Source organism: Antechinus flavipes, chromosome 6 (genome assembly GCF_016432865.1).
Source record: "Antechinus flavipes isolate AdamAnt ecotype Samford, QLD, Australia chromosome 6, AdamAnt_v2, whole genome shotgun sequence".
NCBI classification, from domain to species: domain Eukaryota; kingdom Metazoa; phylum Chordata; class Mammalia; order Dasyuromorphia; family Dasyuridae; genus Antechinus; species Antechinus flavipes.
The window spans coordinates 165724823-165785770 of NC_067403.1; the positions used below are offsets into that span (position 1 = coordinate 165724823).

A 60948-nucleotide genomic window follows, 5' to 3' on the forward strand; every position below is an offset into this window, starting at 1 on the left:
TGTAAACCTAGATCTTTTGCCTTTTGAAATACTGTAATTTAATATCCCTTCTCATTTGCCAGGTCTTATGTGATTTTGACTGTAACTTTGGGATATGGTTCCTAGTTGTTTTCCAGAATAACTGGACCAGCTCACAGCAACATCAGCAGTTCACCAATGTGCCTATTTTTTCCTACAGTCCCCTCCACTTTTTTATTACTTTCATTTTTGGTCATTGTTGTTAACTTGATAAGAAGTATAATTTCAAAGATGTTTTTCATCTGCATTTATCTAGTTATCAGTCAGTGAAAATTAGTAAAACCCAGATCCTAGAGACTGAGTATTGTCCCCCTCCACAGTTACCTGATGTGCCAAATTTAGACTTAAGTTTCCTGGGTTCTTGCCTTCTCATTTCTCATTCCTTGTCAGGTAATTCAGAGAATATCCTATAGTTGGGATGAACCTACTGCCTAGTTTTATGAGTGACATCGAAGTTGCCTCTTAATGGTGTATCAGCTACTTATCTAAAATTCAATATGACAATAACAACTAGTATCTACATACCACTTTAAGGATTGCCAACCACAGCCCTGGGAGATAAATAATACTATTATTATATCTCATTTACAGAATGGAGAACTAAGACAGACAGACTTATGATGTGCAGGGTCATACAGTGATTCAGGGATAAGTACCCAGGGTCACATTTGGTGTGAAAATTCATCAAACTCAACTGGAAAACCAGCAAAATTAGGGAAAAGGGAAGTTAAGAAGGAGGTTACTGCTAAGGAGGTAATAAGTTGTCTCTTAATGGCATATCAGCTCCTTACTTACAGTTAAATGTAACATGTATCTACATACCACTTTCAGGATTGCCAAACTACAACCCTGGGAAATAGATGCTATTATTATATCTCATTTACAAAATGGGGAACAAAAACAAGCAGATTTAAGATGTCCAGGGTCACACAGTATCTCCAAGTTAAATGCTCACGGTCACAAGTGATTTTGTGAAATGATTTTGATCCTAGATCTTCCTCAATGAAAGTCCAGTGTCTCTATCCCTTGGGCCACCTCTCTAGGCACTCAATTGGCTCTCTTTGGAAATCATTCCCTTCCCCTTTTCCTCAATACTATTTTTTACATGGCAGCTAATAGTTTGAATTTCCCATATGAGAACTACCTGTTCATATTCCTTTGACCATTCTGTATATTTAAACAGATATGTAATATATATTACCCATATATATATATATAATATCATATTATTCATATATATATATATAATATATATTATTCATCCACATCTATATTCCATCTTGGATATTAGTCCTTTATCAGAGAAACTTGCTGCAAAGATTATTTTTCCCAGTCAACTGTTTCCCTTCAATATTTTATCTCAATTTTTACCAAAGTGTTGCCTCAGGCAAACTGACCTGGGAAAGACTTTAACATAAAAAGACCATTCTCATCCAGGGTATCTTGGGCCTCTGCCGGCCATCTTGACTTTTGTTTTGCCACTGAACTTTGAGGGGGAAGAGGAGGAGTGAGGCTGATAACCTCATACAACTCTGTCTCACTTTCAATCTTGTGGTGTGATTGGTCCTTTCTGAGAAAAAAGGATGAACAACCACCCTTCTTCAATTTCAACTTCTTACTCTTTCTTTTAATCCTTTTATTCCTCTTTTGCCTTCTGAAGCTACTGTTTGTTTTACTTATACTTAATCCTTCCCTGAATCTACCCTTTAAAAATTTTCTTTTTATTGTGAACTTAAGAAAGTGAACATTTACATAGAATATGCAAAACAGGATAGTCTTGTACATGAAATTGCAAATCTCTTTCAGATAGAGTTTGCTTTGCTTTTATTTTGAGTTGGTTATCTTTATACTTTTTTTTAAAAATTTAACTTTATTTTATTTTCTGTTCCAAATTTCTCTCTTCCTCTCCCTTCCTCTACCCATACACTGAGAAGGCAAAAAAAGCAAAACTTATTATAACTCTGTACAGTCATGCAAAACACAGACAGCCCCCCCCCCCAAAGAAAGAGAAAGAAAGAAGAAAAGAAAGAAAGAAAAAGAAGAAAGCTTGCATTCTGAGTCCATCAGCTCCCTGTCTGTGGGATGTTTTTAAAATTTTTGAGTTACAGATTCTCTTCCTTATCCCCAACCCCAGCCCCCATTAAGAAATCACATGTGAAGTTATGCAAAATATTTCCGTAAAAGTCATGTTTTGAAAGAAAACATAGGTCTCCCACCTTAATTTTTAAAAATCCTCAAGAAAAATAAAGTTTAAAAAGAGAGAGAAAGAAAGACACAGAGAGAGAGAGAGAAAGAGAGAGTGCTTCAATGCATATTCAGACACAATTTCTTTTCTAAATATGGACAGGATTTTTCATCATAATTTTTATCAATTAATTGATTCAAAAGAGAAGAAAAGAAAAGAGGAGGGGATTTATGTAAAACAAGTTTATCAAGTGGTAAACCAGTTTGTTTTAGCAATATGGAACAACCAGTTCCTTCATATTCCTTGACAATGACTGTTTCCAGTGCTCTTGTTCACTCTGAAGCAGAAAGACGTCAGAAAGAAATTATGGAATCCCTGTTCACTTTTTTTCAGAGGGGAGTAAAAAATTGGGTAGTTATTTTTAAAAATTGAGTTTAAAAAGTCACAGAAGTAATTAAAAATTCGTGACACTCTTGTCTTATAGAGACTGGTCAATTTTCACCCCTCCCCTCCCAAAAGGAAATCTTCAACTCAGTATAGTGATTAATGTTGCATTTTTACCCACAAGGATTTTGAAATTATTTCTTTGCAAAAACATAGACCCTAGAACAAGAAGTGAAACTACTGGCAGATGGGCTTTATCTTGACATCATACCGCATGCTTGTTTACTCCTGGAATCATTAATAACCTCAGGAAATGAGATATATGGGGCGACCTAAAACATGACAACCCCGGCATCTGCCCATCAGTTTTCTGGCCTAATGTTCCTCAATCTCTGCCTGCTGCCAGGCACATTTACCCAGAGGAAAGGCTCCATTCAGCCATGAATCTGCCCCTTGACTGTCTTATTCCCGTGCAGCCCAGCCATCCTGCCGTCATTTTCTATCATCCCTAACAGATTCATTTTCTGCTGGCAAGATCGTGTGAGGGAATCTGGGATATTGCAGCAAACCCCACAGCCTTCCTAGAAATGGGACCCTCGCTGCACAGGGAGCAGGGAATAACCTGAGGAAAGGAATTTGAATTTGAGACTCTGGATACAAAGCAGAGGTCTCCTAGGACAGACACTCATGTGTAGGATCCATTTGGCACCCAGCCCCAAGAAAGTGAACAGTATCCACTTGATAAAGTTTCCCAATATCGGAAATATGTTCTTTCTCATCAATTGGCTGCTCAATCTTAAACATGCATCTTTCAGTCAACTCTCCAAACTCATCCAATCCAGAGCTGATGCTGCTCACGCCCTGATGCTGCTCCTTTGAGAACCATGGACACCTTTAGGTGACTGGTTGGGACTGGTACGGGGCTAAAGGAGGTCCCTTTGCTAGCACAGCTGGCCGCCAAGGGAAGCTCCATACACTTCTTGCACATAATTGATCCACATAGGTAGCAATGGTGATGGTGGTTAAGGATGCCGAGCTTATTGCCATAGTCAGGCGAAAGGGAACATTCTGATTGGTGACCCATGGCACAACCAACTTTTCTTATTTATTTATTTATCTATTCATTCATTCATTCACCCATTCACTTATTTATTCATTTATTTATTTATCTATTTATTTTTATTTTTATTACAGCTTTTGGTTTACAAAACCTACACATGGGTACTTTTTCAACATTGAGTCTTACTTGCAAAACCTTCTGTTCCACCTCCTTCCTCCCACCCCGTCTCCTAGATAGCAAATAGTCCAATACATGTTAAATATGTTAAAGTACATGTTAAATCCAATATATGTATGCATAGTTATACAGTTATCTTGCTGCACAAGAAAAATCAGCTCTAGAAAGAAAAAAAAACCTGAGCAGGAAAACAAAAATGCAAGCAAACAACAAAAAGAGTGAAGATGCTATGTTGTGGTCCACACTCATTTCCCATCGTCCTATATCCGGGTGTAGATGGCTCTCTTCATCACTGAACAATTGGAACTGACAGCCAACTTTTCTATTGCTCTTACTTTAGCAGACTTGTTCTCTCAGAGGCTGTAAGCTTTTACAAGCTGATTATTAATTTATTAACTTCAGCAACATGGTGGTCAATTTTTTTGAAGTAAAAAGATAACTTTTCCCAGCACCAAGTTCCTGTGGTTCCCACATGTATGGGAACTCCTCCATACTGAAAGATTCATATCCCCGTTTCTCAGACTCTGACCGATCATCTTTTCTTTTCAACAACTTATTCTTTGAGTTCTTAGCCATCTGGACCAGGCTTTTTAATCTGCCCTCTGACTTCCCTGTTTTTACTGGAGCGTTTTTCATAATGTGATAAAAAAGATTGTATACCCTTTAAGCAAAGAAAATCCTCTTTCACTTTTCCACAAGCCACAAGCCACAAGGAGACTTATTATTCTGGTCATGGTTCTGTTACAAAAGAGAAACTGGTTTTGAAGGAGAAATTATGTGAATCTAGAGAGGAAGTGATACTGAAATAATGTATGGGCAGAATTGGTCAATTATTAATTAAGAATTATTAGAAAAAATTATTTTCATATGTAAATGGGGAAAAATAAAATACTAAAGAAAAAATAAAAAAAATTAGAAAAGTTTTGGCAAATAAGAAATGGGGTGGGAGGGAGGTCCTGGTTTTTCTTCTAAGCTGGTTAACTGGACTTTAACTAGCCAAACTTCAAGAATATGTTATCAAAATAAGTTTTTTTCAGCATTTGGAAAAAAATTAAAGTATTTTATTTTCATATCCCTAGATCAATAATGAATATAAGTCAATGCCCTTTGTGCCATGAAGCTGGTAGGATGCTCCATGTGATGGGAAGGGGAGTAGAGAGACCGTATGTCTTAGGAGAAAGAGTGCTGGACTTGGAGTCTTGAGGAACTTTTTTTTTTATCAAGTTCAGGTGCCTTCTCTGACACTCACTACTTTCCTGATCATTGGCAAGATCTTCTCTGTGCCTTGGTTTTTTCATCTGCAAAATTAGGCATTGGATAGTTAGATTAGAGAGATGACCTATAAGGACCCATCTAATTATACATTCTATGTGTAGCTGAAGAGTTTGCAAGTTAGCACCCTCTGCTGAGATTTTTTTTAGATGGTAGATACATGTGTATCTAAGGGGAGTTCAGTTCAGGTATATCAGACTCTAATGTCAATAAATACTTATAAGGTCCTACTATGTGCCAGGTACTGAACCAAATATTAAGGATACAAAGAAAGATAAAAGATAAGGTCTCAAGGAACTAATCTAATGGAGGAGACAAATTTCCCCTTCTAACAGTATTTTTTTTCCTAATTACATATGTAGTTTTCAACATTCATTTTTGTAAGATTTTGAGTTCAAAATTTTTCTCTCTTCCTCCTTTCCCTCCTCCTTCCCCAAGACAGCAAGAAATCTTATATAGCCTATGTATGTTTCAATATTAGTCATGTTGTGAAAGAAGAATCAGTACAAAAGAGAAAAACCATGAGAAAGAAAAATCAAAAGGCAAATTTTTAAAAAGGGGAAAATAGAATGCTTTGATTTGCATTCAGACTCCATAGTTTTTTGGCCAGAAATACTGGCCATAAAAATTGTTTCCATTAGTTTTGTTTGTGCAAAACTTTTAAAATTTAATATAATCAAAATTATTCATTTTGCATTTCATACTGTTCTCTATTTCTTGTTTGGCCATAAATTTCCCCCCTTCTCCACAATTCTGACAGGGAGATTCCTTGCTCTTCTAATTGTTTATAGTGAATTGTCTTAGGAAGATTTTGAAGATCTGGCAGGATAAGATACAAGACAAAAAAGATTATTTTGTGCAGAACTTATATAGGGCAAGCACTGATAAAGTGGTCAGAAAAAGTGATACACAGATACTCTCAAGCGCTCTCTCTCTCTCTCTCTCTCTCTCTCTCTCTCTCTCTCTCTCTCCTTTTTGCTTAGGCAATAGGGGTTAAAGTGACTTTCCCAGGGTCACACAGCTAGGAAGACTTAAGTGTCTGAGACCAGATTTGAACTCAGATCCTCCTGACTTCAGGGCTGGTGCTCTATCCACTGCCCCACCTCGCTGCCCCTCAAAGTCTCTTTTAAGAACTTTAGAATTGATTGTATGACATGGGAGATACCAGCACAGGATCACCCAGCATGGTGTGCCCCTCATCAGAGAAGATGCTCTGTGAACAAAACAGAATTGAATTAGCTCAGAAGAAACGTGAGATGCACAAAGTGTCCGACCTGTGGCAGAGCGTTCTTGTATTGGTCTAATCAGCCACAGTGGGACATAGTATAACTCTACTCTAACACAGTGATGTCATTTTGGTTCTCTTCAAGAATGAGAACAACAACCAACCCAGTCATTTACTGAACCCATTTCGACCTTATGTTGGTATAGGGTGTTAGATGTTGGTTAATGATTAATTGCTGCCAAACTATTTTCCATTTTTCCCAGCAATTTTTGTCAAATAGTGAGTTCTTATTTCAAAAGCTGGAGTCTTTGGGTTTATCATCAATCACTAAATTATTATAGTCATTGATTATTGTATTTTGTGTATGTAACCTGTTCTATGGATCTACCACTTTATTTCTTAGCTAGGACCAAATAGTTTTGATGACTGCCACTTTATAATGTAGTTTTAGGTTTGATATGGTTAGTCCATTTTCCTTTGCAATTTCTTTTGATATACTTGACATTTTGTTCTTCCAGATGAAAATTTTGTTATTTTTTTTTCTAGTTCCTAAAGTAATGTTTTGGCAGTTTTATTGGTATGGTATGGTATGTGGATTGTTATGGTTTTGGAATGATATGGCAGTTTGATGGTATGAGTAAGTAGATTAATTTTAGTATAATTATAATTTGTATTATATTAGCTCAGCCTATCCATGAGCATTTGATTTTTTATTTTTCCAGTCTTTTAGATCTAACTTTATTTGTGTGAAAAGTGTTTTATAATTGTGTTCATATAGTTCTTGGCTTTGTCTTGGGAGGTAGACTCCCAAATATTTTATAGTGTTTATAGTTTATTTTAAATGGGATTCCTCTTTTTATCTGTTGCTTTGTTGGGCTTTGTTGTTAACATACAGAAATGCCAATGGTTTATGTAGGGTTATTTTATATCTTGAAACTTTTCTAAAGTTGCTAATTGTTTCTAGTAATTTTTTTTTAGCTGTTTTTCTAGGATTATCTAGATATACCATCATATCATCTGCAAAGAGTGATAGTTTTGTTTCTTCATTATCTAGTCCAATTTCTTCGATTTCTTTTTCTTCTCTTATTACTAAAGCTGACATTTCTAGTACAATATTGAATAATAGGGGTGATAATGGGCAAACTTGTTTTATTCCTGATCTTATTTGCAATGCTTTCAGCTTATTCCCATTACAGATAACTCTTGAAGATGATTTTAGATAGATGTTACTTATCATTTTGAGTAAAACTCCATTTATTTCTATGCTTTCTAAGGTTTTTTTAGGAGTGAGTGTTTTATTTGGTCTAATGCTTTCTCTGCATCTATTAAGATAATCATATGATTTCTGTTAATTTTGTTTTTGATACAGTCCATTATGCTAACAGTTTTCCTAATATTGAAACAGTCCTGCATTGTTCTCTTTCTTCTTTTACAATATGACTAATATGGAAATATGTCTTAAATGATTGCAGATATATATGTATATATATCCTGTTGCAGATTTAAAAAAAAAAAAACAGAGCCAGCTAGATTGCAGTAGATAGAGCACCAGCCCTGAAGTCAGGAAGACCTGAGTTCAAATCTGGTCTTAGACACTTAACACTTTCTAGCTGTGTGATCCTGGACAAGTCACTTAATCCCAATTGCCTCAGCAAAAAGAGAGAGAGAGAGAGAGAAAGAGAGAAAGAGAAAAAGAGAGAAAAAGAGAGAGAGAGAAAGAGAGAGAGAGAGAGAGAGAGAAAGAGAGAAATAGTACTTCCTAGGTTCATTATGATTGGCTACTACATTTAAAAAATGTCACTTGATTAAATGGTTATTTTACTTATTTTTAAAACTTTATTTTGATTTATAGAATAAAACATTTTCATGATATAAGGAAAATGATGATGATTAAATATGAAACTGCAAATCTACTATGAACAACCTGCTATTCCTTTCAAATAAATAACAAAGTTATCATGTAAACTTCTTTTTTTTTCCTCCCCTTCCAGAGATGGTTACCATTAGAATAAAATAGGTTTATATGTGTAATTATTCTATACATGCTTCTATTTATCAATTTTTTCTCTGGATGCAGATGGCACCTTTATTCATATATCTTTTAGAGTCCCATCCCATTCTTCAAAAAAAATATTGCTGTTGCTGTATATAATGTTCTTCTGATTCTGTTCATTTCACTCTTCATTATTTCATGTTTTTCTAAAATCACTGAGCCCATCGTTTCTTATAGCATGGTAGTATTCCATCACAATCATAGAGCATCAATTGTTCAGCCACTGTTGAGCCTTTAAAAAGAAAAGTAACAAGAAAACCTTGTCCTGGGAGGAGAGGGAAGACAATCCCTGACTCGGGGCATTGTTACTATTCTGTCATGTCTGCTTCTTGATGACTTGTAGCATTTCAGGTCCTTTTGAGCTGGCTCATCTTCCAATGTCACGTCCTATAAATGCATTCACTCTCAGTTGGGAGAGTGGACACACTTGGGGACATGAGTGGAAAAGAGTACACAGACAGAACAGTGTCCATAGATGGAGGGCATGTGTGTGGCCAGGGCACACAGTCCTGTGTGTTTAGGACACATATATGGTGCACATGTGCTCTGATGCTGAGGGGCTCCTGATGTCTCTTGTGTGATGTCATTGCTCAACAGATGTTCCATAGTGTGTTTCCTCATCAGATCAGGGACATGTGGTTTTTCTATAACTGCAATATGTTTCTCCTTTTGGGAACACAGAATACCATATGAAAGACACTTAAAAAGGAAATAGAAAAATGAGAGGGAGAAGTGTCTGGGGGACATTTATTTTTGCTCTGTCCATCTGGCATTAACATTATAAAGAGCCCCAAGTTCATAGTTGTGGGACCTTGGGGATCTCACTGCTTCTTTATCTGTAAAAATGAAATAATTACATAGGTTTGAGGTGGGAGTTCAATCTAATCACCCCCATAATAGTAGGTCTGCTTGTAGAGCTCAAGGGAGGGGGAAGCCATTTTTACAGATATTTCCCCTGGCATCAAGCCTCAATTTTCTCTTTGGAATTTCTTTGCATTGCTCTTGCATCTTCCATTTTGGGACCAAGGAAAACAACCTCTCCCCAGGCACTGGAAGACAGTTGCCAAGTGTTATCTTCATTTTCTCCAAGCTAAAGACCTTCACTTCTTTCAACTGCTTCTCAGATGATTTGGACTGGACATCCTTGACTATCATGATTAAACTTCTCTTGATGGTCTCCAATGACCTTCCTAAAGGTCCAGAACTGAATGCAATACTCAAGGCATGTTCTGGCTAGGGAAGAATACACAGAGCCCATTACCTCCTTATTCCTGGATGTTACGCCTTTTAGAGAGAACTATTTATCTGAAAAGAGACCTAGGATTTTTGGTAGACTGCAAGCTCAATGTACCAGTGGAGTGATGTGATAACTTCATCGGTAATTACTGTATAATTATGTTTCTCTTATCCTCTATTTCTGAGATTTATTTTTTTGAATCTGTGTTAGACATTACATATATTTTTATTGAATTTCATTTTATTAAATTCCATTCAATGTCACTGTGGCAAAGAACTAGAAACAAAACAGGAACTCATCAATTGGGAGATGGTGGAAAAAATTACTGTATATTAATTTAATGAACTATTATTGTTCCATAAAAAATGTTGAAAAGGATGGATTCAGAAAAACCTGGGAAAACTTATATGAAATGATGCATAATGAAGTGAATAGAACTAAGAGGTTCATTCCAGTGTGTAACCTGTCATGATCTTTTAGAAGTCTCACTTTGTCATCTGATGTGTTAAGTGCCTCTCCCAGTTATATATCATCTGTAAATCTGATAGGCTTGCCATATCACTGAAAAAAAAATTAAATAGCAAAGGATCGATTACTTATCCCCATGGCACTCCCAAGAGTTCTCTAGCTAAACTCCATAATTATAGCCCACCAACACTGACTCCATTTTTTTCATTTTTCCATTTTGCACTTTATGCTTTATATTTTGCACATTGATTAGTAGTAGTGATTTGGGGCAATCTTTCATGTCTCTTAAAACTTTGCATTTTGTTTTTTTAAGAACTGTTTTTATCTGGCTTTTTATCAGCAGAATGACAATATTACAAGATTAGATTCATATTAATCATTGACCAACATTGGATTATCTTGTCTGTGCTCTTGGAGAAATGGAATTCACTGTAGAAGTCCTTAAGTCTGTATACATTGCTATAGGTGAAAGTAAAGTTTATAGATTTCCATTGCTCTGAGATCTTTAATGAAGAGAATGAAAAAAAACAAAACAGTAGATCTTCCAGTAATAGGGACATACAAAACTGCATTCATTACATGGTCACTCAGTTGATTTTCAGTTATGTCCAACTCTTTATGACCTTATTTGGGATTTTCTTGGCAAAAATACTGGAGTGTTTTGCCATTTCCTTCTCCAGATTCATTTTATAGCTACTACTGTATTATCTATGATTAAATGGTGAAAGGGAATAAGCATTTATGTAGTGCCAACTATATGCCAGAGACTGTACTAAGCACTTCATTTATTTATTTAGTTAGTTTTGGCATTTATTTGACAATTTGCTGAGGCAATTGAGGTTAAATGACTTTCTCAGGATCACAAAGCTAGGAAGTGTTAAGTGTGTGAGGTCAGATTTGAACTCAGGTCCTCCTGACTTCTATCCACTGCACCATCTAGCTGCCCCTATTTGACAACTTTATTGAAGAAAAATCAATTACTAGCAAAGCACTTAGTTGATTATTGATCCATAGATCATTTATTCAGCACATTGAACAGCATATTAGAGGATAGATTAACTGATAGCTCTAAGCCTCCTAGCAAAAATTAAATAAAAATTATAAGAAGTTAAAGATCCTATTTTGGAATACGAGAGATGTTTGACTTCTAATTTCCATTCTGTAGAGAATAAGAATAGGTCATTCCTTTATTGATATGCTTTAAATATAACAAAATTTCTGTTTTATTAATGTTATAAATTCACTACCGATTCTCCAACCACATCAGTTGTAAATATGAAGTATATCATGAAACCCCAAATCTCTAACAATGGAAGGTTTAAACAAGATAGATGCTATTACAGTAATCTTGTTTCCTTTGATATGACAATTGCATGTCCATCTGCCTCCCTCTCAAATGGTATCTTCATCATCTATTAGAGCAGTGAGGAATGGTTTAAGTCTCAAAATCAAGTTAGAGTGAAGACATTAGCCACCTAATACATATATTCCATTTTTAAAAAAAATTCTGAATCTTGGGCAATTATTCTCTTGTAAATATTTTATAATTTCTAAAAGCAGTTATTGTACAAAGCTGGAAGTGTGTGAATGGAGGGAAGTAAGCAAAAAACTAAAATTGAAAAAGATGAAATCTGATAGGGGATCAGCCGGAGATGAAAATCAAAAAAAGGAACAGTAATTTAAAGTTTATTACAGCTATAATACAGGTTATTCTGACTTTTTGAGTACTTTGGAACCTATTCTCGAGACGTTCTGTTATAGTTGTCTCTACCTTATAGATCCGTGCAAAGTGGATCTCATAGCAGTGAATGGATGGATAAAATAACTTTAGAAATAATTAAAGCAGGAGACCACTGTGTTCTCAGATTTTGGAGACAAGTACTGCTGATACTGTTAATGTTAATATTTGTTGTAAATGAAACCTTAGGTGATAATCTGTCAAAAAGAACACACCATCTTGATATAGGCTGCTATCAGGTCCCACAATTGTGGCTTGTTAATGAAACATACCATCCTCAACCGGACCCACAGAACACTGGCCAAATACTCAGTTCCTTACTAATTCTTTTATATGGGTAACAGGTTTTCTACCTGAGTCCACTCTCCAGGTAGGCGGAAGGGTTGGGCCAACAACTCTGGCTATCCTGGGAGGTGGGAGGGCTCCGTATGTATTCCCTACCATTTATGGTATGAACTAGGATGGCATAAAATTCTAAGCACAAAAAACTGGTCAGTGAAGCTCTGGATTTATTGGGTCTTTTAAAAATGTTTTTATTGATGTCTTTTGTTTTTTATTTCATTATAATTTTCTCCAGTACCTCTAAGCTTCTCCCTCAGAAAGATCTATACTGTATAACAAATAATATATATTTAAAATATTTAAATTAATTAAATTTAAAGATAATTTTTAGCATTCATTTCCACAAGACTTTGAGTTACAAATTTTTCTTCCCTTCCCTCTCTTCCACTCCTCTCTTCTTAAAATGGTAAGCAAAACAAATAATATTTTAAAATTTTCATAATTTAGCAACTTTCACTTTTAATTATTTTGTTTATGTGATTGTTCTTCCTTTTACCACCTCAGCTAGATGGTGTAGTGGATAAAGCACCAGGCCTAAAGTCAAGAAGACCTGAGTTCAAATGTAGCTTCAGACATTTATTAGCTGTGTGATCCTGGACAAGTCAGTTAACCTCTGCCTATAAGAATATAATATATAATATAATAATATAATATGAATAAGAATATAATTCTTAGCATACTATATACTAGCTATTATTATTGTAGTTACTGTGTACAGTTATCCCTTCCTCATTAAGATTTTCCCCATGCAAGTTTGATATATTGAGGGTCAGCATAAGAAATTAAATAGGAATGGTTTTTTAGGGCTTTTTGCAAAAGTCACAGACCATAAAGACCACTAGATGATACCCCAAAAAATTAAAAAACTCAGAAATGCATAGAATATATGTATAGTATTGTATAATAAGATACTTAACCCAAGCTTTACAATAAGGTAATGTAAATACCCCATAAAGGAAAAAGAAAAAAAAAATCCAGACTTCTTCTTCTTCTGTAGGAAGGGAGAGTCAAAAAATTTTACATGGATTTTCCAAATCTTGGCAGTCCCTAATATGATGTGGAAGGTATTTTCTTGACTGTTTCAGTGAAGTGTGATTCTTTAAATAGTCATTTGTGAAAAGAGGAGGCCTTAAACGAGCTTCAGGATTGAATTAAAAAGTGACCAGGAAGGTTTGTTCTACAACAGGACCAACGACATCAGGAGGGCCACGGCTTTGAGTGAACTGGGTTGAAGTGAGGGGGAGCTGGGCAAGTCCTGAGCCCCGCTCTAGTTACTGGACGCCATTGGCAGCCAAGACTCAAGCGACGGCCCCGGGGGTCTTTCCGTTTGGCTGAGACGGCGCCCTTCAATAATTAAAAGCATGGTGAGAATCGAGACAAAAGATGGCCTAGTTTGGCTTCATAAAAGAATCATTCTGAGGGGGGAAGGCTGTTTTTAAAAGAAAGTTCTCTCCGATTTCAGCTTATACCTGTAAAGTGAGAAGGCAGGGGAGCTGCTGGTTGTGAGGAGGCTTTCCACGAGCATGAATGATTAACAAAGCTCTGCTGCCTCGAGCCAGAAAGCACAATAATGGGGAGGAAGGTAGAAGAAAGGGTTTCTGGAAGCGGCTGGATGGGAGCATTGCCTACAAGCACTGGAGGGGGTCAGGAAGACTAAGTTCAAATCTATTATCAGACAATTATTAGATGTGTGACTCTGGACAAGTCACTCAATCCTGTTTACCTCAGTTTCCTCATCTGTAAAATGAGAATAATCGTACCTCCCTCCCAGGGTTATTGTGAGGGAAAAAATGAAATGATATTTGTAAAGCACTTTGCAAACTTGAAAATGCTACATAATGTTATCATCATCATCACCAGTAGTAACAGAAATAGAGAGTACATGTCAGAGTGGAGGACAAAAAGGAAAATAGTCCTGGCTTTCAAGGAGCCTGAGATCTAATGTGGGGACATGGGTGTGCACAAGGTTCAAAATAAATCCAAGGGGAGTTTTCAGGGGATATGTTTAGAGCTGGGGAAGCTGAGCTTTAAAAGAGAGTAGGAATTCTATGAAGTTGGGGATTGGGATAAGGAAGAGAGAGAGAGAGAGAGAGAGAGGGAGGAAGGGAGGGAGGGAAGAAAGGTGGGAAAAAAGGAGGGAGGGAGGAAGAGAGAGAGAGAGAGAGAGAGTGAGAGAGGGAGGGAAGAGTGGGAAGGAAGGAGGGAGGGAAGGAAGAGAGGGAGGGAGGGAGAGAGAGAGAGAGAGAGAGAGAGAGAGAGAGAGAGAGAGAGAGAGAGGAGAGAGAGAGAGAGAGAAGAGAAAGAGAGAGAGAGAGAGAGAGAAAGAGAGAGAGAGAGAGAGAGAAAGAGAGAGAGAGAGAGAGAGAGAGAGAGAGAGAGCCCATTTCAGACAGGAGGATCAGAGAGAACACCACAGAAGAGGAATGGAATTAATAAACAATGAAGTTGGAGCCAGGTTGCAAAGAGCTTTAGATGACAAAGTATTTATATGAAAACACCATGAAAGGGCAGCTGAGCCCAAATTAATTGCACAGACCAATCTTGTTCTCTGAAAACAGCTGATGAAACACACTGAAGCACTCTGGATTTCTCTGCACAGCCCCAGGCTGCTTCCCTAACAAATGAGAGCTTTCCCAAAGCTAGGAGTGAGAGCTAACACATTGGATAATCCAAATGGGATCCACAATCCACAATGGGATCCAAAAAGAACCTGATAGGCCAGAATAGTGGATGAATCTAATGATTTGAGATTTAACAGAGATACAAAGAAAGAACACTGGGAAATGAATATAAACTGCTTGCATTTTTGTTTTTCTTCCCGGATTATTTTTAATCTTCTGAATCCAAGTCTCCCTGTGCAACAAGAAAACTGTCCGGTTCTGCAAACATATATTGTATCTAGGATATACTGTAATCTATTTAACATGTAAAGGACTGCTTGCCATCTAGGGGAGGGAGGGGAAAAATCGGAACAGAAGTGAGTGCAAGGGATAATGCTGTAAAAAATTATCCTGGCATGGGTTCTGTCAATAAAAAGTTTAAAAAAAAAAGAGAGATTTAACAGAGATAAATATAAGATCTTATAATTGTTTTTAAAAATACGCTTCCCCAGTGAAAGATGAAGGAGTTAAATGAAGCAGCATTTTGTCTGCAAAAGTTGTTTTTAAATGGACTGCAGAACTGCATGAGTGGACACAGTGACATGGGAGCCAAAAAAGCGTAAGGCAATCTTGGTCTGTGTTAAGCTCGCTTCTCGGAATGAGGGGAGTGACATGATACCCCTGCGCCATCAGCCAGTCAGAGGACATGGGGAGTGTCACGTTCAAATCAGGCAGCAAGGCGGGGATGGGGCCTGGGCCCAGGGATAGAGACCCTCAGCCCACTTTCAGGAACATGAAGCACGTGCCCCCAGGTGAAACGTGCTCAAAAGCTTGCATGGGACCGGCCCGAGTCAAAATGAAGAGGCTGACCCACAGTCCCCGTAGACAAACTTGAGCTGAGATGGGGGCAAGGGAGGCGATCGGAAGACCCCAAGACTAAAGCCTCTCTGAGGAGATCAGACTGGCACAGGAGCTGCAAGTCTTGGGGATGCAATAAGAGCTGCAGTGGGGATTTGGGGACAGGTTTGGTTCATAATCCTAAATGTTTCTGATGTCACCGGTCTTGGGACAGACCCACGAGCATCAATGACTGATATCACCGTCCATCTGACAGTGAACAGGTATCCACCGTCCACGATATCTGAGGTGAGAGAGGGGCTCTTGGGTCTGTCCAAAAAAGACTGATTCCTGCCTGGAGGGAGCTAGAGATTGGGGACACCGGTTTAGGCACTCTTCTGTCCTTAGAGAGGAAATACTGGGCTAGAATTACTAGAATTCTCTCTCCCTCACAGCCCTGGTCAGGAGGACCTGAGTCCAAATCTGGCCTCAGACACTTAACACTTTCTGGGCAAGTCACTTAACCCCAATTGACCCAGCAAAAACAAACAAATAAAAACAAAAGAATTCTCTCTTCCCCACCCACAATGTTGTTAAAGGAAATAATTTTTAGACCCAGTTGGTTCCTGATTGCTTCCCTCAACAGGGCAGTAGTGCCCCAAATTACAGATCCAAAGGCTTGGCTCTTTTCCTACATCACCAGTTACAGAAAGACATATGGTGAAGAGAAAATAAACCAATTTATCCATATTGCTAGCAAAGAGAAATCAGAAATGTCATACAGATGAATATAAGCTAGACAATGAATGAAATCTTCTACAGGGAGTAGATCTCAGAGACAGAGAGACAGACAAAGACAGAGACGTCAACAGAAGTTGAGACAGTTCCCAATCTCACTCAGAGAAAATTTCTTGAAGCATGGGAAGCTGGGAATATGATTGAATGTCTAGCTATTCTACATGTTGGCTTCTTTATGGAACCTTGTCTCCCTAAAAAAATCTGGAAATAGCTATCTCCCCTCTTAAAGGTAGAAGGCAGAAAGAAGGTCAAGGATCTTTCCTCTTCTAAGTTTTCCCCAACTCTGCCCCTCACATTCTCCATCCTCACTCTCATCCCCAGGGCAAGCTTGGAGAATCAAGTAATTAATCTCCTTCCAAGAGGACAGTCTCTTGCAGATAGCTTAAGCTCTGGATTACATTAATAAGAGAGAGTATTTATATAATACTTTAAAGTTTTGATCCTCATTACAACCCTGGAAAGTGCATACTATTCTTATCCCCATTTTTCAGCTTAAAAACTGTTGAAATGATGACGCAGCAAATGTCTAAGAAGAGTACATGTTGTGATTTTCTAAGTCCAAGTCCATCTCACCACCCAATATTTTGTAATGGGAATTCTTTTTCCAGTACAGATTGCACTTGGTGACCACTGGGCTCTCCAAATGATTTCGTGAGACTGTGATTTTCTCCCCTTGGTAAGCAGGAACTACAGGTGGTGTTTGGTGATAACAGATGGGCCTGTGGTTTAACTAAACTTTCTTTGTTGAAAGAGGGGAAAAGGTGCTTAGTGGATGTGTGCCAGTTAATGCCAGTGGTTCAAAGAAACAAAGAACAAAAACAAAAACAAAAACTTTCAAAGACATCAATACAAGGCTTTTTCCCCCCCTTAATGAGACTTTGTTTTCTTCTTCTTAAAGAGACTTTTTGCTTTTTCCAGAAGGCACAGCTAGGAAGTAGAAGTCCCAGAGAGGGAATTTTTAGCCAAATGGACTTTCCCAGTTGTTAGTGTTTTACCTTTTATTGGAGATAAGAGACCTGAAGGGTCTTTTTTTCAGAGATATTGTAGAGAAGAGATTCCTGTTCAAGTGTGGATCATTTTAGATGGTCCCTGAAGTCTTTAATTTGGAAATGATACTGGGAAAGGCATAGACACCAACTGCATCGAATATGTTTTGATAGAATTCACCTAGTGCTGCACTGACCTAAATATGATACTTTTGTAGGTAGAATATGATTGTGATGGTATAATTTAATAAGAAGGTAATCAATTCAAGAGACAATTATTAGTACTTACTTTGGACCAGGTACAATGATAGACATTGGGGATGCAAAAATAGGGCAAAGTATTGGAATGAAGGATTTCAAGCCATCATGAGAGACTAGAAGATGGAGGTAGGAGATTTACAGATGGGCAGATAGGAAGATGTCTGAGGCAAGAAAAAAGGTCATTTGCTTAGAGCCCAGGAAAAGTATCTTGCTCTGCATCTACTACTATTAGTATTATAATTTAATTTGGAATCATATAATACATATTAGTATTATAATTCAATATTATAGGGTTAAATAATGGGCTTTTGCAAGGCTGCTTGGCAACTCACTTATAAGTATTATTTATCTATGAGAAAATGTCGAATTCATAATTAGGAACTGTCTAGAGGTGCTAGCTTATGCTATTCAAAATTCAACAATCAGTTCATAATTCAAAAATAATTCAAAATTAGTTTCTTCTACAAAAGTGAAAGATACTTGAGGGCAGGGCCACACTGCTTTTCATCAGAATGCAGAAACGAAATACTGCAGAGCACTGAACACACACCTGCTTACTGAATCTGTGTAGGCCAGTGGTTTTGCAAAGATTAGCTTACAGCTAATTAGAGATAATGTTAGCTATTAGAGATAAAAGGAGGAGAAATAGATGTACAGGCACTTTTTAGAGCTATTTATGCAGATGAATAACAAATACTTTTCTGAAAATATTCTGTCAGTGAACTGTTGTCAAAATATAATGACACAGAGCTTTCTATAGCAGCTTTTATTTTCTCTAAAAAGAGTATATTTTCCAAAATACATTCCTTTTGGATGAGATACTCATCACAATTCTAAAAAGGTGCTAAAGTTTATACAATTCCAATAATTTTAAAGTCATGCAGATGACTACAGGATCATCTAAAGATTCAAAATTACACCCAGCTTTAAAAGAGTTGAGAACCTGCTAATACCTGAGATGGAGTGAATTTTGCTATCAAAACTGTTTAACCTAGGACTTCCTGGGTGATTGCCTGGAAGAGTCATCTGTCAATCATTTTCACTTTGATGATTATTCAAAATAGTTTTCTGGTAACAAAACGAGAGAAAGTTTTGCAGTTCCTAGTTTGAAATGTTCCTAAACTTCATTTGTTAATTGCCTAAAGTACGGTCTCCATTTTCCTTTGACCCCTTTGGCTTCTTTTCTTTCAATAAGTTTCCAAGTATAATCCCTATGAAAAGCACGATTCCTATTGTTCGATTGGAGATGAACTTGTCCCAACAGTCCTCAGGTTTGTGGATGTCCAGAGTGTAAATCTGTAAAGGCAGAACACAAGTATACTTTGAATGCGAGGTAGGAGCTGGTCTGTACATGACCATTTGTCACAGATGAGAATAGAACATCTTATGCTGAAATTATGAAATTGAAATGAGCTAATAAGACTAGACTAATGAGACTAACAGTCAGTCCAGTATCCTGCACCTAGTGAAGCACCTGATTCTATTATCAACTCTGCATCTTTTCCCTTTGGTTGGCTGGTTCCTCTCTCCACTTCCCTCTAGGGAAAAGGCCTTTATGACTTTCCTCCTGGACTTCATCTATAACGACCCTGAGCTGGGTCCCTTTCCTCTTGTAGTCTCACCTCTTACAGTTTCCTTATACAGTGCACTATAAAACCATGAATTTATATTTTATACTATACTTAAAAAAAAAAAACTACATAAGTGCTACACAATGTTTTTCAAAGCTATTCTGCTTTCTATGCTGCCTTCTAAATTTTCTTTTATTTTAAAAAATTCTTTTTTCAAGTCTGATTTAAAATGCCAAGGAATAAGGCCTTCTAATGATAATGTTAGGCAGAATGTGCATGATTGCTAGAGAAGGAATGTTTAATATTCAGTGACTCTCCAGAAGCTTCTTCCTGAAAGACAAGAGCTATTCCTTCTCCATATTCCAAGATATAGGGATGGTGGCAGTGGTTGGGGCAGTGTCAGGAGGCTTTTAGAGAGGAAACAATGATAGTATGTAGGGGTGAAATAAATGGCAGCTATGGTGGAAAGTATTACACATAGGAAGGCATGTTCTTAAATGGGAGGCCTTGTTCTTGGAGATGATAAGCTCCAGTGGGTCAGAAAAAAATGGAAATTCTCAATTAAAGGAAGATTCATTTGTATGGAAAGGAAATAAATCTAAAAGGAAATTCCATCAAATGGCCTGTTCTTTGATTATAACGCAAAAGATCTGACCTAATTCAATCCTAAATTCAAATCTTAACACTTCCTCAGCTACTGACTCTTTCTTTGCATGTACTGACTTTCCCTTCTTCCCTGGAGAGGAAAAAGACAATTGTCATTTCTTTTTTCCCAATACTGATGTGGTGCAATCCTTAGGAAAGATGTGGCAATTAACTTAAGGACACTTGGCCTTAGGAAGATGTAATTGGAAATGATGCATTTCTTCCCTTAGGCTATCCTGCCCCAATTTACTCTATATGAGCCCACATATATTGCTGGTTGTCAGATAACAGTCTGTTGGTCAATAATAACAGTTTTGGAGACTAATGAGCAGCAGTATTGAGATGCTTAAAGTTGATGCAAGGGAAGACCAAAATTGGATGTCTACTACTTGACTTAGTGACATTTTAGACCTAAAAACACACCTCTAGAAGGTTCCCCCCATGAATTCTGCCCAGAAAATTATGGGTACTGCATCTGCACATGAAGTCAGAACCAGACCACTCCTCAATTCTATCTCTAAGTCTTAAAATTAACATATCAGTGACATGAAGCACCTGGTCTCTCTGTCTTTTCCCTATAAATTTATCTTTCTGTTCCTGGCTCTTTGGTAAGTTCTTTTGGAATTTAGCTTGCTTTAATTGGCATTACAATTATAATAAATTTTGCCCCTTAACATGGAAATGTATCCGAACCTTTAAATTCTCTTGAGATATCTCGTGATGCTGGTCTGAAAACTCAACCTTTTTTGGGATCCTCCTTGAGCCCCAATAATACCAGAGAATAATTCGGAATTTTATCTTAAAGTACCTTCCCCCTTTTCACTAAGGATAAAAATTAAAGTGAAATATTAGTCTGCTCAGCCCATTCACTTAAAAGTAGATTAAGTTGTCTTTAGAGGGTGTTTCCATAAACTCAATTTCCCCAGATTGACAAATGACCTTTTGTAAATTGACTAAACTAGAAATATAGATTTGGTCCAATCTTCAGTCTTTTTAACTGAAGAAAACAACAAGGATTATATAGCACTACGGTCAATTTTGTGATGACTCATTCATTTAGTTCACTCATTTTATAGAGGCCACTTAACTAGCAAGACAGGAAAGGTTACCCTGGAACAAATGCTGGACTTGTCACTAGTTGGCCAGTATTGCAGCATATGTGCAGTAATTTCATGGCATAGGAGTACGAGGTTATCTGGGTATACATGGCTTTGGCCCCTTAATATCTCAAATGAATTCGGTTCTTGGGTTGCTTAAGTTATTACCACTGATCATTTTCAGCAATCCTATTTACATTTTGGGAGCAGTTTCCTCATAACACGTAAGGATGTACTGAAGGAACTAGGAGTGTAATGTGGAGAAAATAAAACTTGAAATATATGAAGGATTTATCTTCTGGCAGGGATTGAGACATTTAGCCTGACTCCAGAAGGCACTATAGAGTATAATGGGGGGGGGGGGGTAATAGGGATACAGACTTCAGTTAACTATAAGAAGGAATTGGGTCACTATCTAAAAATAAGGTGGACTGCTTCAAGAGGTGGTAAGTTTCCCACCACAGTGGTATTAAAATTGAAGATTTATTAGGGATGCAGGAATAAGGGCTTATGCTTGAAATAGGGGTTAGATTAAGCCTCTGGGCTCCCTTCAAACACCAAGAATATAGGATTATAACAACTCTGCAAGAACTAGTCTTTCTGTTGTGCCATTTTGGGAAAATCAATACCTACAGAGACACTAATACGGCCTCCTCCCAGGTCAAGTGGGGAAGGTAGAGTTCAGAGCAATCCTGTTCAGAGCAAAATGAGCTGTGCTTATTAGGAATTTGTTGAATCTTAATGCATCATTACAACAAAGTGATGTTTTCAACTGGTATCATGACAAACCTGGTGGGTCAAGTGAGCGCCGATGGCCGCCACGGCAGCATAATAGGGGATGGTCTGGTCACAATTTAGGCCAGCCAGAGTCAGCCCACTCAGCATGACAACACTGAAGCCACTTAGCCACTGCTTGGTGTCTTCCTTGAACCGAAGTGCAGTGGATTTGAGACCAATCAGGGCATCATCTTTTTTGTCCTGGGAAAGAGAAATTTTGTTTGCAAATTATGAAAGAGAAAATTAACTCGGCAAAAGAGCCCTTGAGAGTTTACATGTATGAATTTCCATAGCTAAATTTTCCAGATTTCAGAAGTCTGGTCATAGTTGAAGAAGAGAATTTTAAAGGTTAGCTGAGATCCTTAAAAGTCAACTGTTATTTTATCATAATCCCATCAAAATGTCTCATTCCTGTCTTAAAGGCAATCCAACTTGCCTCAGGTACATGGGGTTTAGAGGGTCATCAAACAATTCAAATGCCCTAAATGTGGATGGAGAGGTACCATGCTCTCCATGCCAGTACAAGGTGAAAGCCACTCCGGAGGTACAACTCCTGTATATTCCAGTGGGACTACTGGAATGACCTGTGTTACAGATGGTTGTATCTTGGATACAGGGAGAATGAAAGCCACTTGGGTACCCTGAGTATTTCCTGTGAGGACTGTGCTCCCCCAGGCCTGCTCAGCTTTCTTCTATACCAAGGCAAGCATCAGCCTCCATGTGAGAGGAGACTTTTATAGCAATGGATTCAAGGTTCATGGAGAAAACAAAGTTTGCCCTAGACAGCCTTTATTGTTCTTAAAGTACCCACTTTTCCCTTCCTTATTCTTAAAGTACCCACTTTTCTCTTCCTTATCGTTAAAGTACCCATTTTTCCCTCCTTATCCTTATAAACCCACTTTTCTCCTCCTTACCAGGAAAATATCCATTTTTCCCCTCCTTATCTTTAAAGTACTCATTTTCCCCTTCCTTATTCTTAAACTACTCACTTTTCCCTTTCCTTTTCTTATCATTAAAGTGCCCACTTTTCATGTGTTCTTGAGGGTTTAAAGGTGCTGACTACCCAGAACATACATCCCTAAGCTCATGCTTCATTCATGACACAATTTATCTTTGACTTCCTCTGTGAAATTGTTCTTAATTAAGCATGACTTGATTTTGGTTTGTCCACAGTTGTGTTGAGCCCATTTTGAGCCAGGCCTGAATCAGGCAAGTCCAAAGATCCTTGTGTCACATAACTTTTAACAAAAGGAGTTTATTTAGCAGTAGCACGGAGAGCATTTTGGATGACTCCACATGTGCATTTGTCACAATTATTGTTATTATTTAGTCATTTTAGGGGTGATGGACTCTTTGCAATCTCTCTCTTGGCAAAAATGTTGGAGTGGTGAAATCAGGAGGACTTGAGTGAAATCAGGAGGACCTGAATTCAAATCAGATCTAAAACACTTAACACTTACTAGCTGTGTGACCCTGGGCAAGTCTCTTAACCCCAATTGCCTCAACAAACAAAAAATATTGGAGTGGTTTGCCATTTCATTCTCCAACCCATTTTATAGATGAGGAAACTGAGGCAAACAGGATGAAGTGACTTGCACAGGATCACACAGCTAGTAAGTATCTAAGGCTAGATTTGAATTCAGAATGATGAACCTTCCTAACTCCAGGTTCAGTTCTCTATCCACTACATTGCTCTAAGTGTATCTAGTCAAAAGAGTGTGTCAGTCCTGAGATTTGTCCCCTACTTAGGTGTCTGGTTTTTCATGTTTTAGACCATCAGGAGGTATGTCCATGGTTCATTCCTTAGTCTTAAACCTTAGTCTTAGAAATCAGAACAGTTCCAATGATTTTGTGATTAAGAGAGCCATCTAGTAGACTCAGAGAAAAGACTATGGGAACTGCATGTGGATCACAACATAGCACTTTTTTTGTTGTTATTTGCTTGAATTTTATTTTCTTTCTCATCTTTTTTCCCTTTTTGATCTGATTTTTCTTGTGCAGCAAGATAATTGTATAATTATATATGCCTGTACTGGATTTACAAATATATTTACCATGTTTAATATATACTGAATTACTTGCCATCTAGGTGATAAGGTGAGGAAAGGTGGGGGAATTGAAACACAAGGTTTTGCAAATTTATTCTTGCATATGTTTTGAAAATAAAAAGCTTCAATAAAAATTAAAAAAACAAAAAAAAACCCAAAACCTTAATCTTAGTCAAAGCTTAGTCTTCTAGACTGATCTCAAGTACAATTTCTCTGCTTCAGAAAAAAACTAGCCTATATGGAATAGATATTAGTTCTACCACATTTGCATGTATGTAAATATTTCAACATGTCAAAGTATCTTCACAGGCACATTTAAGTAATTTCTTCATGCTGCCCTGTTGGCAGAAGGTGAATTTCATATAATGCTCATACCAGAAAACAATCCTAATATGTCTGCCTTACACTATACTTCGAAGTCGATGCAATTTTTATGTTTTGAGAACGTGATTTGATTCACAGTATTCTAAGTTCACAGAATAATAATAATAATAAACTATTTTATACTTGACTCTATTGCATGTAGTATCCTAAATGTGAGATACTTGTCCACTGACTAAGTTGGGTGGGTATGCTGATAGAGGAACTACACGATCTCAATCTTTACCTTTTTATTATAAATAAAACCAGAAGAAAAAAAGAAGTTGTATCATTTGGAAAAGTGGTTGTACCTATGTTCTCCTTTGAGAGGCAAAGAAAGGAAGAGGTGGAGCCAGTATTATCAAGTGCCAAGGGTAAAAAGAAACATCATTTCATGGGACTTTTTGTGGTTGTCTGTCAATTATTTCAGTTGTGTCCAACTCTTTGTGATCCCATTTGGGGTTTTCCTGGCAGTGATATTAAATTTGCTATTTCCTTTGCCAGCTCATTTTTCATATGAGATACTCAAGCAAATGAGGTAAAATGATTTGCCTGGGATTATACAGCTAGTTAAATGTCAGAAGCCAGATTTGAACCCAGACCTTCCTGACTCCTGCACCATCTAGTCATATGTACTTGCAAAAAAGACCACTTTGAAAATAATTGTAGCTTATGCACCAACATCTGTCACATGGGATGGAGAGCTAGAGAAATTCTCTGAAGAACTCATGAAGACCCTTCAAATTATACCAATATACTTTCTTAAACTGGTGACTTCGACAAAATGGTGGAAATAAAGGCAAATGGTGATTCAGATAATGGAAAACAGGAACAAGCAAGGTACTCTGGAAAGAACAATGGCTTCTGAGCTAGAAGAAATCTTGCCTCTGATACTGGCTGAGTGATACTGGATAAGTCACTTAAGCACTGTGAGACACAAGTTTTCTCATCTATAATTGAGAAGCTTGAACTAACTAGCCTCTGAAGTTTCCCTTCAATTCTAGCTCTACAATCCTCTCTTAGGAAAAAGAAAGAGGAGGAGCCCCAAAACTGTTGACTACACAGAGGCCTCCTGTCTCAAAGAACTGGATATTAGACATGGCAGGCCCTGAATAGCATCACAAAAAGTAAAACTAATTATCAGTCAACAGGAAACAACGTGTTGATAGTGTGGGAGTCATTTTTGAATTAGCTTGGACTACTGACTCACTAGAGTAAAGATCCAAATGACTATAAATCTAAAAGAATAAAAGAAAAAAAAAAGATAGGCAATTAAAACTATTTCATCTCATTCCTATTTAAAGTTATTGATGATAAAAAATAAATGTGGATGGAAAATGGACATAGACATTGACTATAGTAATTTCATAGATAAGCTTAACTGCTACAAATAAATGTTACAGTTCCTCAAAAGGGCCTCCTTAGTCATCAAACACTTGATATACTTTTTTTCTTTGCCTAATTTATTTTTATTAAAGCTTTTGATTTTCTTTCTTTTTAAAAAAATTTTTAATAGCTTTTTATTTACAAGTTATATGCATGGGTAATTTTACAACATTGACAATTGCCAAAACTTTTGTTCCAATTTTTCCCCTCCTTTCCCTCCATCCCCAGGTTGACCAATACATGTTAAATATGTTAAAGTATAAATTAAATACAAAATAAGTATACATGTCCAAACTGTTATTTTTGCTGTACAAAAAGAATCGGACTCTGAAATATTGTACAGTTAGCCTGTGAAGGAAATCAAAAATGCAGGTAGGCAAAAATATAGGGATTGGGAATTCTATGTTATGATCATCTCCCAGAGTTTAAAGCTTTTTATTTTCAAAACATATCCAAAGATAATTTTTCAACAGTAACCCTTGCAAAACATTGAGCCAGTTGTTATACTTGGCAGAAATAATACTGGGTTAGAACAGAGACTCATTTGTAAAGCATAACTGAGAAGGACACTGCAATGCCGCCTCACAAACAGAGAAATAGGGCAGGGTATATTCAGTTTAATGAAAGTTGGACCCAACTCAGCAAAGTCATCCGTAGGGTTTTTAAAGATGAAAATGGATAAGAACAAGAAAGTACCATTTTTTATTATCACGTTAGCAGAAGCGCTTGAGGGAGAATGGTTTTCAAAAGAGAACAATAATGTAAAAGCAGCTGGATTAGACTTGGGTGCACAGAAAGGACATGTGTGGTAGTGACACACGTGTGAGAACAGTGTTCTCACACTTGAATATATGAGTCACAGGGAAAGCTGGCTGGGTGAATACCAAAGCATGGAGGGAAAAAATAACAGTTTATTAATCTGAAAAAAAAAGGACTGAGAATATCAACAATTACTGGTTTATCCGCTGACTTTCCCACATGTACACAAAGTCTTATGAGAATAATTTTGTTGTGGTTTTTCCTTCCTTCTTAAAGAGCACCATGACATCCGGATGGCGATGCCGTGACATGCAAGCAAATCGGACTGGAGGGAGGGAGGGCTGGGCCAGGTCAGCAGGCTCATGAGAATGATCCACAGCTACCCTGAAGGCCTCCGCAGTTCTCAGACACATTTTAGCTGTTTTAGGATATGGCCGCCCTCCTCAAGGTACACAGACATACACATCAAGGCATGGGATGGGAGGGGAGAGAATAAAGTTATGGCCAGAAAGCTAAGAATGAAAAATAAAAATATCTCCTATGGTTTGAGCATGAATACACCTTTGACTTCAACTCAATTCAGCATATGTGAATTAAGGGCCTACTGTAGGATGTAACCAGAAGGACGGGGGCTACAGAGAGATCACTTCTGCCTTTTAAGGAGCCTCCTTTCTCCTAGACCTTGTACACAAAGAAGACAAGCATTTGAAGAGGGAGAGAAAACCAAGAGTTGGGGGAACCTGAGAACACTTCTCAGCGGAGGGGGTAAGAGGGTCAGCCTGCACAAATGCACAGAAGGCAGAGATGGGCGCTAAGCTTGGGGAATAACTCTGAAAACTCACTTTGGCTGGAACACAGAGTCAGTGTGAAATGAAGTACAAAGATGGACTAAAAGTAGACTGTTGACAGCCTGGAGAATCGCAACCTTTTCCATATAGTTAATAAGGAGACACTGAAGTTTTTTCAGCTAGAGTGATGACTGTCACTCAAGGAACAAGTTAAAATGTATGTGTCATAACTGGGCAATGACACTAAAAAAGAAGCTGCTAACTGGAAGCCCACAAAATGAAATGCAGGGAAGGAGGCACAGAGAAAAGCCAAAGAACAGATTTTAAGATAGTACATTACCTGATGGGCATAGATAGTGTCATATATTAATGTCCACATAACTCCAGAGAGATAAAGAGGTAGGCAAACAGACACATCACAAGAGCCTTTGATGGCAGACCATCCAAGCAATGCTCCCCAGTTAAAAGTCAGTCCTAGGATTGATAAAAAATAAGGGAGGAAGAAGAAAAAAAATCACTCAATTTATTTCAGAATTCTAGATATAAACAAAGGCCAAATTAATTACAGGTACACTGTATTATGCTTTGAATGTTTAAATCAACTTTGGAGACCACGGTATTTTATCAAATTTTTGCCAAAAAGGCAACAATCACAGAAGAATATACTTCTATCATTGTTGTAAACTTAAAAGAAAAAACAGAATAAAGGACCTATGTAATTGAAACTTCCAAAACATTAACATGATTTTATTCCATCTGGCCTTACCACTATGGCTTTTTGTTATGTTTTGCTCTGTTTGGGGAAAACTTAAAGAGAATGAGAGGTTCACAGAACTAAGGGAAATGACAGAAGAAGGGGACAAAGTAGAAAGTCCAAGAGAAGGTATTTTGGCTACAGACTTAAGAAAATGACCAAGGAGAAGCCCGGATTTAAAAAAAAAAATGACAATAATCTGTTATCACATAACATAGTATCTAATTCAAAAGACAAACATAAACAAGGTGGGCTATCTCTCTCATCTGATTAATGAACAATGTTAAAAAGTCCTATTCCTACCAAGAAAGGCATCTCAGACTCAGGATCCTCGTCACCCATCATGGGCATATACCACTTGTCACATCCTTATCAGAGAACCTGGGCAAAGGGCAAGGCTCTAGTGGCAAGGTAACAAGGAGAGTGCAGCTCTCACGTAAGTAGATTTTGTCATCTGTCCTTGTCAGTCTCTGTGTGGTAAATAAATTAAGACTCAATCCCAAAGTGGAGCCAGGGAGCCCAATGTCCATGGGAGAGTTTGCAGAGCAGCTGCCAGATGAAGGAGCTCATCAGACAATTGAATTCTGTCTTGTACACTTCAGGAGGCTAAAAAGAGAAAATCATAAAAGAACTAATGTCCAAAGGAGGGCATGGAGGTACCAAATGTTCAAGAGTGAGATCAAGCCAGGTAGACATATTCACATATCAAGCTCTGTCTTAAAAATACGTAATTTCACAAATAATTAGTCACAAGGGTTAGAAGAAGAGAACATTAAAAAGAAAACAAAGGACTATGGTCCTTCAATTAAATATAATGGACAAGGAGAGCCTGCAGTGGCCTTCCAGCTATGCTTTGGTTTCTACTAATACTATATTTATTCTACAAAACACAAGGCAATCTCAGTCTTAAAGGAAAAAGTAGAAGGACTCGAGGAAGGTCATTCTACTGTCCAAGACATGAACGAAAGCAAAATGTTGCTAAAAAGAATATAGGAAGTATTTCAAAAGGGAAAGAAAAAGATTGTAAATAATCAGAGGAGAATTTTCGCCTGTGTCAGGAGAGTGGAGGATGAAAAAAGTATATCCCAAAGAAGTAGGAGGACCATGGAATATTTGGAGTTTCATAACAGGCACAAATCTTATAGAAGGAAGCAGATTCTTGTTCTTCAAGGAATGATGATGCAAATTCTCAGGTGCCATCAGTCAAAGCATCATCCAATAATGGTCAAAGAAAAAAGACTTTCTATTGAAGGAGATATTGACAAAACTAGTAATCAGTTGGATATAAACAGTGAGGTTGGCCAGTCTTCCCAAAGGAAAGTATCTGGGATGTGATAAGACAGTTAACTAACCAATAAGTATTTCTAAAGTACTTGTTCTGCCTTTTAGGCAGTGAGGTCACCAGTACAATGAATGAATATTATATGAACACAAATTGATAATTGTTACACTCTTCTTGTGATTCATTTTAAGACAAGGTAAGCCTCCAGAGGAATCAGACACTAAAGATTGTGAAACTTATGCAAAAAAATTGAAAACTTCATGGACATCAATGTCCATCATCACTAATATAAATTGAGAGCAGGAGATTTAAAAGAGAAATAAATATTTGGGGAAAGAGAAGCTGATTAAGAAGACTGGCCTCTAGGAATGAGATATGGAATCCTAAAAGTTGATTTTAAGTAAAGGAGTGTCAGATTCTTGGCCAGAAATGGAGCATATCTAAAAAGGGTTGGCACAGGATGATTTCAGAAAGGCCTGGAGAGACTTACACAAACTGATGCTGAGTGAAACGAGCAGGGCCAGGAGATCATTATATACTTCAACAACAATACTATATAATGATCAATTCTGATGGATCTGGCCATCCTCAGCAATGAGATGAACCAAACCAGTTCCAATAGAGCAGGAATGAATTGAACCAACTATGCCCAGCGAAAGAACTCTGGAGATGACTAAGAACCATTACATTGAATTCCCAATCCCTTTATTTTTTGCCTGCCTGCATTTTGGATTTCCTTCACAGGCTAATTGTACAATATTTCAGAGTCCGATTCTTTTTGTACAGCAAAATAACGGTTTGGTCATGTATACTTATTGTGTATCTAATTTATACTTTAATATATTTAACATTTACTGCCATCTCATCTTGCCATCTAGGGGCGGGGGTGGGGGGAAGGAGGGGAAAAATTGGAACAAAAGATTTGGCAATTATCAATGCTGTAAAATTACCCATACATATAACTTGTAAATAAAAAGCTATTAAAAAATAATAAAAAAACAAAAAGGGCTGGCAAACACAAGAGCTTTGCAGGCATGAAGATTTGCACAGACTGTCAAAGACAGTTGCCATGTTGGTCTGTTTTGCTTACTTCTCTTTGTTATTAAGGCAGGATAGACAGCACCTTTTGAGAAATCACTGTAGTGTTAAAAATAAAAGGCATCAATATTAAATGAAAAACTATTTTCTTGAAGTCCTGCAGATCTAATCAAGAAATAGTTAAATGGAAAAAGAACTTTGTTATCAATGGGTAATAGATCTAAATGTAAAAAATTACACCATAAATTATGAGATAAAATTTATTAAATTCATGTCATTTTATCCATACATCCCACTGTTGGATGGGTACTCCAAAGAAATTAAAGACAGAAAGTTCTCAAACATACCAAAGTATTTTTAATAAAAAATTTTTTGTGGTAGCAAAAACTGGAAAGAAAATAGCGACCCATTGCTTGAGGAATGACTGAACAACTGTAGTACGTGAATGTATTAGAATATTATTTATATACTAAGAAACAACATAAATGTTAAGATTTAAATGAAATGATGCTGACCTAGATAAGTAGAACCAAGAAAACAATGTGCAGAATTATGACTATAATATAAAAGGCACCTGGATTCTGATTAATGATTAATCTATGATTACAAGTTAATTGTGATAATTACTTCCATTTATACTTAATTTATGGCCCTCATACTGCTCCTTTACATCAGCATTATCAGTATTATTAATCCTTACTTTAGAGTAAACTAAGGTTTAGAGATAAAATGACTTGTCCATAGTCACATGACCAATAAATGGCAGAGCCACAGTGTGAACTCCTAAGTCCAGGGTCAAGGAATTTTCCACAATAACTTTCATTAGAAAATGACCAAGCCACCCCAGAGCAATAGCTTATTCTGGAAGAGAAGGGGGAAACACAAATGGAAAGATATTGAAAATGTCCTATGCATTGTATTCATATAGAATTCCCCAAAGAAAGTCCTCTATTTACAAGGCAAAAAGTCACAAACATGCTTCCTGCCCTAAACTGCTTGTGTCTTAAATCCTACCAATGTAGCTTTGCAAGCCTATTTTCTTGCACAGGAATGGGCCATTGGGATTCCTGTGAGGAATCCCGTTGGGGTTATCCTTGGGTCCCTGGACTAAATTATAAAAGTGGCAAGATCCATCTGGGAATATATGATAACAGTTGCCCTAATTTCCCTATTCTCCAAAATGGTTACCTTAAGGAAGAAATAAAAAATCTATTGAAGAAGGTGAGTTCAAATCTGTAATTCTCCCTCTCCACTATATATTCCAATATTCCATTTGAATTCCATTTAAAAATTTGGATGCACCAAGAATCAGGCATTTTTGACTTTGTTAAATCCTATGAACCTCTTTTCAGAATAACATTTTTTTCTTTTTTTGTTTTTTTGTTTTGTTTTGTTTTGTTTTGTTTTGTTTTTTTTTGCTGAGGCAATTGTGGTGAAGTAACTTGCCTAGGGTCACATAGCTAGGAAGTGTTAAATGTCTGAAACCACATTTGAACTCAGGTCCTCCTAACTTCAGAGCTGGTGCTCAGAATAATGTTTTTAAGTAATAAATTAAAATATATTTTGCATTACAAAATAAACCAATTACACTGAAATACATTTATCAAACTGTAAACATTAAAAAACCAACAAGTTCATATACTCCTAAGTCAAAAATCCCTAACCATTGGTGCACCCAAATTTGAGAAAATAAGATTAAGAATCCTGGGGTGTTTTTAATTACTTAACAAATCTTATAAATCACTCTTTCAAAACAAACAAACAAAAATCCTTATGTTTAAAAAATACTTTGGCTTTAGTTTAGGGCAATTTTCTTATCTTTGGATTCATTGTAAATTCTAGCATGGAATATTGAGACAAACAAACAACAGAATCAGAGGATCTGGATTCAAATCCTGCCTATGTCACTTATCACTTGAGTGGGCTTCTCTAGGGCTCAGTTTCTTCATATATATAATGAAGGGTAGGACTAGATGGCCTTTAGGTCTCTTCCAGCTCTAATTAAATCTATGACTTTAGGATCCTATGTAAGATGTGCTTAAGAAATGACAAAAATAGTGGACACAGCAAAAGCTTGAAAGAGTTATATGAACAGATACAGAAATAAGCAAAATTAGAAAAACAATTTACAAGAGGACCACCATAATGTGAAGGAAAGCAACTCTGAAAGTCTATAGAACTCAGACCTACACAATAACTAGTGAAGAATTCAGAAGATAAGTGATGAAACATGTGAACCAACTCGTATTCAGGAGGAAGAAGACTAAAGGGGCAGAATGATTTACGTTTTCAGATGTGGCCAAAGTACTGATAGGTTTTACTCAACTACAACTGCTCTTTATGAGGGAAGGCTTCTACTTGTAGGTTTGGGAGTGAATTAGTAGTTTGTGTAGAAAGAAGGAAGGAAGAAAAGGGGAGAGAGAGACAGAGGGATAGAAAGAGACAGAGACAGAGAGAGGAAAGAGGAGGAAAAGAAGAAAAGAGAAGAAAAAAGGAAAAGAAAGGAAGAAAGAAGGAGGAAAGGGGGAAAAAAGAAGGAAAGAAAAGGGAAGAAGAAAGAAAAGGGAAGGAAGGAAAGAGCACCAATAAAACATTTTTAAAAGACAATGGGTAATAACAGTAACTTTAAGCTCACCCAATGCTAACTGTGGCCAATAAGTAATTCTTTTCATCAGAGGATAAATGACCACCAGAGACAATGATGCTGCTCCCAGTGCTATACTGAAATGAAAAGAAAATTAAAGAAAGTCAAATAAGTATCATCTGATACAACTTCTTAAAAACTGATAAATATTATAATGAATTTATAGGTAGTAAGAGTAGCAATCATGAGATAACACACAAAAATTTCCTTTTAAAATCTGATTTTCAAGCATCTGAAGTGTTCTTCCTGTTCCCAAATTTTCTTGGAGCACTGGAAGTGACAGAAAATGCCACTAAAGAGTCTGAAAACCAAAAAGTCCTTTTTTTTTTCATTTATTCACCCTGGCTGAATATAAACCAACTCAAATTTATAGTAACTGAGAGATCATTAAAGAGGAATCAAAAGGAAGACATCTCTATATAGGCAGCTAGTGGAATAGTTCTTAGAGCACGGGGTCTAGATTGGGAAAGAACTGAGTTCAAATCCTGCATCAGACACTTATATTCTGAGTGACCTTGCATGCATCACTCAACTTGTGCCTTCCTCAGTTTCCTAAATTACAAAATGAGGATAATAAAACCATTTTTCTCCTACTGGTTGTTTTAAGATCATAATATATAATATTTATAAAATACTTAGCACAGAGTGTGGCATGTAGTAGGCACTATGTAAAATATTAGCTATTATTGTTATTATAATATCATAGCAAGGATTCTTAGCTGGGGACCACAGATCATCCAGGAAATCACAGACAGATTTCAAGGAATCTGTGAACCTAGATGGGGAAAAATGATATCTCTATGTTCATTTGATTTCCTCTGTCATCCTATGTGTTTTTTTTTTTTGCCTTTAAAAACATGATTCTGAGGAGTTCACACATGGCTTTATTTGCCTACAAAGAAGTCCCTGAATTAAAAAAAAAATCCCCAGTTTATGGGGGATGTTAATGATCCAGAAAGCACTTAACAAAATATTATTTTCATTTTGTTGATGAACATCCTGCAGGTCATGTAGACAAAAAGGCTGTTTTCTCAAATGTACCACAAAAATGATTCCTTTGGATTTATCCTTTTTTTTTGTCATTGTTGAAAGCAAGTAGCTCTCTCATTCATGTAAGGAAATTGGGTCAAGACCTAAGTTCTGTCTCTGCAGTCAATCCTTAACAAAGAGACAAATCAAGTCACTAAAATTCTTTGCTTCAGCCTCACCCTATTAGAAAAAAAGAGAGACAATCAAATGATTGTCTCCTTCTGTTTACTTTTCAAGGATAGTTACTATAAATAAAATATGTAAAAGGTACTTTCTTATTAAAAATGGTTCAGAAAGACTGATACAGAGAAAAAGGAAACAGAACCAGAATAGTCATGCAAATGAAAGTCACATTCTAAGACATCAGAAATCATTGTAGAAATCAGAAAAAATTGTAATCCCATCCTTTAGTACTATCCTTTCATATGGGACAATTTATGGCTAAGTTAAGTCTCTAAGACAAAAAGTTAATGACATAATTACTTTTTCTTGAAGTTATGAGATTGTTGTTCATTTTGAATAGGGAAATCTGTAAAATATTGGAAAGATATAATGATTGTGGGAAAAATGTAATTCACATTTATGAACAATGAATGAGCATTGAATCATTAGCCACAAGGAAAGATGTAGTCATTTGCAAAGAGAACCCAGGAAGACAACAGGAGAGAGAGATCAAAAGACAGATGTCAGGACTCTATCAAGCTAAACTTGAAATATGGAGGCAATGGATACTACAGTAGTTGTTGAGGATAATTCCAGCTGGAGCAGTGAAACATCTTATAAGCAGAGAATTACCCAGCAGGCTGATTATTTTGCTTGAGATGTCATGCTCACTAAAGCATAGCATGGAACAACGTGGCTTAGCAATTAAAGCATCTGTTTAATAGAAAAGCTATGTTCATAAAAGAAGTTTTATGGATAGTCATTACACCACAAGGAGGACACCAAAATTTACATTGCAGTATTTTGAGTTACCCCAAGCACATGAATTTTCTTCAAAACAAAGGATAAAAGTGACATAAAAGATAAAATAGATACTTTCAATTACATAAAATTAAAAAAAAAAACTTTTGTAAGAACAAAATCAATACAACCTAAATAAGAAGAAAATCTGTTGAATGGGAAAAATTTTTACAGAATATTTCTGACAAAACTCTAAGATTTATAGGGAATGGATACACATACATCATGGAGCTATTCCTTGAGATCAATTGTGTTTCTATCAGTTCTTTAAACATTATCTTTGAAGTTTCATTTGTACATCATTAAAACTGTACATAAATTTAGGTGGTATTATTTTTATTATATTGGCATGGTCCAATAATGAAGAATAACTAGCTCTTCAATTATAAGTTTTCATTTGTTTCTGCAAAGGTTGCATGGTAGTTATATTACTGTAAGTCCTGAGTATGTTTGGTAGGTTAACTTCTGGGGACTTTATGTGTCCTATAGTTATTTAATTAATTAATGGTTTTTTTCTCTCTCTATCTCTCTGTCTCTGTCTCTCTCTCTTTCCCTCCTTCCTTTTTTCCTTCTTTTCTTCCTTTCTTCTTTTTCCCTCTTGCTCTGTCTCTCTCTCCCTCGCTTTTTTTTATCTAATTGCTATAGCAAGCATTTCTAACTATATCAAATAACCACAAAGACTATGAAATATCATGAGTTCACCTCTCACTTTACCTGACGTCATTTTCAGGGAGAATAATAATATCTGTACACTGGCCATGTGGCCAATAAGCACAGTTAGGGACAGAAATAAACCAGTTTTATGTCACTGTTTTTCAAATTTAAAATGATGAATTTTTCATTCATAATAGAAAAAGCATATGAAATGTACCTGTAATAATTCAGACACAGGAGTACACACAGTGCCAAGCTCAGCTGTCCTCCAAGGAAAACCAAAGATTGAAAAGTTGAAATATCTCCAGCAGCTATTGGTCGATTTGCTGTTCTTGTAACCTTCACACAGAAAAATCAGATTCTTTACTAAAAGCCTCATGCAAATACTTGAGAAATGGCCAAGAACCAGTAATTCAGATTTGAATAAGCTTGGAGAAAACACAATTAGGAAACATCAAAAAATAAAGTCCATTAAAAAATAAAATAAAATAAAATAAAATAAACAGTCCTCCATTCCTCCCTTTTTAAAGATAAAATTGTACTTTAGACGCTCACTCTAAACCAAGGGACAGAAAGGAAGTGGGTTAAGGATACTGGGGAGATTTGGATTTAGAAATTGGGAATATACATAAAATTGAGAATAAACTGCTATCATACCCATTAGATTTTGGAGCCAGGCATGCAGAAAACTAGCATTATAATAATGACTCCTACAAGGACAAAGGAGAGTGAGAAAGATATAGGCAGCAGGAGGATTTCTATAAGCCCACCTGGAGATAATCTCTGACAAAGTCTAAATATAACAACCCAAATCTATACCCAGGAAATAGTTGCAAAGTGACTGTAAATGTAAAAAGAGACAAAATTTAGCCTGTTTTTCTCCTACAAAATGAAAAAATTTAAATTATTCTTCCCAATGTAACCAAAGACACAGAATGAATCCATGACAATATCACCAGTGGCTCACTTTCTTTTCTGAGTTAGCAAACAGTTTATCTAAAGTTGGTCAGTCATAATGACCCTCTTGGATCAAATGTCAAAAACAGATCCTTTGTCTTGTCCTTGTGTTAAACCTTTAACATAGAAACAGGAAGTAATAATAATAATAATCATGTCTTTAAGTATGACTTCTGTGATATGTAGCTCTAGCTAAGTTCAAAAGGGAAAAAAATTTTTGCTCAGATTTTTATACCATTAAAAAGATAGATCTGAAAATGAAAACCAAATAGAAACTACACTTTACATACATATCTCAACATTTATAGTGTTAATATTTATACAATAGTCATGTCGATATGGATAAAGTCCATGAAAAACAAATATACACCCTAATGTGAATTTTTGCTTTCTAATGTAGAGAAGCCAATAAAGGACTATTCTATGCTGAATCTGATTCTCACTACAAACTGAAAGAAGCTTGTTCCTAAGTTGGAAATAATGAGAACCTTGGAAGGAAATGACCACTTCATCCTAGGATTTATGATAAAGGAGGGAAAAACTGGACATAAGCTGACACGCTATATTTTGGGAAAGTAGATTTTATTGGATTCTAAGGAAGGATATGGAAAAAAATGGTTTGGGGAAAAGCAATATCAGAAGAGATGAATGATCCTCAAGAATGAACATAAAAGAGAAATGATTTAATGAAGAGGAAAAATAGAATTTGTCTGAAGACACTCATGTGAATGCACCAATTAACTTAAATTTTTTTTGGGGGGGGGCAAGGCAATTGGGGTTAAATGACTTACCCAGGGTCACAACAGCTAGTAAGTGTAAAGTGCCTGAGGCCAGATTTGGAATCAAGTCCTCCTGACTTCAGGGTTGATGCTCTATCCATCTAGCTACCCCCCAACTGAGATTTTAAAAAGAGAGAATAGACAAAAGGCTAGGAACATGAGAACATGGCATGATCCTGTAAAAAGAATGATGGGAATGCTAAAGGTCAAAATGTGGTGAGGTTGCTGAGCGAAGCTCAGTATGTCAAAAAGGGCTTTTTCAGTTATACTGGGAGAAAAGGGGAGGATTAAAGAAGAAACTGGACTGTTACTTGGGGTGCATAGGATGGTATCTGGCAAAAGAGAAGGCAGAGTTGATTGACTATTGCTTTGTTTGTTTTCTCTACAAAGGAGAAAGGTCTTGACACTAGGAATGACAGAACAAAAATGAATAATAGGATAACTTATCCTATAAGTTAGGTAACTGGAGGAGAGGCTAAGTCATCTGGTTCAGGCCTTGAAAGAACTGTGACATGGGAGTGCAAAGTCACTGTCAGTGATATTTGAAATGGAAAATGGGAGGGGTATCATGAGAGCAGAAAGAGCAAATGTCCTGATTTCCCAAAAAAGAAGAAAACAGAGACTGAAAACTAGAGGCCAAGAAACTTGATTTCAATTTCTGGAAAGATTTGAAAAAGGATCATTATAGAGATATCTAGAAAGTGATTACAAAGGGCCAAAATGGCTTCATCAAGAACAAGTCATGCTAAACTAATCTCATTTCCTTCTTGACAGCATAACAAAACTCAAAGATGAGGGAAATGCTAGGTATTTAATTTACTTAGATTTTAGCAAAGCTTTTAGTAAAGTTTCTCCAACTATCCTTTTGGGGAAGATGCAGAGATATGGATCACACTGGTAGTGTCAAACTCAAATAGAAAGAGATTTCTTCAGTTCTCATGCTGACTTAGAACACCACAAATTAACATTATCTAGGTTGCACTGTATTTTTATTTATTTTGTGAAACATTTCCCAATTACATTTTCATCTTGTTTGGGATGCATGGGGGAGTTTTGCTGATAACTCGAGATTAGTATATAATATAATCCGATAAATCCAGTACTGATTGAATTATAGAATGTGGCAGGAGGATCTCTGTGTTGTTTTACCATTTTATTAACAAAACAAATAAAGGCATGAATAGTATGTCCATTGTCCATTGTACTTGTAAGGGAGATTTAACACAGTGGATAATAGAGTCAAGACCCCAAAAAGATCCTGAAAGGTTACAGCACTGGGCTGCATCCAATAAGATGAAATTAAATAGAAATCAGTATAAAGTCTTACACCTAAGTACACACACAAAAAATCCCTAACAAATATAAGATGGGGAGACACAGATAGAAAGCAGTTGTTTTGAAAGGGGGTTAGCAGTCTCCAAACTCAATAGGAGTTAACAATGTGATATGGCAGCCAAAGCACTGAACACAACTTTGGGCTGCACTGGCAAGGGTATGGCCACTGGAATGGGGAGGTGGTCATCTCATTGGATTTTACCTGGACAATGAATTCAAAGGAACACTATGTTCAGTCCTAAGCCCCACTGCTAAGGAAGGACCCTGATAAGCTGGAGAATGTGGCCAGAGAAGGGCAGCCAGGGTGGTGAAGGGACTTACAAGAACCAATTAAAAAGCTAGGAATGTTTAGTGTGGGGAAGAGACAAGTCATGGGGACATGACAGCTGATCCAGGAAGGAGGGATTAGTTTAGCTCAGCTTAGCCCTACAGGAAAGAAGCAGGAACATTGGGTGGAAGTCAATGCCTACAAATACCTCCTACACAGAGCTGCTTAAAAGATGAGTAGCTTGTCTCTTAAAAGATGAGTAGCTTGTCTCAAGAGGCAGCACCTCTTCCTTAAGGGTCTTCTGGCAGAGACTGGATGACCACTTCTCAGACATGTTAAAGTGTATGGGTTGGCCCAAATGGGCACTGAGGTCCCTTCCAATTCTCAAATTAACAAAATAATTCTTTGTATAGAAACAAACAGATTTGTGATTTCATATACCATCTCCTTTTTTTTATCGTACATGGAAATGGTCAGACTTGTTGATATTTGTAAGATAAGATTAACAAAAGATTGACAATAAAGTCCTGCAGAGAAAAAGATACATAGACACGGCTGTCTTATGGGCAAAAATATACAAATTAATAGTTTTGCTCTTCCATAAGAACACAAAATTCAATTCTTCCCAATTTAATTATGAACACTTACAGGTTTACAAAAATCAAAGAAAATATTATAATATGGTTTTGTGATTTTACAATTGTATTAGTCAAGATCACCTAAAAGTACGTTAATGTCTTTAAAATCTGAAATCAAAACCAACTCAAATAGCAAAATCCCTTCAAACTCTAATTTTTATGATCCTATGTTTTAATAAACCTTGATGCCTCTTGTGAAGGAAATGCAAGACATTTAAAAGAAATAATTTTAAATAGAAAAAGAAGCCATACTTTTCAATAGGAATTTAAAATAGTCAAAATTTATACAAGAAAAGGTATAAATAAAGGTATTCACAGATAAAGCTGTTCCATACTCAGCACTTTTTTTTAAAAGCCAAAAAGCTTGAAGATTTGGAGAGATCTGCCAAGTCAAAAATAAAAGCATGTTGGGGAAAAGTAATAAAATTCACTATGACTAGTTTTTGAATTTCCACATTAAAAAATACATCAAAACAATGATCTTTTTCTGAATTTGCACATTTTTAGAAAAAAGAAAACACACTTTGGCTGACTTTCTATCAGATTACAGAGAAGGAAAAGATGTTTTTAAATATTTCACTTATGTGTTTCCGTTTTCATGCACAGCTGGAGTTCTGAAATCATTCTGTAATTATAGCATTACTGAATATTCTACATGAATAAATTCCTTGATAACTTGATCTATAAATTAAATGAACTAGAAGACTTTTTTTTTACCTTTTTATCATAGTCCTGATCCCACATATCATTAATTGTACAGCCGGCTCCCCGCATCAGAATAGCTCCAGTGCCAAAAAGGGACAACATATACCAGTCTGGAAAACAGCCTGGCTCTGCTGCCAAGCCAATACTCCAGGTACATGGCAAATACAACAACCAGGTTCCTAAAACAAATTAGAGAGGCAAAAATTGTAATTAAAGTAAATAATTACATTATTCTGATATTTTGCATTGATTGTGGTTTCACTATTGTGAGAACTTTCTCCAGTATGGTGGTAGAAGAATTTTTAGTAATGTATCAACTAATACCAGTGACAATTGACATCAAAGCTTTAACTCTTTCTTCCAATTAGAAATAATAGTAAGGTAGCTAGGTGGTACAGTGGATAGAGCACCATTCCTAAAGTCAGGAGGATCTGAGTTCAAATCTGACCTCAGACACTTAACACTTCCTAGCTGTGTGACCCTGGGCAGGTCACTTAATCCCAATTGCCTCAGCCAAAAAAAGAAAGAAAGAAAGAAAGAATGCCAGCTCGTGGCTTTAGACAGATACTGTTTTATCAAAATAAGGAAAGGTCTATTTTAATTGTTGTTAATAATTTCCTTTTTGACACAAATGGGTTTTTTTTTTTTGGTTTTCTATTTTTTTAGACATATCTCCTATATGCCAGTAACATTAATTTTTTGAAAAAAAAAAAAAAAGAGAGAATGACTTTGAGCAAATAAGTCATTTTTGACTATTAAAAATGCCCAAATTAACAACAAAAGATATACAAAGACAGCATCTGCAACCAAAGAAATAACTGATAAATGTGTGTACACATACACACATATACACCCCTATTTGTGTCTAATGGTAGCCATCTCTGAGGGTGAGAAGAATAAGAAAGAAATTTCTAATGACAACTTTATTATATATTTAAAAGGAATAGTAAGCTTCACATAATAGATTTGCTTTTTTATGTGCAATGATTTTTTATTATGCAATATTATGGAAATATTTGTTTTATTCCATAAATTTAAAATGAAATAAAATTTGAAAATAGAGAATTTAACCAGATATAAAGCTCTAATTGTTTTTTTAATGAATAATTTATAAGAGTTTTAATTGCTACCTACATTTTAGAATTGTATGCATGTGTGAAATGCTCTTTCTCCATATTTTATCATATAACGTCCTAGTTTCACATTCTGGAAAAATATAAGTCCCTATCTCAATGTCCAAATTACAAGGTTTTCTTTCATAGAATCTATCTCCACCTTGTGGTCTTTTGGCATATCACCCGTAGAGATTTTTAAAGTATGGTACTTTTGCAAGAAAAGCTGGAGACAGTGTCAAAGAAGGCAAAGGAGTAGAGAAAATTAAGAAGAAAATATTCAGCAATATCAAATATTACTGGGAAGTCAAAGATAATGAGGATTGAGCAGAAGACAAAGATACAGAGGCCCAGAAGTGACATCTGGTTAGCTCACCATGATTCCAAGTTTGAAGTGAGATGTGCACAGATAATAAATAAGCAACAAAGAGAAGGAGCCATCCAGATCAGAAGTGAGCAACGATGTCCCAGGTCCAACTATATGTATAATGCAAAGATAAGACAGCATAGGATTTCTAGACTTATAATCTCAAATCAACCCTATCATTAAATTAAATTAAATAATTACTGATTATAGGTCAGGCTCAGTGCTAAGAGTCTGGGATACAAATAGGATCCAATTTGTGTCCTAGAGGAGCTTAGAATTTAGTAAGGTGATAACATATATACAAATTCTTATTCAAGATTTTCTTTTTTATTTTTATTTTCAAAATATATGCATAGTTTTCAACAGTCACCTCTACAAATTCCAAATTTTTTCGCCCTCCAGCCCCTCCCAGAGACAGAAAGCCATCCAACATATGTCAAATATGCTCACATTCAAATTTTCAAATCATTTGTGCTTGAATCAGGGTGGGTGCAGCTCCCCACATGCCCTCTAGGCCTTAGGTAAAGTTTCATAAGGTGCTGTAATTTAGAAAGAAATTATTTTCTGCTGATTAGCCTTACAGAGGTGAGCCTTTCTGAATGACAATCTGTTCCCAGGCCCTCACAGCCACCAGAATTTGGTGGATCTGCAGGTTTTCACCTTTAGCTCAGCCCAGGGTAGCCTTTACTGAGACAGATCACAACCTCTCCTTCCCTTCTCAACCCCTTCACTATTTCTCCACAAATAACAATTTCTAAGACTTTCTCTTTCTGCCTCTTTCTCATTTGAGGGATTCTGCAAAAAAGGAGGGAGCTTGGGTTCCACAGAATAGAAGTAGAACTGAAGGTGGAAAGTTCAAGGAGGAGGATTTCAGTTCAAGAATGGAAAACAACTTTCTAACAAGCAGGGACTGTCTTTTTCCTTTTTTATTTTATTTTATTTTTTTATATCCAAGCACTTAGCAGAGTCCAGCACACAGGAGGCATTTGATAAATAAATGCTTGCTGACTGGCCAGGCTCTGAATTTTGCATTACCAGAAGTCTACAATCAGAGGCAAAGTGTGTTGATATTAAGAATTAACATCTTAATTGCTTTTATTTTATTACTTTTTAAAACTTTTGTCAGTACACTGCCTGGAAGAGAAGGCATTTAATAAAGGCTTGTTAACTAATATCTATAAGAGGCTTGGTATAGTGAAACCCGAGGACTGAAAAGTTCATGGAGAAACTGAGGAGTTACCTTAAACTTTCTGTGTTGGCCCGCAGGTCATGATAATGAATATACTATAACTTTTCCTACTTTTCTTTTCTGTGAGGACTTTGGCAGTGCTAAGTATGAACTGCAGTTTGGAGCCTGTCTCTAAACATTAACTTAGCTCTTGGTACTGTAAAAATAAAATCCTTACCCAGTGGCCAATAAGTGAACATCCTCTTGAGGAACAGAATCAAAGTTTCTATTCTTATTTATAAATTAAATAGAATGATTTTTTTAAAAGTTGGATCCAGTGGGACTATGGTTCCCAGGTTGTCCTGGGACAGTAGAGTTGGTTTGATCAGACAAGAGGAACAAACCCCCAATATTCTGTGGGATGCTTGGTCTGAAGTGAGAGGAACTGGGTTAAAATTCTATTATCCATGAAGCAGAAACCTGGAAAACATTTTTTACAGCCAATGTTTCTGATAAAGGCATCATTTCTGAAATATATGGAAAACTGACTTGAGTTTATAAGAATAACAGTAATTCCACAATTGATAAATGGTTAAGGATATGAACAGACAATTTTCAGATAAAGAAATTAAAGCCATTTATAGTCATATAAAAAAAATACTCTGTATCTCTTTTGATTAGAGAAATGCAATTAAAACAACTTTGAGGTACTACCTCACATTTATCAGATTGGCTAAGGTGGCAGGAAAAGATAAGGATAAATGTTGGAAGGGATGTGGGAACTGATCCACCCATTCTTGAAAAATAATTTGGAACTATGCTTAAAGAGTTATAAAAATCTGCATATCCTTTGATCTAGCAGTGTCTCTACTAGGCCTTTTTTCCAAAAAGATCATAAGAGGCGAAAGGCCCCACAAAAATGTAGCAGCCATTTTTGTAGTGGCAAGGAACTGGAAACCTTGTGGATGCCAGTCAGTTAGAGAATGGCTGAATAAGTTATGATATATGAATGTTATGGAATATTATTGTTCTATAAGAAACGATCAGTAGGATGATTTCAAAGAGGCCTGGGGAAACTTCCTGAACTGATGCTAAATGAAGCAAACAGAACAGGAGAGCATCATACATAGCAACAGTAAGATCATGTGATGATCACCTATGACAGACTTAACTCTTCTCACAATACAATGATCTAAGACAATTCCAGTAGACATGGATGAAAAATGCCATCTATATCCAGAGAGAAAACTATAGTGATTGAATGTGAATTGAAGCATACCATTTTTACCTTTATTTTTAAAAATTGCTTTTTATTTCCTGTGTTATTTTCCCTTTTGTTCCGATTTTTCTTTCATAGCATATGATGAATATGTAAATATGTATATATAACCTATACCAGATTGCTTGTTTTCTTGATAGGGAGAAAGTAAGGAAGGAAAAAAAAAATTGGAACTTAAACTCTTACAAAAATGAATGCAGAAAATATGCTTTACATGTAATTGGAAAAATAAAATACTGCTGAATTTTTTTTTTGAAAGGGAGGTAGTTAAGAGGGAGGATATTATTGAGGAATGTTTCATTTGAAAATTAAACTGAGATACAATGGTCAGAACATGGTCGATTTATTAGTCAGGCTAGCAATAATCAATAAATTGTGTTTGTGGCCTTTCAATAACCAAAAACTGGAGGACCATCATGTTGCTGACTCAAGGGGCTGAAAGAGATATTCACTTTTCGACATGGTCAGTGTATGGATTTGTTTTGCTTCATTAGATCTATTTGTGACAAAGTTTTTCCCCCACAATAGGGGGGAAGGGAAGAATGAGCAATAATGATGCCTCCCAAGATAGAGCATCATCAAAACATTTTTTAAGATGCTCTGAGAAGAGAAGGAATTTCAAAGTTTAAAAGGAGGTATGGACAAGAAGGAAAGTTTAGAAAGTAATACAGAATCTATTATTATCCTTTAAAAAAATAAAGCAAGATGAAAGGCAGTTCCACATACAATCCTCCTTTTGTGTTCTGCTGAGGAAGGGGAAAAAAAAAAACATAAGAAAGGGCTGAACTAGGGTGGCTGTGTTGTGAATAGGGAAAACATAGGGTATGATGTGAGATATATTACAGAAGTAAAAAAAAACAAAATTTTGTCAACGAAGTATCAAGGATAATGGTGAGGTTGTGAACATGAGAGAATGAAATGGTATCTGTGACAAAAATAAGGAAGTTCAGAAAAGAATGGATTAGTGGGGAATAAGTTCTGTTTTGAATATGTGGGGTGAAAATGATTAGGAAACATGAGTTTGAAATGTTTAGTTGGTGATTGTGACAGTTGTACAAGGGGAAGAGAAGTGAATAAACATTTATTTTACCACCTATTATATGTAGGCACTAGGCTAAGTGCTTTTTATAAATATTATCTCACTTGAATCTCACAATCTCTAATCCTATAAGGTAAAACATAAGCATGGATAATTTTCAATATTCACCCTTGCAAAACTTTGTGTCCCAAATTTGGTAGGTGCTGTTATGATCCCCATTTTTACAGTTGAGGAAACTAAGATAAATATAGGCTAAGTGACATGCCCAAGTTCACACAGCTACTAAGTGTCTGGGGCTGGATTTTATTTTATTTTTTTTATCACAGGTTTTTATTTTCCAAACATATGTATAGATAATTTTTCAACATTGATCCTTGCAAAACCTTCCAAATTTTTCCCTCCCTTCCCCGAACTCCTTTCCTAGATGGTAAGTAATCCAATATATGTTAAACATGTTAAGAAAAAATTTGTTAAAGCCAATATATGTATACATATTTATACAATTATCTTGCTACACAAGAAAAATCAGATAAAAAAAAAATCTGAGAAAGAAAACAAAAATGCAAGCAAACAACAACAGAAGTGAAAATATTATGTTATGATCCGCACTCAGTTCCCACAGTGCTCTCTCTGGGTGTAGATGGCTTTCTTCATCACAAGATCATTGGAACTGGCCTGTCATCTCACTGTTGAATCGAGAGGGCTGGCTTTTAACTCAGCCTCCCTAATGTTGCAAATAGTGCCAGATAAGTGCAGGCAGGTCAATAGCCACTGACCCAAACGAATTTCTCCTGGATGGGAACAGTCAGGCTTCTAAATGATCTACAGCGATCCACTAGACAAAGAGTAGGGAATTGAAAACTGATTTCTGGGGAGGATTCTGGGAGAGGTAGAGTAGGTCAGAAACCTTTGGGTTCTTCAAATTTCCTCCACAGGAAAAAGACAGACCATTGCCACAGAGGGAATGTAGAGCAATGGAAATAAACAAAAGTCAACAGAGTTGTTCTTCCAAGATAACCTGAGAAGACCCCAGAAAGGACCAGAGGTGCAGCCCCAGGGAAGTGCAAGCACCTCTGCAGAACCAACAAAAAGAGATGCTGGGGGCAGAGGGGCTGAGGAGCTTTGTTAGGAAGACAGACTCCTCAGTGGCAAGAGATCCTGTCAGAGAAATAACAAAGGTTATCACTGAGAAGAGAATGTCTTCACAGCGGACAAGAGTCCTGGTAGGTAGCTGTGCCAAGAAGAGAGGTTCCTTGGCAAAGCATAATCCTACTTCGGACTTCTGCAGAGATTTGAAGTTCAAAATTGTCTTTTATTGACATTCTGAGACTTGGTTCCAATGGAAAAGAGAGTCAATGCCCCCAAGCCTAGATACTTATCTTGGGAGTTTTAAGCCACTGAATAAAATAATTTTGAAGGTTTTTTCCCAGAGCCTGGAATTTCCTGAAGAGGATCAATACCCCCAAAGATCAATGAAGGGTGATTTGACCAAGATCTCCAATTGAATGCCACAGCTTAATTTGGAAAAGGCTTGTCTGGGGAAGTATGCTTTTTCCCAAGACTTTTCAGAGTCTGAGACCCCGAATCTCCCTTTTTTTTTTTTTTTACAGATTAAAGGGGACAAAGTTTCAGAGTTCACCCCCATCAGGACTATTATTGCCAAATTTCACAGTACCCAGGTTAAAAAGAAAATATTGGAAACAAGAAGAAAAAATAATTTAAATGTCTTGGAACTACAATAAGGATTAAAAAGACCTAGCAGCTATTAAGACTAAATTTAAGTTATGTAATACCATATATCATTGAGCAAAAGAACTGAGGTTATGACTAAGGATAATTTAGCTAGAAGTTAACTCTAATACTGAATGGGGGGTAGGAGTAAAAAGGACATTTAATGAACTGAAAGAATTTTAGATATATTGTGTTCCAGCAGAACAGGAAAAATTCAACATATAACATCAAGGAAAACTATAAGGTAAACACTGAGGCCCAATTATAATGGACTCAAGGTCAAATCATTTGCATTTTATATATGAAAATATTATCAGTTCTTTTATGATTGTAATTTTAATCTGCGTAGCTTAAAAGGAAGGCACATGTGTGTGTATATGTATGTATGCATATATACATGCATGTATGTATATATTATATATATGTGTGTGTGTGTGTATAAAAGTCTTCTAAATTCAGAAAGAAATAAGAGAGCAAGGTATATATTTACACATGGAGATATATATATATATATATATATATATATATATATACACACACACACACACACATACATACTCTTGCTTAATTGTAGCTTTGAGGGAGGAGGAAGGAGAAAAAAAAAGTAAAAAAATGCATAGCAGAGAACTAAAGAAAAATGGAGAGCTCTAAACACAATGTGTAGTATTAATTATATAACTTTTCTGGGAAATTTATTGCTTTATATTTTGAATCCTCATGTTCTGCTATGTACATGGCATTTTTTTTCTTATCCTGTATTTAAGTTTAAAATTAAAAAAAAATTAAATAAAAACAATTAAATAAAATTGATTTTTAATTCTATTAAGACTCAGTCAAGCTAAGTTTTTTAATTCATCTCCTGTAAGTTTTGCTCAAGTAAACTCATCATTTGGATCACAATGCTATTCTTATGATTCAAGTAAATTCAGGTCACAGTTCAATTCTTATCTCATAATTAGTACTTTCACTATTGTATTAAAACTTGAATATCTACCTTTGTAACTTCATCCACATTATGAGGCAATCTGAAGGTTACCTAAAGGTCAGTGTCATCAATCTAAATTGTCTAGACTAATCCCATGGCTTGCAGACTGATCCTATCACTTGAGAACTATTCCCATCTTCCAAAGTATAATGGTAAGGAGCTGGGATGACACTTATCCTATCTTCTTATGAAAGGTCCATCAATGGAGAATGTCTTACCTTGTCTTGTTTGTGACTGGAAGTTTTGGAAGGGGTGGCCCAAAGAAACTAATATCACACTGATGTCAGAGAGGTGGCTCCCCCCCCCTTTTTGATCTATAAAAAGATACCCATATTGCCAGAGGTTTTGTCCCATCCTCCTGCTAATCACCAAATAAGACCCTGCTCTCCCTCCCGTGGGTCTCTATTAAGCAATCATTGACTCCATTTATTGGCCAGCCTCGTTAAGGAATGGATTGTGCTCTGATCTTTGTCTCCTTAGTCTACCATTTGCATCTTGGACTAGGGTATTCCAAAGGAACTCTCCCCTGTGGATTCACAGATTTGGATGCAAACATTTTACATGGTAGGAGGAAGGATAGTGAACCAGCAAAGGAACGGGAGAAAGAGTGGCCAATATGAAAAGGAGAACCAGGAGAGAACCTGAATACCTTGAGAAAGGAGATATGCCTGAGAAGAAGGTGGTTCACAGTGCCCAGTCCTTCAAAGGGGGAAGGGGATAAATACTGAGAAAAGGCCGTCTGATTTAGAAATTGAGAGATCACCAGTAACTTTGGAGAGAACAATTTCACTTGAGGGATGGAGCTGGAATTCTAACAGATATGCTCTGATACTTTTTAATGCAAAGGTGAGCATGGAGCAGGAAAGTGAACAATATGATGCAAAATATAGATTAACAATTAGAAAAGAGAGAATTCAAAGTCTTTAGAGTACAGAGAAGCACTATTATGAGAATTTTCTCTGGGGAGAAAAAAACAGGTGCTAGAAATGAGCAGCACCAAATGACATTTAAAAAATGAAACTTTCTCTCAGAATGTGATCAGTCCATCGCCTTTGACATCCTTTACTCTGGTTCTGTTTCCTAATTCCAAATTTGCTAGGTAGTGTGCCCTAATCACATCTATTATGTGCCTCTCCAGTGCCTTCTGGGTACTATTCATTTTTAATTCTTCAAAGACTGTAGTGCTCTATAACTTCCAGACATACAACGGTGGGGGCAGAATACTGGTTCAGAGATGTTAAAAGAGCACCGCATTTTTCCAAAGGCAGTCCAGTGTGCTCTCCTCCTCCTCTCTTCTATTTAATTCTAGGGCCAACCATTTGAGAGTGCCTTTCCAAGTTATGTATACTCACTGGTGAGCCCTATAGGTTGCCCATCTTAACTGCAAATCACAAGCCAGACAAAAAGCATTCTTTGAAAACTCAGGTTTTTTCTATATGGATGGCATGATTGAATTCACAATTAATTAGTCTGTCCTCATATTCAGTTTTTATAGACCAGTGGAGCATGGGGAAGCACTGTATCTTATCAATTCAAGCACAGACCATTTAAAAAAATCTGGGCACAAAGAGACAGCTAGGTGGTGCAGTGGATAGAGCATCAGCCCTGAAGTCAGGAGGTTCTGAGTTCAAATTTGACCTCAGACACTTAATACTTCCTAGATAGTCACTTAACCCCAATTGCCTCAGCATAAATAAATAAACAAAAATAAAAAAATCTGGGCACAGGGCCAAATCAGAGACTGACACGGACAGACCTGTAGTCTTGAGATGTCTCTTAAGTCATCCAACATGATGAAAGAAGGGCCAGGATTTAATCGGGAAATTATAGGCAACCAGTCCCTATGGGCCTCGCTATTACAATGGCATTCCAAGACATAAAGTGTAAAGTAAAATGAAGTGGAGAAGAAAATAGACATTCACTCCAGTACCTGACAAGAAAACCCCAAATGGGGTCATGAAGAGTCTCAAACAACTGAACATCATTGTTATTAAAGGTTGTCTCCCCCATTAGAATGGGAGCTCCTTGAGAGCAGGGCCTGTCTAATTCATCTCTCTATCTCCAATGCTTAACAAGAGTTCTTTGCATATACAGAGCACCTAATAAATGTCCCAATCATTTCACTCATCTATAATAAATCCATGCTGGAAGGTCAGACAAAAGCACTGTAGGAAATGAGCCGAGGGTCCAAGAAACTTTATGGCAAACTGTCCAGGTAAGATCCTAGCCTCTGAAAGAACAGACCCAGTTCCCAGCAGAGCCCTGCCAACGGCCTTCCCATGAGAAATGCGGCGTCACCAAAGTCTTCATCAGGGTAAAATGAAACGGCCAGAACAGACTGAGAATATGCCATGGAACCAAATGGGAGAGCGATGGAGACAGAGTCTGTGAAGTAGATGTCTTAAAACCCATAAATACAAACCTTCGGCAAAGGGCCACTCTCCCGATTCCCCCTCTTCCCTCCTCCCCCCCCAACACACACACACAGTGCTGCAGAGCTGTCAACCACAACAGCCCACAGGGGGATGGAAAGTCCCTCAGATAGGCCATAAACACTCCCACTTTGAGGCTTGTTGATCTAGAATTTACCCCCCAAACAGATCCTAATATATTTAATCTGTCATAGTTCTGGGTTTCTATGGCTCGGGGCTGTGACTAAATGACTCCTAAGCTTAAGGCCTGGCTGGCCAGAAAGAGTCACACTTAGGAAGCCCTGTCATAGCACAAATGAGACATAATTTATGCCTAATGGTAATTAGATAATTAGGTAATCAGCTCTGTGGACTAACAGATAAAACATCCATAAGGAATACCTTCAAGGCATTCTCAGCAATCACAGGGCACACACCCACGCCCATCCAGAATCTTGTGGAACCTCTCCCATCCTAGGCCAGATTCAGGATGCAGGCAAAGGCTGAGAGAAGAGCACTAAGAGGACAGCTAGGAACAGAAACCTCGGCACCAGACCCTGAAGAACTTAGGACATCTCTAGTCCCAAACTTCCACAGAGCTGTACCTGGGAGCCGTGAAATTAACTTGTCCTGTCAGCTGAGAACCCTGGCTTTGCCATCCAGTGCCTATTTCCCAGTCCTCTGGCTACCAACTCTCTCTGTCAAGGAGACATCCATTCCTAGGCAACTGAAACCAAACTTCTTGGACTATAGTTAAATGATATTTATGTTCCCCTGGGGGTAGGGCCATCTTACTGCCTGTCTCTCCATTTTAAAATATGGGCTAGAAAGAAGGATCAACCCTCCTCTACCTAATTTGTTCTTTACCCAGGTTATGTAGTTACTTATACTTCTCAAAGATCAAGGTCCATTTTCCTGTCACTGTTGCCCAAACTCCAACTAGTTTCCAGGGAGATGATTTATTCACCCAGATGATTTATCTATTTACTATCCTGGGGAAATGTACACTTGAGATTGATGGGCAATTTTCTGAATTTTTGCTGGGGGATGAAGTGGTAAAAGGTACCATCTGCATCTAGTGTTTTCAGCATCAGGCTCATTGGCTTCAGAAAGAGCCAGACTAGAGAAAAAACAAATTTTTTGATGTCATTCTGGTGTTAGAATGAATAATGTACTCTCATTTTAAAGTCTCCTCAACTCAAGTGATGTTAAAAAAGCACTGAACTGTAAAAATGACCCCATTCACTAAGCTAAGGATGAATACATATAGATGCTTCATCCAGAAGAAAATGAGCCCATTTAGCAAATGGAAGGATACACACCAAAAGCTGGATTTTGAAAAGCTAAATGAGGCCCACTGCTTGAAAATGATAAACAAAACAAAAACACCATATGGTATTATGGAATTTAACCCAATCTTGCACAATCCTGGAGGCACAATGGATCCCTTGATCAGAGAAAATGAAGGGAGTACCAGAAGGGAGGAGTCTTTCTACAACATTATTCCATTTGGCTAAAAGATTATGCTGATATTAAAAGATGTAGTGACAGTCCATCTGATTATAAAACCTAGATGCCTGTATCAACAAAGGTCTACCACTGATTCTGCTTCCATGTTAGGATCATCTTAATGACCAAACTGTTAAGCTTCTAGTATCCCAAACACTTAGTAAGGCCTATAACAAAAGTCTAAGAATCTGTATAAATGATGACTTTCTTCCTTTCCCCAACAGGACAAGCCTATGAGGCTGTCCTATGAGGCCTATGAGGCCATCTACATAGCCCCAAACTCATCCTATCAGAAGACTGACCCAGTTCTCCACTCTCCAAAGACACAATAAAAGGAGGGCAGGGACTAGGAGCAATGGGGGAATTGACTCTCATACTGGGTAAAACCTAAACAAACCACATACCAGGGCCATCTCAAATGTACACGTCTTCTGGAGGAGGCATCCAATTAACCAAAGATAACAAGTGGTGAAGCTGGTAGGAAGGGTATCTGTTTTTTGGACGTTGGATTCCTTTACCTTGTAGGGGGCAGAGAAGATATTTTCAAGGTCATGACTGGTTTGTTTTCCTTGTCTCCTGAGGCATATGAAAATTTAATCTAAGGGAGATGGAGATCTTACTGCCCAGTGACAACACTTTGCTTATCTACCATTGCAGGTTGACATGATAAATGGATAGGGAGGGAGAGTAGCCATTTTATCTAAATGATTTTAATATTTAGATATCTAAATATTTTTAACCTTAAAATGCGTATCCTTTATTACATCTCATAATTATATGTGCTTTTATTAAAATTTATGGTCCACATGTGGCTCACTACATTCTAACAGTCTGAATTAGAATGGAAAAGAGGTTCAATGCACATATCACTTTTAGGGACATCAATGAATCTTGGTAGAAACTGCTGGTGTCCATTAGCCCAGACTTGACACCTTTCTGTGCCCTGGGACCCCCCCAAAATATGACACTGCCTGATCCTTACTATGTGGGACCATCTAGGCAAATCCAGGGGGTTCCAGAGAATTATAATGGCCTAGGATGCAATAACCTAAACGAGAAGTATTTTGCCCCCCTCAATCCAACAAATCCAACCTCATTAGCAATTTAGGTTTTTTTATGATAGCCTTCTACTTTTGCCCAGATGGTGATCTTTGTCCTTTAGGCTGTAGCTCACCTCAAACCTCCCATCTCTTTAGAGGTGCCTGGCTCACTTGAGTGTGTGGGGAGCCAGCACTAATCTACAGGTGATAAAGCCACATTCCTGAAACTACTCTAACCTTGAATAAACAGACATCTAGACGCCTCCTGGAGCTTCGTACATCATCAAAGGCCCCTGATCAATTCCTCTTTCCGCAGAAAACAAATCCTTTGTCTAGGGTCCCCTCTGTACTGAGTTGGTGTAATGGGCTGAGGCTTGAGTTGATGCACTGAGGTCCCAAGCACGTGAGGCTAAATAGTAATTGGACCATACTCTATTAATATATAAGCTTGGAGAAAGAATGGCCCCGCCCACTCTTTGTGCAAGTCCTGATGTGTTGTATAGGAAATGACAATTTTGGTGGGTGGAGGCAGGGGAGTGGAAAAGGAAGGGGAAGGAGAGACTGCTTGCATTGCCATTGAGATGGCTTTTCAACTCAAATCCTCCTGACTTCAGGGCTGATGCTCTATCCACTGCACCACCTAGCAGCCCCTTCTTTACACAATGAGTTCAGGGCCTGGTTCATGGATTTGAGTTCCACATTCTTCTTTTCTGTTTCTCTTCTTAATGTTGTTGTTTTTTGTTCCTTTTTGATTTTCTCTTTCTTTGATACCTGCATCCTCACTCCCTGGACAATTTCTTGGATCCAGAAAGGTCGGTGAATGGTAGCTTGCTTCAAATCATACAGTTTATAAATAGTAGGTGTGGGATACCAATTTCAGTCCTCCTTTCTTTTTCTCCAAGCATATATATTAATAGAGTATGGTCCAATTACTATTTAGTCTCATGTTCTTGGGACCTCAGTGCATCAACTCAAGCCTCAGCCCATTACAAGTTAGCACGACCCCCACCCCCTTACAACCATAAATACTTATACTTTTGTCCACAATAAACGAAACTTGATCAGAAAGCCTGTCTTGTCTCCATTCTACGCGTCTCTTGTCCCGCCCTTTCTCTTCTCTCTTCTCAGTGCCTACACACTCTGTCCAGCAAGCCTGGACAGAGTGGGGCCAACATAGATGATGGTCACCTGATTTCCTGTGTCTAATAAATCTCTAAATGTCTAAACCCTATCTCCCATCCAAGGAATTGTCACTCAGGCTTGATGTGTCTTGAACCCTTTTGATCTAATGGTAAAAAAAAAAAAAAATGGATTTGGGAAATTTGACTCTAATATTCTTTAAATTTTATAAACTCAGAATATAAATCAGTTGGTGGAGGTGGAGGGGCTGGCTGTCAACCTCCTTCTTATCATTTCTATGTTTTAATCCATGTTTTAATAATAAGAAGACTAACTCCTTATTAGACAAGGCCTCATCCTAAAGGGCTGATAGCCTGGAAAGGAAGCACCATTATGGTCTGTTTGGTATCAGAGAGACCATGCCTTACATCCAGGCAGGGAGGATCTGGGTCAAGGCACTGGAAGGCTAATATCAGAAGGAGCATCCTTTTAATCCAGTCTGCTATCCACTTCTGCTTTATGGGGGAATTTAACCCATTCATATTTATGGTTAAAAGTACTAATTCTGTATTTCCTGCCATCTTATTATCCCCAAATTATGCTTTTCTCTTTCCTTTTCCCCTTACCCCCCTCCCCAGTATTAAACTTATGAGCATCACTTGCCTCATGCTCATGCAGCTCTCCCTCTTTAGAATCCCTCTCTTCTCCTAAAAGCCCCTCTCCTTTTCTTAAACCTTTCCCTTACTATTTCTGTATTCCCTTCTATTTAGCCTATCTCTTCCCTTTTCACTTTTCCCCTCCCACTTTTCAATGAGGTGGGAGAAGTTTCTATGTAAATCAAATATGTCTAATATTTTCTCTTTGAGCCAGTTCTGATGAGAGTAAGATTCACACTATGTTCATCCCCCTTCCTTCTTTCCCCTCAGATAAGATAGGTTTCCTTTGCCTCTTCGTGAGATGTAGTTTCAGAGGGAGCTATCCTTAATCTATTCCCTACTCTCTCCCTGAACCTCATCTCAAACAGCTCACATTTCCTAAAGCAGACAATCAAATTTGAACCGTCTTCTGAAGTCATTTTGATGGAGGTGAAACTGTGTCCCCTTTAATCTGTAAAATAATCATTCTGAAATTGTGTCCCTTTTGATTTGGGGTCTCCCAGATTCCAGAGAGTCTAGGAGAAGGAATATTTTACAGACTAAGCCTTTTCTAAGGCAAATCACCCCTTCATTGATCTTTTGGGTAGCCAGATCCCCAGTCAGGAAATTTCAAATTCTGGGAAAAAGCCTTCAAAGTCATTTTCATTCAATTGGAAGATCTTGGTCTGATACTGAATAGTTTGAAACTTCAAGATAAGTATCTAGGCCTGGCATTGGTTCTCTTTTCAACTGGAAGTCTTAGCCTTCTATAAAGTATAATTCTAAACACCAAATCTTTGCAGAAGTCCAAAGTAGGAATTATGCTTTTGCCAAGGGACCTCTCCTCTTGGCATAGCTGCCTACCAGGACTCTTGCCTGCTATGAAGACATTCTCTTCTCAGTGCTAATCTTTATTTTCCTAACAGGACTTTGCACTCAGAAATCTGCCTTTCTAGCAAAGCAAAGCCAATAAACTTCCCTTTTGCCATTCAAACTTTTGAGGTTCATGAATTCTTTTCATGTTGGACCTGTGCCTCCAACCAAAGAAGGGGATTCTCACAACTCTCTGCACTGCTACAGGAAAAGCATCACCATCTTCCACTTTCAAATGGACCATCAAAATGCCATCAGTTAATTGGCTCTCTGTCCATATATCAAGGTTACATTCAATTTTTCTCTAATCAATTCAGCAATTAGATTTTTAATAGCAATTAAGAATGGCTATTATATGGTCCAATGGATTTCTCCCCAGTTGGACAGAAGACCAACCCCTCTGGATTTGTAGATTTCTCCAGACTTTTTCCATTAATGGAATACATTCCACAGAGTCCACAATTCCTACACACATAAATGATAGATTTATTTTGAGACACCCATTTGACCAGAGTTTGCCACCCATGTTTGCTAACTAACACTTAGCAAGCATATTTATTTACAGGTGCAGTTTTCCTCCTATGAGGTTATATCCAGATAAATCACAAAAATAGCACATGGAAATTAGGATATTTGTAAGAGCTAAAAAGCTATTTATTTCCTTTTCAATACGTGTTTATAGCATTCACTAAAAAGCTGTTTTTAATGCATTTAACCTAGCCCTATTCCAGGTCTCCATAATAATAAAAGCTGAACCCTTTGTATTTGTATATTGCCTTAAGGTTTACAAATAGCTTTTAAAATATCTCATTTTATCCTCAACACTGTCCTGGGAGGTAGGTACTATTATTATCTCCATTTTACAGATGAGAAAAATGAGGCAAACAGAGATGTAGTGACTTGCCCAGATTGGCAGCTAGATAGTGCAGTAGATAGAACTCTGGGCTTGGAATTAGGAGGGCTCTCTTGCTAAATTCAAATCTGACCTCTGACTTACTGTGTGGCCTTGGACAAGTCACTTAATCCTGTTTGCCTCACTTTCCTCAACTGTAAAATGAAAGGAAATAACAAATCACTTCAGTATCTTTGCCAAGAAAACTCCAAAAGAGGTCACTGAGGAGTGAGACATCACTGAATAACAACAACGATTTGTGTGGTCACAAACCTAGTAAATGCCTAAAAACTGAATTTCATCTCAGGTCTTCCTGACTCCAGGTCCAGCTGTCTATCTGGTTAAGGCCTGGTTATTAGAACCCAAGGCCTAGACAGTAAATGCCTCAGTAAATATACATCTGTTCTTACACTTGCTGATCCGGTTTCCCTCAGCTTTTCAGACCCATACAGTTAATTCGACCTGAAAGTTAAATCCACTTTTGTGGCACCACAGAAATTCACCTGAAACTAATGGCAGCCCCTCCCACACGGAACCAATTCAACCAGAAATCTCCACATTCATTAAACCCATAAAGCTCTTACTTCTCTTAGCCAGAGGAATTCCTTCTCCTCCCTTAAAACGCAACTCCAACGCGACAATTTCTTCCTCGAGGCCATTCCTAATCCACCCACCCTTCTTCTGATAAACCTTTCCTAATCCAGCCAAGTACAAAACTTTTGTTTGGTAATTTTCTCATTCTTGCACCACAAGAAAAGGCCTATTACAGATTTATTTATATATTATCCCTTCTCCTGAAGGTAAATTTCACTAAAGGGAGTTGCCACATTTTTGCTACCGTTTTTAAATCCTCGGCAGACTGACAGATCTGTGAAAGTGAGGATGGGGGTGGAGGTTTCCTTCCGCCTCCCAGGTCTTCCCTTCAATCCCTAAATCTTCAGCTCTGGTCTATTTCCTAAATTTAAAAAACAGTTTTCCACACTGCTTTCCACTCCACGTTAGGCTCACTCCCTTCGCTCCACCTCTTGCCGTCAAACTGTGCCACTCCAGCAGGGATTACCCAATCATAGCTCCCACCCGCGCGCCCGTCCCGCCCCCGGGCTCACCAATGGGTTTGTCAAGTCGCATTAGGCGCAGATAGGGCTGCAGGGGGCGGGGCGCCGCGTCCACTATGGCGGCCGCTGACAGGCTCAGCGGGCGTCCACGGGGGGACCCAGAAAAGGGCGGGGGAGGGCGGCAGAGGTTCGTGGCGGCGCAGGCCGCGCGCACGACGAGCGTCGGCCGCCGCAGCCCCGCCAGCAACCCCCGGGTCAGCCAGAAGCCGCCAGAGGCCATCATGGCGAGTGTGCGGCCACACCGGAGCACGAGCGGTGCATGACGTCAGCGGGCGTGGTCAGGCTGGAGGGCGCGTGCGCATTGCCTCTCACGCAGCCAGGTGCCAGGGGTGTTGTTGTTGTGGTCTCAGGTGTTTTCGCCTTTCTGACATCCCGAAGTGCGCTTGCTGTGACTTGGATAAGGCCGCGCGCGAGCTCCCTATGGATCATTTGAATCATTAAACCGCTCTATTTGGCTCTTTTAAACAACCCTCCCCCACCCTTCTTTTCAGCTTTATCCGCCCATTAGTGCCCAGGAGGATTCTGCCAGACTGGCCATGGTCCGTCCGCTGCCCGTGTCCCCCGCGCCTGCAGTGCGCCCGCGTCTCACTCATGTTTCTCACGCATTCTTTGGTGCTCCCAAACACGAGCAGGGATGGCGCAGTTTCTCGTGTGCATTCACAGAATGCCAGGGCTCCCCCTAGGGTGTTTACGTAAGATGTTGTACATAGCGGTAACACTTTTAAAGAGTTGTCAGGAATTGCCCAAGTGTGGTTACGAAGTTGTACATCCCCTTCGGTTCATCTAAACAAAATAACCTGCATTACTTGTAGCTTTTTTTAAAACCTAGAAGCAAATAGGAAAATATACCTAGAGACTAGCGAATGATTGGACAATTTATGACACAAGCAATTAAGTGTAGCAATTATATTTGTTATTGTTTAGTTGTATATGATACTTTGTGGTCCTTTTTTTTTTTTTGGCAAAGATACTAAGGTGGTTTGCCATTTCCTTTCCCATCTCATTTTACAGATGAGGAAACTGAGGCAAGCTAAGTGACTTGCTCAAGGCCACACAGCTAGTAACTGTCTTAGGTTGGATTTGAACTCAGATCTTATTGGACTCCAAGCCTAATGCTTTGTCCATTGCACCACCTTTGGAAATGCAAAATATCTTAACATACCAAGTTTCAAGTTAGCGTACCATTTTCTTTTCTTTTCTTTTTTTTTTTTTGCTGAGGCAATTGGGGTTAAGCGACTTGCCAAGGGTCACACAGCTAGGAAGTGTTAAGTGCCTGAGAGCAGATTTGAACTCAGGTCCTCCTGAGTTCAGAGCTAGTAGTACTCTATCCACTGCGCCATCTAGCTGCCCCTAGCGTACCATTTTCATAAATGATTTAAGAACGTTATGAACTTGAGAGTGGGGAGAGGAAACAATGAAGATAGTTTATATTTATTCTGTCAGATCTGCTATGCTGAATCAAGTCATCAGTGAGCATTTATTATAAACCAACTATATGCTAGGCATTGTGATAAGCACTCAAGATGACAAAAAGCAAAAGGCAAAAGAAAGCTCCTGTTATTTTTTAGTAACTTTTTATTTTCAAAATATTTTCAAACTATACAAAATAGTTTTCAATATACACTTGTTCCACATTTTCCTCTTTCGCTTCCCCCAACCTTCTCCCCTAGACAGCAAGTAATCCAATATAGGCTAAACAATTGCAATTCTTCTATACATACTTCCACATTTATCATGCTGAACAAGAAAAATCAGGTCAAAAAGGAAAAAAAATGAGAAAGAAAACAAAATGCAAGCAAACAACAATAAAGAAGGTGGGGGCATCTAGGTGGCATAGTGAATAGAGCACCAGCCCTGAAGTCAGGAGGACCTGAGTTCAAATGTGATCTCAGACACAACAATTCCTAGCTGTGTGCCCCTAGGCAGGTCACTTAATCCCAATTGCTTAAACAAACAAACAAAAAAAAAGGTAAAAATATTATGTTGTGATCTACATTCAGTCCCCACAGTCCTCTCTCTGCATGTAGATGGCTCTCTCCTTACAAATCTATTAGAATTGATAGACCCTGTTCTTAAGAAACTCACAGTCTAATGGAGGAAAAACATGCAAACAACTATGTGTATAAACATGATATAAACAGGATAAGCTGGAGATATTCTTGGTGGGACTCTCAGAAAGAAGGCATTAAGATTAAGGGTGATGAGACTGAAAGTGCTTTTATAAAAATATATTAACTACTCATTTTTGAGTTTTTCATTGGGAGCAAAAGCAATTTTTAGCTTTTGCAGCGATAGCATATGGTAAAGGACATTGAATTTCAAGTCATAATATAGGCTTAGATATTGGCCATCAAACACAAGTTTGAGTGAATCACTTAAATTCTTAAATTCATCTGCAAATTTGAAATGATACATTACTTGTGTCATAGGGTGATCTTGAAGTTCAGTTGTATCTGTACATCTACTTCACATGTACTTTGTGAAGTACTTTGTAAAACTCCCAAACTATAGAAATGACAGGTATTATTAATAATTTCCCACCTAAAGAACACTAGTTTAAACATCAGCCTTAGTTGCTAAATGAAGTTTAAAATACAATTTTTAATAAAAATCTGGATTCCTACAAAGAAACTGTTTTTAATAGCTAGCATTTAAAATATTATGTTTAATTATATGCTGTAATAATTTTTATTAATTTCTAAAAAAAGTTATTTTAAAAATAGCTAGCATTTATATAGTACTGTAAAATTAGAGAAACACTACAGCTACATCAACTCATTTAACTCTCACAACAACCCTGAGAGACAAGTTCTATTATTACCTTCATCTTAGAGAAATAAAACTGAATTGGAGAGAGGCTAAATGATTCACTCGGGATCAAATAACAGTTTGGGATAGGAACTTAGTTTTCTGACTTCAAATCCAATACTAATCCTAACCAATTGTACTACCTAGCTGCAAAAGTAGTTATAATAGAAGATACCTTTTCTAGAGGTTTTAGACTTATCAAAGTTCCTCAATTGTTAATATGAACTCACTCAAAAATTTAAGTGGTTTTACAAAATAGTAAAGTTGATTTTTTTTTTAAAGAAAGAAAACAGAAAAACAGATAACTGTCCAAAGCATGAGACTTATCTTGAAAATTTTTCATTAAAAATATTAAATTTGCTTTTTTTTAATCAACAAAAAATCTACCTGTTTCCTCCCTTTGCAAACATGTATAGTAAAATAAAACACATTTCTACCTTGGTTATGCACTCTTTTTACTCTCTATTGGGTGAGAAGCATGTTTCACCATTAATCCTCTGTAATTGTGGTGCTCATTATAATGAGCTAAGAAGCATTGTTTGTCTTTACAATATTGTCATAATTATATAATTTGTTCTTCTGGTTCTGCTAATATGATATTGAATCCCAGTCCATACAAGTCTTCTTAAGTTTTTCTGAAATAATTCCCTTTACCATTTCTTATCGCACAATAGTCACATGAATATGTCAATATTTGGTTAACCCCTCAGATTTCCACTCTTTGCCACCACAAAAAGATCTATAATA

At 37.3% G+C, this 60948-nt stretch overlaps 1 protein-coding gene across 1 annotated transcript; it reads right to left on the reverse strand.

The window, feature by feature from the left end:
• Nucleotides 1–18392: 18392 nt before the first annotated feature.
• COQ2 (coenzyme Q2, polyprenyltransferase) lies at nt 18393–58048 on the reverse strand. The gene is made up of 7 exons (XM_051964509.1): nt 57385–58048; nt 40131–40297; nt 35654–35775; nt 32782–32867; nt 27413–27546; nt 21744–21932; nt 18393–18937 (listed from the first exon to the last, which is right to left on the reverse strand). Exons 1-7 carry the CDS (start codon nt 57614–57616, stop codon nt 18773–18775), a joined length of 1095 nt encoding a protein of 364 aa, XP_051820469.1. The 5' UTR covers nt 57617–58048; the 3' UTR covers nt 18393–18772.
• Nucleotides 58049–60948: the final 2900 nt, after the last annotated feature.

Coding starts and splice junctions, on each gene's coding strand:
- COQ2 (XM_051964509.1), bottom strand. CDS start 57,616: ATGATGGCCTCTGGCGGCTTCTGGCTGACCCGGGGGTTGCTGGCGGGG. Junction 40,298..57,384: donor GCGACTTGACAAACCCATTG/GTGAGCCCGGGG, acceptor AATTTGTTTTAG/GAACCTGGTTGTTGTATTTG. Junction 21,933..27,412: donor ACACTATCTATGCCCATCAG/GTAATGTACTAT, acceptor TCTCTTTCCCAG/GACAAAAAAGATGATGCCCT.